The sequence below is a fragment of the Eubalaena glacialis genome, chromosome 2 (assembly GCF_028564815.1).
Source record: "Eubalaena glacialis isolate mEubGla1 chromosome 2, mEubGla1.1.hap2.+ XY, whole genome shotgun sequence".
NCBI lineage: Eukaryota > Metazoa > Chordata > Mammalia > Artiodactyla > Balaenidae > Eubalaena > Eubalaena glacialis.
The window spans coordinates 164,105,416-164,177,504 of NC_083717.1; the positions used below are offsets into that span (position 1 = coordinate 164,105,416).

Below are 72,089 nucleotides of genomic sequence, written 5' to 3' on the forward strand. Positions count from 1 at the left end.
AGAACTTAGTAACTGAATAGATGTGGGAGTGAGAAAAGTCCAGGGTGATTCCTAGTTATTTGGCTTGGGTGAATGGTTTGATATCATTCACTGAGACAGGGAATAAAAGAGGAGAAGGGGAGTTTTGAACATACTAAGCTTGAGATGACTATAGAACATATAAAACAGTGCGATCCAGAAGGCAATTGGAATAAGAGCTAGAGGTCAAGGGAAAGCTGTGGACTAGAGTCTTATGCGCCTGGGCAATGTTTGAAGCAAAGAGAATTCATCTTTCCTCTCTGTAGCCCTGCCAATGACTTTGTTCATGACCTCATCATCTCTCTTTTGGACCACTAAAATATTCTCCTTATTGATCTTCAATCTCTACCCTTGGCAGTTCATTCTTCGTATTCCCATCAGAGTGATATTTCTAAAATACAATTATATATATTCCGCCATTTAAAACTTCTCATGGCTCCCTACAAGTCTGCAAAAGAAAAATCTATACTTCTTGCTTTGGCTTTCTTGGCAGTTAGAGAATAGAGCAGCCTTACTGAAGACGCTTATTTTTACATCATACATTGTAAGGCTCTAACACTTTACAGTTATCCCCCAGGATATCTTGAAAAATTGGTTCCCAAACATATGTATATTGATTACCCTCTGAAAAGACAAGGTCAGATGGTCAAGATCCTGAGCCCCCATATTCTTCACAAGTTGTCTTCAACTTTAACCATAAGATCTCAGACACACCACGAAAATAATTGCTTTTCATTACCAACCTATGCCTTTGGCTCCAAGCCCCAATGTATTATCCTGGAGAACTTGAATGGACCACATAAGAGCCACCTAGAACAGTCAGTTCTCAAAACTCCAGGTGAAACACAGGTGGAGGGCCTTCCTTGGCCCCTTGCCCCTAGACCTATTCCCTGATCATTACCCTCAAATATTTGTCATCCTAGTGACAATAAAAAGCAACTCAATAAATGACCCAAGGGAAGAGAAGGTTCTCCCTGCCCTCTAAATCACCAAAGTGTGAGCCAGAGATTTTACACTGGCAGCTGCTACAGCAAATGCTACTTACAAGCATCTTTTGTTAGCCAACACAGTGAGACCCCGCACAATATTTTTTGAAAAATCTTTATCCTTTCCTTGCCATCAAAACATGAAAAATGAACTTTCAGAAAGGGTGGCGGTGCTCTTTACATTTTGACATTCCACAATCAACTGGAGCTAAAACAGTATTCCTCTTTAGATGGGGTATTTATCTTCCAGTTCATCACCTCTGACCCAGTTCTCTCATGGGGGTTAGGCCAGTGCTTTTCCATCATTAATGCGCCTGCGAATCACCTGGAGAAACTTGTTAAAATTCAGTTTCTGACTTGGTAGGTCTGGGGTGAGGTCCGAGGTTTGCTCCCAGATAATGCTGCTGCTGCAGGCCCAGGAACCACACTTTGGGTGACAAGGAATTAAATAGGTAGCATAGTAGTTAAGTGCTTCTCTGGGGAGCCAACAGTCTGGTTTGGGATTCTAGTTCAGCCACTTACTAGTTGAACCACCCTGGGAAAAGTTCCTACATTAACTGTGCCTCAGCTTCCTCATTTACAAAATGGTGCTAATAATAGTTCTTAATTCAAAGGATTCTAGAAAAGATTAAGTGAGCCGTCTGTGACAATCCTCAAAAGAGTGCCTGGCACACTTTTGAATGAATTATTATTCATTATTGAAGTTATAGTAGGTCCCTCCCTTGCTTAAAATTATGGACTGGTTTTCCATTGTCCTCAGGATGAAGTCCAAACTCCTTGACATGGATTACAATGCCCTTTGTGACCTGACCTCTATTTTCCTCTCCAACCTCATTTCTCTACCTTTGCCCCTAGCCATGAACTCTAACCTCTCTCATCTTGATCCTTCTACCCATGGAGTTCTCTCTACCTAGAATAACCTTCCCTTTCTTTACCCAGCCAACTCCTAGAAGTCCTCTAAAACTTAGTTGAGGCAACTCAAGTTAGTTGTGTTGGAATTCTTCCCAGACCCTCCCCATCACCACTGAGTTAGGTAGCTCTCTTAAATGTTCCCATAGCATCCACAGCACTTCTCTGTCACAACACTTATCACATTTATATTGTAATAGTCAAATTGTCTCTGTCTTCTTTGGGGCAACTCCTGTGGTCATAAGCTTTCAGTGTGTCCAGCGTGGCATTAATAAATGAATAAATGACCAAATATGTTTCTTGGTGCTGCCGTAGATCTCTATTGGCCCAAATCCTTTGATTAGACCTCTTCTTTATGGGTTGTGGATCTCTGACCTTTAAGGATCCAGACAAGCTATAGCCCCATCTCCCCATCCCAGGGATGCACACATATTCACCACTGCCATGACCCCGCCAAGTAACTGGTATCATAGCAGCCCTGTGGGTAAACAATGCACATACACTGCAGAAGTTCTTGCATTTCCAGATTTAAGAATATGGCTCATTGCGGTATGGATGTGGGGCTCAATCATCAGCTAAATTACTACCCAGCAAAGTAATTTTAAACCTAGAGTTAGTGGCTTCAGTTCAAATTCATGCTAGGTTCTTTCCATAAGCCATATTCATTTAACCTTTTTATCTCATTTTCATGACCTGTGAAACTGCTTATGATCTAGCTCCAGTTCACCTCTCCAACCATGTTTCACTACCCTTGCTATGCTCCCGCCACATTGGCCTGATTTTGGTTCCTGGAATACCCAGCTGACCTCTGCAGGATCTTCCCACCAGCTAGTTCCTTGGCCTGAGATATAACTCCATCCCACCCACCACTCCCACACACTCACAGACTGTAGACCACCTCTGCCCCCTTTTCACTTCCAGAATGCAAGCTCCTTGAGGCCAGGACTTTGGTTTTTTTCCACTGCTCTATTTCTAACACCAAGAGTAGTGCCTGGCCCATAGGAAGAGCTCGTTATTTGTTGAGTGTTGAGTGAATTAAAACTTCCTATCAGGTCTTTGCTTGACTGTATCCTCCATGCTTGCCCCATGTAAGGGCAGCCTCCCTCTCCCTTTAATTCATATGAGCTCTCACTGGGTTTGTTTGTTTTATTTTATGGCATCTATCACTGCTTATAAATATTTTCATTTGTTTGTTCACTCCCCTCCCCCCCTCCCCCCCCGTGTTCTCGCCAACAGATTCTAAGTTCCAGGAGGGAAGAAATGATATTAGTTTTGTTCAATGTCAGTACCTAGTAATTAGTTGATAAATATTTTTTTCTTGAATTGTTCAGTGAAAATTAACTGGCCAAAGGAGAATAATGGCACTATTATTCCATTTTATTTATCTGATATAAAAAGAAGTTTCAAGGGCTATTTGTAGCTTTAAAACAGAAGCAATTAGTATTAACCATAGAATGTTGGAGTGAGAAAAAGTCTTAGATGTCATGAGGCCCATTTTCCTCACTTTGCAAATAAGTAAATTTGGGCACAGGAAGGAGAAGTGACTTGCACAGCTAGTTAGCAGCAGGATTGGAAGTAAAACCCAGGGTTTCTAACGCATGGTTCATCCACCAATGAGTAAAAAAATACATTAAGTACCTACCCTGTTGAGTGATTTTGACTTATATGCTCACCCTAGTGACATCTCCAGGTGTCCATTCAAAGGCAAATGCAGGTAAAAGATGGAGTACAGATTGCTACTTCTAAGGATCAGGTTCTTCCATTTATAAAGGCATATTTGGGTTGAGTCAGAAAAAGTGTACCCACTTCTATTTAAGCTCATGAAGAGTTCACTTGTAACCAAGTTCTGGAGGTGGTGGTAGTAATTAAAACCAATTACACAAAGACCTCACTTTGATAATCATGTATTATCAACAAATGACTCACAGTTTTGATATCCGCAACTGGTTAGGAAAATTCTGTGTAGAAACTAAGTGTCGGGCTTCCCTGATGGTGCAGTGGTTGAGAATCTGCCTGCCAATGCAGGGGACACGGGTTTGAGCCCTGGTCTGGGAAGATCCCACATGCCGCGGAGCAACTAGGCCCGTGAGCCACAATTACTGAGCCTGCACATCTGGAGCCTGTGCTCCACAACAAGAGAGGCCGCAATAGTGAGAGGTCCGCTCACCGCGATGAAGAGTGGCCCCCACTTGCCGCAACTAGAGAAAGCCCTCGCACGGAAGCGAAGACCCAGCACAGCCATAAAGAAAGAAAGAAAGAAACTAAGTGTCACATAGGGTCATGCGTTCTCAATGAGGCAATGAAAACTGGTTCTTGCGGGGGGGAGGTGTAAAAAAATTTCACACTCTTTATGTATAAAGCACAGATATATATGCAGTACATAAATAAATGTATAGTATATCTGTCCTATGACCACATATTATATAATTCTTTTCATATGAAATGTTCAGAAAGGCAGATCTATGGAAATAGAAAGTGGATTAGTGATTGTCTGGGGCTGGGGGGAATGAAAGTAGGGGCCTGGGGTGATAACTAATGGGTACAGGGTTTATTTGGGGGTTGATGAAAATGTTCTTAAGTTATTGTGGTGATGATTGTAGAGCTCTGTGAATATACTAAAAGTCATTGATTTGTACACTTTAAATGGGTGAATTTTATGGTATGTGAATTATATCTCAATAAAATTGTTTTAAAAAAACACCTTCCCTCCTTAAAAAGTCATGGGGGAGGATGGCAATTAGAGAAAATCCTCTAAAAAGGCTCCTTAAGGGCTCAATAATGAAAAAAAAAATTGAGAAATGCTGCCTTGGACCAACAAAATGAATTTCATTTTAAATCTCTGTATTCCCAGTTCAAACATCCGTGATGACAGTTCATCCTCACTTAGCCTGAACAGTTCCTGGGTTAATCCTACCCAAACCAGGCAATGTCTTCTGCGTCTCATCTCTACCAATAGGTAGAGTCTGGAATTAGGTTTGCTGCCCAGAACCTGGTCTCTGAGAACAGTGGGGCTGAGAAAAGGGTTTGGGGGAGGCACACCTTATAGGGATCAGAAACCATCTCCTAAAAACTAGGTTGCTTGAGACGGCTAGAGGGTCCTTGAGCACTTAACTGTCGAACTCAGTGTCACAGAGCAAGCCCTCAGGGAGACAGACTCTGACGTGTTCAGCAAGCATGGCTTGGGAATCAACTTCCATGGAAAAGAGGGGAGGGAAGCAGGAGTCAGCCGAGGGAAATGTTGAGCTCTGATGCAAGCCTGACAATGGGTTTAGCCAGCCTCAAGAGAAGCTCTAGCAGTAGGATAGCACTTCAGAGTTGTCCCAACAGCTGAGCATAAGCTCTTCACTCCTGAAGGGGTGTCTGGGTGGTGCATCATAGCATTCATCCCACTCAGCATTTCACAAGGGTCAGACTTGGTGTATTAAAGAGCACCAACAGAAGCTCATTGAGATTTCTTGGTTGCTGTAACTAAAGTTGACTGCAGAAAGCGACCTCCCAGATGAATTCATCCTTTCAGTGACAGAACCATAGGGGATGAATTTGTATAGTGTCATAATGAATATTCAACTAACATTAGCTAATATCACAAATTTATACGGATATTACAACAAAACAGATGAACCAGCCATTATCAAAGAAGCCATATCCATCAACATAAGAATATTTAGTAAATGTTGCCAATAATGTACATTTTAATACCATGCATCTATGTGTTGTGTTATCTGGCATGCAATGTATCACGTATGATATGCTATTTCTTTAAGAAATATTGCCACATGGTAATATAAAAAACTGTACAAATATGTTCAGTTTTTTCATATATATTTAAGAATGTTGCAGCAACATGGATGGACTTGGAGGGCATTATGCTAAGTGAAATAAGCCAGACAGAGAAAGACAAATACTGTATGACATCACTTACATGTGGAATCCAAAAAATACAACCAACTAGTGAATCTAACAAAAAAGTAGCAGACTCACAGATATAGAGAACAAACTAGTGGTTACCAGTGGGGAGAGGGAAGGGGGAAGGGACAATATAAGGGTAGGAGAGTAAGAGGTACAAATTATTAGGTATAAAATAAGATACAAGGATATATTGTACAACACGGAGAATATAGCCAATATTTTATAATAACTATAAATGGAGTATAGCCTTTAAAAATTGTGAATCACTATATCATATACCTGTAACATATAATATTGTACAGCAACTATACTTCAGTTAAAAAAAAAAAAAGAATGGGGACTTCCATGGTAGCACAGTGGTTAAGAATCCGCCTGCCAATGCAGGGGACACGGGTTCATGCCCTGGTCCAGGAAGATCCCACATGCCACGGAGCAACTAAGCCCATGCACCACAACTACTGAGCCTGCGTGCTGCCACTACTGAAGCCCACGTGCCTAGATCCTGTGCTCTGCAACAAGAGAAGCCACCACAATGAGAAGCTGGTGCACCGCAGCAAAGAGTAGCCCCCGCTCGCCACAACTGGAGAAAGCCCACATGCAGCGATGAAGACCCAACACAGAAAAAAAAAAAAATTTATGCACACACACACACACACACACACACAAGTCTAACAAAGTCTTTCCCACATATGTTACATTATGATTAGTAATGAGGGGTTTAGCAGGTTTGGTTTGTCAGAGGATTAAGTAAGCCACAAGAATGAAAGCTTCTCAAAGGATTTTTGTCTGATGTTTAGAATAGGATCCAGCACATAGTAGATGCTCAATGAATATTTGTTGGTTGTTCAATGCAAACATAGTGTGTCATATGTCATTTCTAAATATTTCAATAAGAAGCCAATGAGTTTATAGGTTCTTGAATCTGTAAGGGATGGAAACTTTTGACATCTCAAGCTATTACCATAGTCAGCATTTCAGCACTTCTGCATCAAGCAATTGGCTCACTCTTTCTTTCTACAGGCTACCTGCACTGGACTGAGCATGTGATGGGATGGCAAGTCCCAGTGATGGACTTGTAGGAGATGCAGATCAAGAGAGAACTTCAGGATCTTTCAATTTCTGATTATATGTTGATATCTCTAAGTATGGCTGATTTTACCTTAAGAGAGCTGCAATATTAAAAAAAAAAGAATATTTGTGTGTAATTATTCAAAATTCATTAAAAAAATAGTTAGAATGTAAACTCCTGTGCCAACCACTGTGCTAGATGACAGAGAAATAACAGTGAATAAGATAGACATGGTCTCAATATTTCAGTCTAGTGAGAGATATGGACAAAAAAATTCTGAGAATTAAACTACATTATAATTGGAGCTATGATGGAGGAAGCAGAGCAGTCTGAGAGCATAAAAAGAGGGTACAAAACACAGGAGGGAGATAGGGAAGACTTCCTGGAAGAAGGCATGTCTAAGCAGACACATGAAAGAAGAATAGGAGTTTACCAACTGAACAGGAGAGGTAAGAAAATGCAAGGCAGGGAACTCCCTGGCAGTCCAGTGGTTAGGACTCTGCGCTTTCACTGCCGAGGGCCTGGGGATCAATCCCTGGTCAGGGAACTAAGATCCCACAAGCCACGCGGTGCGGCCAGAAAAAGAAAAAGAAAGAAAGAAAGAAAAATTACAAAGCAGAAGGAAGAGCATGAAGCAAAGCCAAGAGGCAAGAGAGAACAAGAAAGTGAATGTTCAGAATGACTGGAGCATAGAATATATGAAGATTGGGAGAGACAAACCTAGAGCAGAACTCAGGGGCAAAATCATTGTAAACTACATCGAGGAATTGAGAGCAGTAGGGTACTAAAGAAAGATTTTAAGGAAGCGAGCGACAAGGTCAGACTTGAATTTAGAAATTTGTTACTATAATCTAAGCCTGAAAAGAAGATGACCTCCACTAAAGAAGTAACAGTAAGAAATGAACTAAAATGATAGATGTTTAAGAGGTGGAATTGATAGGAATTGATGAAGAACCCAGGGTGAGCCGAGGGAAAATTCAAGATAGCTAGCTTGGCAGTTGGATGAATGATTTACTGAAATAGGAAACAGAGGGAAGAGCAGTTTGGAGAAAGGAATAGAATAGGTGGGTTTTGTTTTAGTTGTATTTCACGTGCCAATAAATTATCCAAGTGAATATGTCTACTGGGCAGATAAAACCAAGTAAAATCCATAAATCCCATATGTAAACGTAGGAGCTCTGGCAGCCATTGAGTATATAGTGGAATGCTGGGGCTGTGTCAAAAATATTAAAGGAAACAGGTATGATGGATACTTTTATTGTCCCATCATGAGCATGAGTTGATTTAATATTCTATTCTGGCTTCCTGCCCTTACTTGTTGAATAAAGACCTCTCAAAACCTGGTGTTTGGGACTTCCCTGGTGGTCCAGTGGTTAAGACTCTGTGTTTCCACTGCAGGGGGCACAGGTCTGATCCCTGGTCAGGGAACTAAGATCCAGCATGAAAAACAAAAACCAAAAAAACCCTGGTATTTGTTATGAAGCAGATCCTATCTGTTAAACTATTCTAGATCATTTTTATTCCAGGAAGTTACCTGGGCTACATTTGAGAGAGGTGACTCAAAGAGGGTGGTAACGAAGTCACATTGTTTTCTAGAAACAACACAAACAACAACTAATTTTTTAAGTGTTTGGAACAGGGTAATGCCTAAACACCCTTTATAGCTGCCAGTCTCATAACTCCCTCTTCTAATCCAAATTCATCATTGCAAAAACTTAGGTGTTCTCCTAGGGAAGAGCCCAGCCTAAACTAGAATGATGATATCCCTTGCCTGAATGTAAGTTAGGTTGGCCTCTATTGTTTAAAAAACATAGTAGACCTTTGAATTCAAACTTTAGCGAGCTTCTTTCAACTCCAAACTCCTCTACATCCCCTCATTTTTAGAAAGCACTGAGATGGTTTTCTAGTTTGGCACCAAACTTCTCTATATTTCAGTTCATATCTCAGTTGCTCAGATATTGAGCTAATTACAGACAACATTTTTTTTTCATGTAAACCCCACAATGATCATAGAGAGAATACTGGGGTTTAGAGAGGTTAAATAGCTTTCCCAAAGTCATGGAGCCCACATTCTTTAGCTATGCTGGCTCCCATTTTCTATCTATTATCTTAGTCTTGATGGTGACAATAACCACCACAAAAATAACTAACATGTATCAAGCATTTATTATGCCCTAGAAACTCAATGAAACACTTGACATGAATTTTGGCATTTAATCCTCTCAGCAGTTTTATGAAGTACTATTGTCTCCAATCTTAAGATGGGGACTCTGAAGCCTAGAGAAGTTGTCACTTACTGAATGCACACAGGTGATAAATGACAAAGCCAGGATTTGAACACAAAAGCTGGCTTCAGAGTCCTTACTGTAATCACTACACTTTGGTCAGGGTAGCCTCTGAGGTCCCTCTCCCACTACCTAACCCCTGCTGCCATTTATTCAATGATTCAGTGATTTGTTCCTGTACCATGGAGCCTTATCACATTTTATTTCACATAATTTACATCATTAAAATTATGGGTTTTGAATGGTTGTGTTGAGTTTATCTTGTTTAACAAGTTTTTGTCTAGCTTAAACACTAGAAGTAGCTAAGGAAGAAGAAGCAGGTAGAGCCTGTCACAGGTTGGCCCAAGACCAAGTTGAGGCCAAGAGGTTTAATTTTCAGTCCTGAAGGTACAGGGAAAGGGCTGAGTCTTGGCTTCCCACTCCACAGCTTGGGAGAGCCTAGTGCCTCCCCAGGCAGCAGAAGTCACCTTTGCCAGCAGGAGTCTCTGCTTCACAAAGCAAATATTCTACTCGGCTCTTCTTTTGGCTCCAGAAACACGAGGCTGGCTGGATTACCTTCTCAGGGCTCAGGAGGAACTCCAGAGCCCAGATTTACCAAGGCAACAAAATAAAACAACGCTTCATCTTTCTCTGGCTTTTTCTTTTAACTGAAAGAGGATTGGTACAATAGGCAACTATACTTTTTTAAAGACTTTTTTCAAAAAAATCCTGAGCATTGTGCTACCCAAAGTCTTCAAGCTAATGCGCAAGACTTGGAAATGAACCCTTGGCTTGCTATTTTGAACTTGCCCCCTAGCCATCTGATAGTCCTCAACTCATATCATGATAGCCCTCATAATACCTTTGTACTGCTCTTCCAGCCCCGCGTTCGGGTCTATACATTCTGATTCTGAATTCTTCACTAGACCTCTCCTCTTCTCCCACGTAGCCAACTCAAAACAATATAGTACCTTACCTTGTCAGCACAAAAAAGTACTCGGTGAATATAGAATAAATCTATCAGCTACAGTACAACTTGGTTGCTGGAAAATAGAAGTAAAGAAAAACTGGAAAAAATAAGGAAAAACTGAAAAAAAAAAGGAAAGAGGTAAAGAAAAAAGGGAAATTGTTAATAAACTTTCTCTATGTGGTATAATATATGCTTTCACATGTTTCTCTCTTAATATTAGCCATAAGCAGCCTCCTTAAATCCCACCAGTGAGCCTGAACTTTGATTTATCAAGAAAGTTCAGAGAGCCCTGGATTTCTGGTCTTAATAGGTCAGATATTTTACAACCCCAGTATAAGATTACCTGGTACACATAAGAAACAGAAGTATAAATGAAGCTTCATGTTCATCCTAATTCTTTTTCTCTGCCCTACCAACCTTTATATCCAAATACCTCCCTCCCAGGCCTACACCTCAGCTCTGAATTTACTGACAAAGCCTTTGCAGTCTGTGAGTGGGAGGGCTGAGGCACAGTGTAAGGAAAGGAAATAAATAATGGATGATAAGCTTGGCTGGTGACAGATTGTTGCCACAGCAGCAGAATCTGCAGGAGTTTAGATGCAATTCTGCAGATCTGAAGAGATCTTGAGTACAAGAGAAGGGAAAGAAAATTTGGTCATCTTCAGCAGCTCCTTACGAGCCCACACTTCACATGTGGTGGTCGCAAGGCAACAGACAGTCCCATAAAATCCAAACACTTGTGATGGTCAATAGTGTGATTTGAGTTGCATAAGAACAGTCACCTGCTCAGGAAAAGCTCTCTTCCTTGGCTTGAAATGTTCCATTCATTCATCAAACCTTGATGGTTTCCCAGTTCCAACATCACAATACCAGGGCAACAATATTGTACCAGTCAGGTACTCAAATTTGAGTGATTTGAGTAGAAAAAAGATAGATTAAAAGGCTATGGGGAGAGAGAGTGATGTCAGTATGATGGTGGACTAAGAAGCTTCAGGCCCTCCTTCCCCACAGAGACACCAAGTTAACAATACATGGACTAGACTACCTCTGTGAGAACTTTAGAGACCAGTCAAGAAGCCACAGCAGCCAGGTCATTGTAAAACCAAGAAGAGCTTCCAACAACAGGGGTAGGTAAATTTGCTGCATTTGGCAAACCCATGCCTGCCCTTCCTCTGTGCAGCATAGTGCTGAGCAACTGGGAGGAAATCTCTCAGACCAGAGCTCCCTCTTAATATGGAAACAAAAGAGTGGACCATGTGTCCAGCATTCTAGCTTGTCTGGGGGGTTGCCTGAGGGACCGATTTCTATCTTGCCCGACTTGTACCAGAGTTTGGAAACTCTGAAAACGGAGGCAAGCAGCATGTTAGAGCTGCAGACCACAGGTAGACACCAGGGGGAGCAATAGATCAGAAAAAGTTTGAGATGTCCTAGAACTTGCAGTTGAGCTGATTGGTGAACCCACAAAGACTGGGAGATGTGGTTATTTTTTTCAAATCCCAAATCCTAGCTAAATATTATAAGGCACACAAAGAACATTGGAAACATGGGCCAATTAAGGGACCAAAATAAAACTCCAGAAACTGACTCTAAAGAAACACAGAACTATGAGCTGTCTGGCGAGGAATTTAACTGTCATAAAGATGCTCAATGAGATAAAAGAGAACACAAATAGAAAACTAAATGAAATCAGGAAAATGATGCATAAACAATATGAGAATATCAACAAAGAGACAGAAACTATAAAAAAGAACCAAACAGAAATTCTGGGGCTCAAAAATACAAAAGCATGGAAAAATTCATCAGAGGAGTTCAACATTAGACTTGATAAGGCAAAAGAAAGAATCAGTGAGCTTGAAGATAAATCATTTGAAATCACTGGGTCAGAGGCACAAAAAGAAAAAAAAAGAAGAATGAAGAAAAGCAAAGAGAACATAAGGTACTTATTGGACACTATCTAGAGGACTAATATACATATTAGGGATTCACAGAATAAGAGAGAGAAATGGGCTGAAATCTTACTTGAAGAAATAATGGCAAAACTTCCCAAATCTGAGGAAATAAATGGGCATACAGATTCAAGAAGCTGAAAGAATTCAGCTAGGATAAATCCAAAAAAAACCACACTGAGATACATTACAAGCAAACTGAAGTCAAAGATAAAGAGAGAATCTTGAAAGCAGCAACAGAAGATGATTTATAACATACAAGGGCGCTTCCTTAAGATTACTAGCGGATTTCACGGCAGACACTTTGCAGGCCAGAACAGAGTGGCATCATATACTCAAAGTGCTGAAAGAAAAAAAAATCTGGCAACCAAGAATATCATACTCATTAAAACTGCCCCTCAAAAATTAAGGAGAAATTAAGACTCTCCCAGATAAACCAAAGCTGAGGAAGTTTAACCACTAGACCTGCTCTACAAGAATGATTAAAGAGTCCTTCAGTTATTTAAACTGAAAACTGTCATTATCAGTTTAAAATAGAATGCTATCACTCTAAGATGTTTTATGTAATTGCAATGGTAACCACAGGAAAATATTACGTGAGGTACCTAGTCAAATTCATAAAAACCAAAAATGGAATGGTGGTTACCAGGGGCTGGGAGAAGGGGGAGGTGAATTGTTTAATGAGTATAGAGTTTCAGATTTACAAGATGAACAAGTTCTGGAGATCTGTTTCAGAACCATGTGAATATACTTAACGCATCTGAACAATACACTTAAAGAATGATTAAGATGGTAAATTTTATGCTTTTTACCACAAAAGAAAAAAGATTATGAGGGTGAAGGGAAAGTTCATGTTTAATGGGTATAGAGTTTCAGTTTTGCAAGATGAAAACAATTTGGGAGATGGATGGCAGTGGTGGTTGCATAAAAATATGCATGTACCTAATGCCATTATGTTATATGTATTTTACTCCAGTTTTTTTTTTAAAAAGCACTGAACCCAAAATAACCAGTAAATGACCATATCAATGAAATCACTTCTTTCTAAACTGTGTTTTATTCTGTCTGGCATAGCGCCTTCACATCCATTACATAAATATTCCCCAAAATTTGCCAATAGAAACAAGCAAAATACTGCAAAAAAAAAAAAAAAAAAGCTATGAGGTAGCTCACAGAATTACCAGGGCAAGACTCAGGGCTATGTAGGTAAGAACAGTGTCTCTAAATCATGGCACTAAATAAATCTGCAGCGTGTGCAGCATGCTGCCAGCACCAGGTTCTGGATGCTGTAGCCGCACCACCATCACCAGATTCTGTCACTGGCAACACTTCTCAAAGCACTCCATGACTCCTCCACGCAGAAGATTAAGAACCAATGGACCATACAGTAGTTATTGACAGAATAATCTTATGGAAAACAACCTCCTATCAGCAGAGTAGCTTCAAAGCAAAGCAATGTTCCAGGAACCAATGATATTGTAACATCTGAAAAGTACATGGATAATACTTTCCAGTTTTAAAATTAGGAAGTTAAATTTACGGGAAAACAAAAAACCGAAAGAGCTTTGAGTTCTAAATTCCTTTCAACATCCTGAATTTCATCTGGCCTTTGTAATAAAAATGCATGCGTTTAGAGATTGGATCAAGATGGTGGAGTAGAAGGACGTGCTCACTCCCTCTTGCAAGAGCACCGGAATCACAACTAACTGCTGAACAATCATCGACAGGAAGACACTGGAACTCACCAAAAAACATACCCCACATCTAAAGACAAAGGAGAAGCCACAATGAGATGGTAGGAAGGGCGCAATCACAATAAAATCAAATCCCATAACTGCTGGGTGGGTGACTCACAAACTGGAGAACACTTATACCACAGAAGTCCACCCACTGGAGTGAAGGTTCTGAGCCCCACGTCAGGCTTCCCAACCTGGGGGTCCAGCAACGGGAGGAGGAATTCCAAGAGAATCAGACTTTGAAGGCTAGTGGGATTTGATTGCAGGACTTCGACAGGACTGGGGGAAACAGAGACTCCACTCTTGGAGTTCACACACAAAGTAGTGTGTGCATCAGGACCGAGGGGAAGGAGCAGTGACCCCATAGAGGACTGAACCAGCCCTACCTGCTAGTGTTGGAGGGTCTCCTGCAGAGGCGGGGGGTGGCTGTGTCTCACCATGAGGACAAGGACACTGGCAGCAGAAGTTCTGGGAAGTACTTGGTGTGAGCCCTCCCAGAGTCTGCCATTAGCCCCACCAAAGAGCCAGGTAGGCTTCAGTGTTGGGTCGCCTCAGGCCAAACAACCAACAGGGAGGGACCCAGCCCCACCCATCAGCAGACAAGCGGATTAAAGTTTTACTGAGCTCTGCCTACCAGAGCAACAGCCAGCTCTACCCATCACCAGTCCCTCCCATCAGGAAACTTGCACAAGCCTCTTAGATAGCCTCATCCACCAGAGGGCAGACAGCAGAAGCAAGAAGAACTACAATCCTGCAGCCTGTGGAACAAAAACCACATTCACAGAAAGATAAACAAGATGAAAAGGCAGAGGACTACGTACCAGTTGAAGAACAAGAAAAAACCCCAGAAAAACAACTACATGAAGTGGAGATAGGCAAACTTCCAGAGAAAGAATTCGGAATAATGATAGTGAAGATGATCCAGGACCTCGGAAAAAGAATGGAGGCAAAGACCGAGAAGATGCAAGAAATGTTTAACAAAGACCTAGAAGAATTAAAGAACAAACAAACAGAGATGAACAATACAATAACTGAAATGAAAAATACACTAGAAGGAATCAATAGCAGAATAACTGAGGCAGACGAACAGATAAGTGACCTGGAAGACAGAATGGTGGAATTCACTGCTGCAGAACAGAATAAAGAAAAAAGAATGAAAAGAAATGAAGAGAGCCTAAAAGACCTCTGGGAGAACATTAATCACAACAGCATTTGCATTATAGGGGTCCCAGAAGGAGAAGAGAGAGAGAAAGGACCTGAGAAAATATTTGAAGACATTATAGCAGAAAATTTCCCTAACATGGAATGAATTTGGTAAAGTTGCAAGATACAAAAATAATACACAGAAATCTCTTGCATTCCTATACACTAATGACAAAAAATCTGAAAGAGAAATTAAGAAAACATTCCCATTTACCATTGCAACAAAAAGAATAAAATACCTAGGAATAAACCTACCTAGGGAGACAAAAGACCTGTATGCAGAAAACTATAAGACACTGATGAAAGAAATTAAAGATGATACCAACAGATGGAGAGCTATACCATGTTCTTGGATTGGAAGAATCAATATTGTGAAAATGACTATACTACCCAAAGCAATCTACAGATTCAATGCAATCCCTATCAAATTACCAATGGCATTTTTTACGGAACTAGAACAAAAAATCTTAAAATTTCTATGGAGACACAAAAGACCCCGAATAGCCAAAGCAGTCTTGAGGGAAAAAAATGGAGCTGGAGGAATCAGACTCCCTGACTTCAGGCTATACTACAAAGCTACAGTAATCAAGACAATATGGTACTGGCACAAAAACAGAAATATAAATCAGTGGAACAGGATAGAAAGCCCAGAGATAAACCCACGCACCTATGGTCAACTAATCTATGACAAAGGAGGCAAGGATATACAATGGAGAAAAGACAGTCTCTTCAATAAGTGGTGCTGGGAAAACTGGACAGCTACATGTAAAAGAATGAAATTAGAACACTCCCTAACACCATACACAAAAATAAACTCAAAATGGATTCGAGACCTAAATGTAAGACTGGACACTATAAAACTCTTAGAGGAAAACATAGAAAGAACACTCTTTGACATAAATCACAACAAGATCTTTTTTGATCCACCTTCTAGAGTAATGGAAATAAAAACAAAAATAAACAAATGGGACCTAATGAAACTTAAAAGCTTTTGCAAAGCAAAGGAAACTACAAACAAGATGCAAAGACCACCCTCAGAACGGGAGAAAATATTTGCAAACCAATCAACAGACAAAGGATTAATCTCCAAAATATAAAAACAGCTAATGCAGCTTAATATTAAAAAAAAAAAACCCAATCCAAAGATGGGCAGAAAACCTAAATAGACATTTCTCCCCAGAAGACATACAGATGGCCAAGTAGCACATGGAAAGCTGCTCAACATCACTAATTATTAGAGAAATGTAAATCAAAACTCTAATGAGGTATCACCTCACACCAGTTAGAATGGGCATCATCAGAAAATCTACAAACAACAAATGCTGGAGAGGGTGTGGAGAAAAGGGGACCCTCTTGCACTGTTGGTGGGAATGTAAATTGATACAGCCACTATGGAGAACAGTATGGAGTTTCCTTAAAAATCTGAAAATAGAATTACCATATGACCCACCAATCCCACTACTGGGCATATACCCAGAGAAAACCATAATTCAAAAAGACACATGCACCCCAGTCTTCATTGCAGCACTATATTTACAATAGCCAGGTCATGGAAGCAACGTAAATGCCCATTGACAGACGAATGGATAAAGAAGATGTGGTACATGTATACAATGGAATATTACTCAGCCATAAAAAGAACGAAATTGGGTCATTCATAGAGACGTGGATGAATCTAGAGACTGTCATACAGAGTGAAGTAAGTCAGAAAGAGAAAAACAAATATCGTATATTAACGCATATATGTGGAACCTAGAAAAATGGTACAGATGAACCGGTTTGCAGGGCAGAAATTGAGACACAGATGTAGAGAACAAATATATGGACACCAAGCGGGGGAAAGCGGCTGGGGGGGGAGGGAGCGGTGGTGGTGTGATGAATTGGGAGATTGGGATTGACATATATACAGTAATATGTATAAAATGGATAACTAATAAGAACCTGCTGTATAATAAATAAATAAATAAACATAATGGTGCTGACATGGAAAAAAAATGCATGCTTTTATACATATTATGAGCAATGGTCAGCTTATCTCATTTTATTTTTCTTTTGATAGTACACAAATGCCCCCTTTAGCTCTAGCAAATAGATAGGTACAATAAAAAACAAATACCTATTTCTCTCTTGAAGTAGCCAGCCTCCAAAAATGTTCTCCCAATATTCCCTACCCCCTAGTATTTACAACCTGTGTAGTCCCCTACCACTTTGTACCCGGATTAGTCTGTGTGACCAATAGAATATGGCAGAAATTATGATAAGTCACTTCTGAGATTAGGTTTTAAAAGAGTATGGATCTCTTACAACTCTCACCTAGGCAGAAGCCAGGTAGCACGTCATGAGGACATTCAAGAAGCCTATGAAGAGACCTACCTAGAGAAGAACTAAGATGTCCAACCAACAGGCAGCAATGGACATGGACCTCCCAACAATGATGTGAGTGAGTTTGGGACTGGAATCTCCTCCAGTAGAGCCTTCAGATAACTTCAGTGCTGGCCATCAGCTTGACTGGAACTTTCTGAAAGACCTTGAGCCAGAATCACCTAACTAAGATGCTCCCACAGAAATTGTGGGACTGTTTAAGAACAGTAAATTATATTTTAAGCTGCTAAATTTTGAGATAATTTGTTACTCAGCTTTGGATAACTAATACATCTCTCCAGCAATTCTGTAAGGGAAAAAAGTTATGGGTGTGTGTTTCAGAAAAGGCTGTTCAAATGTTAAATGACTCCCAATGCACACATAAAATTATGAGGCACAGAACAAAGAGAAAAAATCCACATACACACAACCTCACATACCAACAGAAAAGCAGGTCTCAGCATTTGGCTGAATAGGCTGCTGCCAAGCAGATAGAATTTGAGAGTAAAAAGGTTGTGATTAGCTCCAAATAGCTTGCCCTATTAATGTGATATTTTACCAGTAAAGACAAATCCCCTGTGCCACCAGGGAAGCCCTCGTTGGGTCTTATAGTATCAGGACTACAAGTCTGAGACCCTTAAAGACTGCATCAGGTCTTTAAGGGTCTCCTGAAAGGCATAACATCTTAAAACAATATTTATAATAGGGTCATGACAGAAAACAAAATCTAACTCTAATGGTTCATCTGAGAAGACTTTTAATACTGAGACTACTTACAAAAGTATGGGCACGGTTATTGGAACCAAGAAAGAATGTTGAAGCATCCAGAGACCATCAGGAGAGGGAAGATATTTGGGCAAAAGGCAGAAATTGTGTTATCAGAGTCCACTGATAGGTGGACCCAAGGAGGAGGGGGCACTCCATCATAACTACCATAATGTCAGGACATGGCCACCCCCAAAACCATGGTTCCCCAGGGAGAGAGAAAGTGGGAAAGAAATTTATTCATCTCTCTTTTCCCCCCATCCTCCAGTCTCATGTTGGGGCTTTCCTTTGGGCAAAGCTGACTGGCAGCAAGAGGGCAAAGGAGCCCAGCTGGTGCAGGGGTCAGTCTCCCAGGGCAAAGCCAGACAGAAAAGGACAGAGAATGGATGATGAGGCATGGCACAGTATTAGAGAATTTCTAGATTCTTAAAGAATCTTTAAGGTCATCTAAGACAGTCCACCAGGCAGTTTGTGTAAATCCTCTTTACTTCACCTCCAGCAGATGTACCAAAACCTCCAATGGTAGCAAAAAGCATGGCCTCAGGAGTCAGGCAGGCCCGCTCCCCACTGCCAAGTTGTGTGACCTTGGGCAAATTACCTAACCTCTGAAAACTCAGGTTTCTTCTTTGTAATGCAAGCATCATAATAACCTCACTGGGTTGTGGTGAAATTAAATAATAAACACAGAGGTGAGGAGACTGGGCTCCTCCCTGACAGGGAGCTGTTGACCTAGTTAAGTATGAAAAATTTGATTACCAGATTCACAGTGCTACCTGACTTCCAAACTAGTTGAGTGGTTCATCAAACCATCTTCATTTCTACTTAAACACCCATCAACTGATGCCTGGTAAAAAACATTCTGATACATCCATATAAACAAATACTGTATAGGTATATTTTAAAATGTGGTAGTTCTATATATACTGAAATACAATGATTTTCAAGATAATACTTATAATTTAAGATAGATATGGAGATAGATAGATAGATATGTAGGTAGATAGATAGGTAACCTCTGGAGTGATTCACAAGAAACAAGGAACAGTGGATGCCATTAGGAAGGATTTGGGAAGACTGAGTCCAGTGGTAGAAGGAAATTTTAATTTTTATTATATAATCTTGATACCAAAAGTCTTTTGAGTTATACTCTTCTGTTTATTCCATTTTTTTCCACAACCATTACAAAACTACAAAAAAAAAATAAGACACAATCCCTACTTTCAAGTAGCTCTAGTCTAGTTGACAAAAAAGCAAGTAGATAAACAGTATGCAGTGTAATAAGTGTGGCCTATCTGATTTTCCTTATTTAAAACTTGAAGACACACCCACGCACACACACCAATTGCCCCTTAAACTCCCTTTTTTTCATTGCACTCATCACATTCTAACATCTTATATAATTTATTTATTTATGATATTTATTGTCAGTCTCCCTCCATTCTATGAATGTGAAAATTTTTGCCTGTCTTGTTCATTGATAGATCTCCAATGCCTGAAATGGTACATTTTTTCAATGGGTGTTTGTTGAACTAATGTTGAATGAATAAATGTTATATAATATAAAAGTATGAAAAAGGAGCTATCAGAACACAGCAGAAGGAACACAAAATATGTACATGGAGGTCAGTAAGACTTCACAGTAGAAGTGACATTTGTGCTGTCTTGAAGCAAATCTGAGTGACTTTGCCTGAAAGGCCTAATGCTCTAAGAGCAAGTAAATGAGAAATACAGAAAGATGAAGCACACAGGGAACTGGAAGTCCAAAGGTATAAAGATATGAGAGAATGACATGTATGAAAAACTGAACATATGGCAACAAGTATGGGTTGCTGTTAATTGTTTATTATGGTGGGATGATGGGTTCTTGAAGATTTGTTACATTACTATTTCTTCTATGTATGTTCAAATTTTTTCCATAACAAAAAGTTAAGAATAAATGAATAAGGGGCTTCCCTGGTGGTCCAGTGGTAAAGACTCCACTCTCCCACTGGAGGGGGAACGGGTTGAATCCCTGGTCGGGGAACTAAGATCCCTCAAAGATCCCACATGCCACAGGTTGTGGCTAAAATAAATAAATAAATAAATAAAGTTAAAAAAAAAATAAACTTTTGTAAAAAAAAAAAAGGAATAAATGAATAAGTAAACCACTTTTGAAGAGTATAAAAGAACTCTAAAAAATGTTTTCTAGGCAGGGGAACATGGCTGTGGTTACCAGCCACAAGTAACAGCAGCCAAACTAGGGTGGCAGTAGGTAGTAGGTGAAAAGGGTAAATACCAGAGAAGGAACATGTAAGTCCATAGTTTTTCAGTTGTAAATGACAACTCAAACAAGCTCAAGTGTAAAGGGGAATCACCATTGGTTCACATGCTAGGAAGTCCAAGGAAGTATCTGGGCATTAAAAACTGCAGGATCTAAGAACTTAATGGATACCACTAGAGCTTTTTCTCTCCCTCATATCCTTTTTATCTCTGTTCAACTTCGGTTTTCAGATAGGCCTTCCCTAGGTGGTAAGCAAGATGGCCATCGATAGCCCCCATCTCAAATCCTCCCAACTTAAAAAACCACTCTCTCCCAATGTCTGTATACATCTCTCAGGGAAAACTCTGATTCTCTACTTGGGTCATGTGCTCCTCCCTGACCAAACACTACAGGGTAGAGAGATGGTATGATATGATTGGCCAAGCCTAGAATAGGCACTAGCAGGAGAAGGTGGAGGCTCAGACACTCTTTCTGGTGTTCTGAGCACCCAATTCCAGTGTAGGGGAGGGGGAGTTCTACCCGACACCAACAAGCAACACTTCAGACACCAGCTGGGTGTCCTACAATTAGCCTCAATTCTGACGCTGTCTACCCAAAGATAGCATCAGACTCCACAGGTCCTACAAGACTGCCACCCCCCTCCTACTTCAGATGCCAGTCACAAGTCCAGGTTGTTACCTGTACTTCTGACCAACCAGCTATAAATCAGAGGTTTCCATGATCCCCCCCCCACCCCGCCCCTCATGTTTGATAAATTTGCTAGAGAGGCTCACAGTACTCAGGAAATTCATTTACTCACTAGATTCCCGATTTAGTATAAAAGGATACAACTCATCGACAGCCAAATAGTAGAGATGCATAGGGCAGGATATGTGGGAAGTGGCACAGAGCTTCCATGCTCTCTCCAGGCATCCCATTCTCCCCAAATCTCCGTGTGTTCAGCAACCCGGAAGCTCTCTGAACCGTGTCCTTTTGGTTTTCTTATGGAGGCCTCATTACATAGGCATGATTGATTAAATAATTGATCATTGGTGATTGGACTCCAGCTGCAACTCCTCCCCCCCTTCCCCAGAGGTTGGATGTCCAAGGACTGAAAATTCCAGTCCTCTAATCACATGGTTGACTCCACTAGCAACCAGCCTCCAGCCTTAGGTGTAGTTCCAAAAGTCATCTCATCAATATAAAGAAAAGACACCTTCGTTGCTCTCATTATTCAGGAAATTCCAAGGGTTTTAGAAGCTCTGTGCCAGAAACAGAGATAAAGATCAATTATATATTTCTTATTATAAATCATAATATCTAGACTTCCCTGGTGGTGCAGTGGTTGAGAATCTGCTTGCCAATGCAGGTGACATAGGTTTGATCTCTGGTCTGGGAAGATCCCACATGCTGTGGAGCAACTAAGCCCATGGGCCACAACTACTGAGCCTGTGTGCCACACTACTGAAGCCCACACCCTAGAGCCCGTCCGCTGCAATTACTGAGCCCACGCGCCGCAACTACTGAAGCTCGCACGCTCTAGGGCCCGCATGCCACAACTACTGAGCCTGTGTGCTGCAACTACTGAAGCCCACGCACCTAGAGCCCATGCTCTGCAACAAGAGAAGCCACTGCAATGAGAAGCCTGCACACCACAATGAAAAGTAGCCCCTGCTCACCGCACCTAGAGAAAGCCCGCGCACAGCAATGAAGACCCAATGCAACCAAAAATAATAAAAAATGAATCATAATATAGACACCATGATTGACAGCTCTACCAGGACCACATGGAATAGGGGAAGGAAGAATCCCTTAAGGAAGACAGGGTAGCAGATCCAAATAACTGACATCATGGAGGGCTACAATTGATATTGGAGATGGGAAGACTGGGGGGTGCAGAATGGACTGAGTAGCAGGAGAGTGTAAGGATAGATAGAGAGGGCTTATTTTTCTAAATAAGACCAGACTGAACCAGGCTCTGGAATTATAGAGAAATTTCTTGTTGGGGTGGGGGTGGGGGGATGAAAATATGAAACTCACATTAGCCTCATATGGTTAATGTTACATCTGGGCATGAGATAGTTAAAAATCTCCCACTTGTCCATAGAGGGATTTTTGAAGGTTGAATATGGATTAAAAACTGGTGATGGAAATGTTTTAATTTTCTCAGGTAAATTGTGAAATTGAGTGCAATTAGAAAAACATCCCCAAAATAGCATTGGTTTTGTTGGCATGTGACCAAACCCTGAACAGCTTAGATTAGTATAAAAGATATTCAAATATATGTCTTTCACATATGCTTAAAAAACTGAGCTGAAGGAAGAGAAAAAAGCAGCACATGCCATCTGTTTAGGAGGTAAGAACGCTCCAGAGAGAGTTTGGAAAGAAAGGGGGGCTTCAGTCTTCTAACACTAGTAGGCAGTGAGAAAGGCAGAGACGCAAAGAAACAGAAACAAGGTCAGGACCAAGGGCAGATACAGAGCCTGAGGCCCATAAAGCCAGCAGGAGCACTGTGCCTTCTGCTGTGTACCACACCAAATTCTTCCCATCAAAATAATCCACATACATCTCTAAGAAATCCTGCAACACGTCTCAGCGGCAATGAGCTATTACCATTAGTGGTATGATCATCCATAGGACTCACTGGCCTATGCCCAGTGCTTGCCTGTTAGGAATGAAGGAAGAGGTTTTGATGACATGGGGCCAAAGAATCAATGAAACCAACCATGTAGTAGAAACCTACTATGGCTCAATCATCGCTCTCCCCTGTGAGGTTCATGAGCAAGCAATACATTCAAGAAGCATCTATAGATGAGAAGTCAAAATATTACTTTATTTTCACCTGAATAGGTGCCCAATTTCTTAGTGCAGAGTTCTCCCGTAAAAACAAGATTGGAGAAACGTAAAGGCCAATAGTAAAGGCCTACACGAATGCTTCCTTCCCCATTACACACCAAAATCTCACCCTCTGTCCTGCCATACTGGGCCAGAAATAGAAGCAATAAAAAGTATGGTTGGCTATGCATTTGAGGAAGAGAAAACAAGATGGCGAGATCCCAAGGGGAGGCTCTAGCTCAGCTTACCTATTCCTGCTGCACGAAATAGAAGAGGAAACTGCATGGAGGTTCAGAACCCTGCCCTTGTGAAATGTGGACCAATTAATTTCCTGGAATCTGCCCAATCTAATGAACAAGTCTTCTCTGGGAGAAAGCAAAGACCAGGAGAGAAGGGGAGAGATGGAATGTCCCTTTCCTTTAAATACTTTCTCCCCAAAATGCGGGCCATGGACCAGCAGTATCATCATCTCCTGGTAGTTTGTTAAAAATACACATTCTTGAGCTTCCCTGGTGGCGCAGTGGTTGAGAATCCGCCTGCCAATGCAGGGGACACGGGTTCAAGCCTTGGTCTGGGAGGATCCCACATGCCGCGGAGCAGCTGGGCCCGTGAGCCACAATTACTGAGCCTGCGCGTCTGGAGCCTGTGCTCCGCAACAAGAGAGGCCGCGATAGTGAGAGGCCCGCGCACCGCGATGAAGAGTGGCCCCCGCTTGCCACAACTAGAGAAAGCCCTCGCACAGAAACGAAGACCCAACACAGCCATAAATAAATAAATAAATAAATAAATAAATAAATAAAATACACATTCTTGGGCCCCACCCTAAATTAGTAGAATCAGGGAATTGCTTTTTAATAAGATCTCCTGTGGAGTCACATGCATGTTAAAGTTTGAGAAGCACTGAGTTTGTGAATCCTAAATCCATGCCCAAATTGTCTGTCATTTGGATCTTCACTCACTTGCTAAAATAGTGCTCTGCATATAGTCAACAGTTAATGAAAAGATGTTTGAGAAATTCTCTTTGGTACCTATTTAATTCCATTTGAAGGGAGGAGGCCATTTCTGAGAAACCAGCACACAGTTACCAAAGAGTGGCTTAGACAGAGACAGAAGCATACTAAAAACAAGCAAACAAAACTGTTCTGGACATACACACACGGCTCTGCAGAGTGGGACAGATGGGCATAGTCAGTTTCCTCTCACACCATCCCCCCGCCCATAATATTCCCTCCCTTCCTCACTCATGCTCTCCTTCATCCAAGCTAGTCTGAAGCTCTTATGTTGAGCTCTGTTTCCCACACAGGATAGTACCACGTGTGTTACATGTCTCTTGCAGCTCTGTCCTCAAACCCAACATTGAAGAATGAGACACTGTACCATTAAGCCAGGACACAGCAGGAAAACAAAAAGCAATTGGGCACATCAATACTTCTCACATTTAAATACTGTGACCATCACGACCCAATTCACATCTTATTTCTGACAGTAGCCAAATCCCAGGCCTGGATCTTCATCTAATATTTGCTTTCAGTGGCTCTTGCTACCTAAGTAGGAAGGTAACAATAAAAATTCAGAGCACCCAACTCCCAGTTTCTTCTCTTTGCTCTACCTGACACAATACCTTAAAGTGAAAAGGGCCAGGGGTTGGCAAATATGGACTGAGTCTGCCGTAACATTATTATGTAATCCAATAATGATGAGATTTAATGAGTCATAATTAAAGTCGTAATGTGTTGAGCACTTACAATGTACTTCACAACAACTCTATGAAGTAAGTAGTAACCCCATTCAATGAGTGAGGAAATTTGAAGTTGTCAGAAGTTGAATAACTTGCCCAGGAAGCAGCAAAGTTAGAATTCCAACCACACCTGTCTAAGTCCAAAGCCTCTTAACCACTGAACTAGTATGATCTCTCACTGATCAGAAACTACTATAAACTCACTGCGTGAGTAGAAAATCATTTTCCGGTTCTGAAGAACCTAGGGGCAGGACAGGAATAAAGATGCAGACGTAGAGAATGGACTTGAGGACACGGGGAGGGGGAAGGGTAAGCTGGGATGAAGTGAGAGAGTGGCATTGACATATATACACTACCAAATGTAGAATAGATAACTAGTGGGAAGCAGCCGCATGGCACGGGAAGATCAGCTCGGTGCTTTGTGTCTACCTAGAGGGGTGGGAGGGAGGGAGACGCAAGAGGGAGGAGGTATGGGGATATATGTATATGTATAGCTGATTCACTTTGTTATAAAGCAGGAACTAACACACCATTGTAAAGCAATTATACTCCAGTAAAGATGTTAAAAAAAAACCATTTTCTTTCTCTGGGGCTATGCGGAGGATTAGATGAGATTAAAGATGTTCAAGCACTTAGAAAAATAAGGTGCTGTAACATATAAGGTATAATTTAGTACATTAAGGCTGTGTCCAAATAAAAACCCTCAGTACCATACAAATGGCAAGTACACGTGTGAAAAATGTTCACCCTTGAAATTAGAGATATCCCAGTTTGTTCGATACACAGTTCTTATTTATCAAATTGGAAAATATTTTAAAAAATTTAATCCTCCATGGTGGCAAGGATGTTGGGAAACTAGTACGTTACTGATGGGAGGTCAAGTTAATACAACCTTTCTAAAAAGCAGATTGAAAGTATGTTCCAAGACATTTTTAGACATTAGCATAATTTCTTGCAAGGAAAAACAAATTAAGACAAAAATTTAAGTATAAATATAGTTAGTTAAGAGCATAGATACTAAGACCAGATTGCCTGGATTTAAATCTCAGTTCTACTTCTTATTAGCAGTGTGACCTTGGGCAAGTCTCTGTGACCTTGTGTCCAAAATAGGGATAATAATAGCACCTATTTCACTGGATTGTTATAAGTGGTATCTATTATTTGTATTATCTCAGTGTTTTTTATAATAGCAAACAATTGGAATCAATCTATCTGACCACAGAAAAATGATTAAGTACGCTATGCTATAGACACAAAAGGAATATTATGAAGTCATTAAAAATAAAGCTTTAAAAGACTATTTAATCACATATAATGTTAAGTAAAAAGAGCAGGAAACTGTATATATCGTCCCATACCACTCATGTTCATTAAAAGAGCACTTTGTACAGATACAGATGTATAGAAAACAACCAGTAGGAATTACATCAAAATATTAACAAAGAATATATCTGGGTGACGGTGTAGGGTTGGGGGTTTCTTTATATGTTTCTGTACTTTGCAAATCCTCCAGAACAGTGCTTTTCACACTCTTCACAGGCACATGAATCACCTGGTAATCTTGTTAAAATGCAGATTCTGGGTCAGTAGGCCTGGGATTTTGCAGATTCTCCATCTTTAACAGGCTCCTGGGTGATGCTGGTGCTACTGGCCCAAGGTCTCCGCTTTGAGTAGCAAGGTTTTGGAGCAGGGGTCCTCAAACATGAGTGTGCATCTGAACCAAGGGGTGGGGGGGTGGATCCCATGCCTAGAGTTTCTGATTTTAGGAGGTCTGGACTGGGACCCTAGAAACTGCATTTCTGTTTTGTAGGTGATCCTGATGCTGCAGGTCTGGAAACCATGCTTCAAAAACCACTGCTGTAGAATATATATACATATACTTTTTTTCTCAGCATCATAAAGGAGGGGGGAGCACTAAAAAACAGGCCAGCCTTCTCCACTGTTTACAAAATCAAATGCAAACCCTTCATCCAAATGCCTCCATAATCTAACCCCATCATTTCCAGTTACTTTTGTTTAGGCCATAAAAATCAAACCACTAATGCCCTAAACACACCCAAGATTCCGAACTTCATGCCCTCTGCTGTTTCCTCACTCTGGTTGAGATGTCATTTCCTTCTACCTCCTCATGCCCAGATCTTACCCGTCCGTCAAGGCCTTCAAAGGCCATTTCCTGCACAAAGCTTCCCTTCCTTGGGGCTCCACAGGACTTTCTGTTCCTCCCTGATGACACTTACCAATCTCTGCCTGGCAGAGTGACTCTGCCGGTGGGTGGTGTATCTCCGCCAGCAGACTGGGAGTTAATGGTGAGCAGGGCAGTCCCTTCCTTGACTATCTTTGTCTGCCCCCTGACCTCAGCAAATCCCCAGTAGACAGCCGCCACTCAGGGCAGACTGAAAGAATGAATGAACGAAGGGATGGATCCTCCCGAAGCAGGGCAGAACTGTCCTGTAAATGGAAATTCGAACGCACGCCCAGCCTTGATGACCAACAGTAACAGGTGTTTTCCATCTCTGATGTCTGTGATTCATTCTGCACAACTGCCTGCACACCCAGGCGTCAGCACACGGCGGCTCCTGGAATACAGCGCCCTACACGCTGAAGTGCCCACTGTGTTCTGGGCGCCTGGGCAGCCACACGCGGAGACACACCTCAGCGACAACCTGCATCCACAAAAAAAGAGGCCCTGCCACCTTAAAAATATTAACGCCTCACTGCAAAGAACACTCACACGCGCGCGCGCGCGCACACACACACACACACACACACACAGACCCCCTCCCCCGTGTGTCTCTTTCAGACTAGGCGCGTCTCCGAGGGCTGGATTGAATGGGAAAGAACGGGCCGGTCTTTGTCATTAATCCTCCCCTCCTTCAGGCGAGCCAAGCTTCTTCCGGGTCAGCGACAATCACCGCCAACCCCAGCAGGCCCTCGGTCCCCCACACCGCTAGCCCCGGAGCGCGCGACGGCCAGGTCGCCAACGCCCGCAGGTTGAGGGAGGGGAGGAGGGCGAGGAGGAGGGCGGGCGGCGCGGGAGTGGGGGAGGGAGGGAGGGAGGGAGGAGGGAAGGAGGGGAAGGCAATCCGAGGAGGAGGAGGAGAGAGCAGCCTCCCGCAGCTGGCGAGGAGAATGGGAGTGCGGGACGACAGACCGCCGCGGGGTGTCACGGCCGCGGCCAAGCTTGCCAGGAGTGGGGCCGGCGCCCGCCGCTTTTAAACCCGGGAGGGCGCGGCGGCGGCGGCGGGCGGATCGCGGCGCGCGCTGGGCGCCGGGTGGCGACCGAATGGAGAGGAAGGGTTCGGCGGCCGGGGCCAAGGGGAACCCGAGCCCGCCGGCAGCCGGCGAGGCTCAACGGCCGCAGCCGCCGCTGTGCGTCCCGGGCGGCGGCGGAGGGACCCCGGCGCGGGGCCAGGGTGGCACGGCTGCGGAGCCAGCCGAGTTCATCCGGCGAGCGCACGAGTTCAAGAGCCAAGGGGCGCAGTGCTACAAGGATAAGAAATTCCGCGAAGCCATCGGCAAATACCACAGGGCGTTGCTGGAGCTGAAGGGGCTGCTGCCGGCCTCCGGGGAACGGGAGCGGGACTCGCGCGCGGCCTCCCCGGCCGGGGCCCCCAACCCCGGGAGCCTCTCGGAGGAGCAGAGCAAGACGGTGGAAGCCATCGAGATCGACTGCTACAACAGCCTGGCAGGTGAGCCGCGCCGCGCCCCCGACCCCTCCTCCCCCTGCCCTCCCGATCTCCCGCCGGGCGCCGGTCCCCATTCCCCAGCCCCGGGCCTCCGGGTCGCAGCCGACCGCCGCGGCGCGCCGCGACGCACACGCCCCCGCTGGGACCGTGCGGCTCTGGGAAGGAGAACCTGGGAGGGGGGCGCTTTGGAAAAAGTGTGACTTTTAGGATTATACCTTCCGAAACTCGTTGTCATCCCGCATTCCTCCCCCGCATCCTCGTAAATCTCGCCTATAAATAACTGGACAGAGAGATGCGGACCCAGCCGGCCTGGCGACAACTGCTGCTCCTACTACTGCTCACCAGTGGCCCTGGGTCCAAATGCGGGCAGCGGCACCCAGGGTGGGCCACCCGCGCCCACCGCGTGCCCAGTGGCCGCTTGCCTCAGGGATCGTTGGCACCAGAGCTCGCCCTCGCCTTCCGCGCAGCTGACCGCATCCCTCTGAGTCAAGTCCTTCCCCAAGTTCCTTTGGCCCCAGTAGCAAAGGGCAGTTTGCTACGATGCCTTCAGCATCTCAAGCAAAATGGATTCCAAAATGCACTTTCTTCTCTCTGAGCTCTGCTGGGGCCCCGGTTGCCAGGTGAAGAGAGCGATCTCAAAGGAAAGCTAGTCTAAGGTTGGGCTTGAGCTGTGCTGCATTCTCGCTCTCCTCCCTGCCTCGTGCCGTGTAGCACTGATTCTCACACCAGCTAGCTGCTACGCTTGAGGAAAACGGAGCCCTTTTATTGGGATGAGAAGGTGAGGTATACATTCCCGAGCACACTTTGGGGATTAAGGTCAAAGTCGGGCGTTTTAAAAATTAACTTTGGCACAGAAAATTTTAAAGTCTCTAAAACCGGAGGAGTCTGGGTCACTCCAGGGCCTTCATGTGAGAAAGTGGAAGATGTTGGCAGAGGCAATGGCCTTATATTTGAAAAACACTCTCTCTCCTCTTCTCCCACCCCACTTGGTGGGATCTGGGCATGATCCAGTTCCTCTGACCAGATAAGGGCCATCACTCCTAATCCTTAACCCTTGAAGTTGCCTAAACTAGCTCTGGACAGTTGTAGCAGAGTCAAGTTGGGAGAATGGGTGTGGTTGGGGACGGTGGATTTGTCTGGGGCCCAGACAGTTGGGGGATGAAAAAAAATGTATGGATAATTCTGCTCTGTTCCTAAGTGCCAGTCAGCTCTGTGCTCTTTGAGATCTCTAGTGCCAGCCTACCTCTGCCTTCCCATAACGCCATGTCCAGTGTCATCTTTAATCAGGCAAAGCCCAGACACTTTGTAGATTGTTAAGTAGTTTACAAACTTAAAGGATTAATGATAATAGTAGTAGTAGCAATTGTGGAAATGGTGGTGCTGATAGCAGTACTAGTAATAACGGCAGCAGATAAAGTAGTAGGAATACAGCATAGATGGACTATTTCAATCCATCACAAGGTACACCATGATTCCCTTTATTTCCCGTAAGTCTCTGGCATATTCATTACTGCCTGATGAATATAAAGGGCAGAGTGGCCATGGGTGGAGGAGGGGGCACTCTGGATCACTAATGCAGTGATTTCAGAGTGGTAATTGAGTCTTAAATTTAGCGTTTTCCATGGGCATTCTAGGGTTGCCCCTCACCCTATGCTTTTGGCTGCCAGCCGATGGCTAGCACCGCCTACTTTCTACCCCAGAAGTGGTTACATTTCCAAGGTGAAACCAAAGCTGTGTCCTTGGTCAGGCCAGCCCACTCAGGGCAGGGCTAAGATCTGGACGGTTCCTCCACTTCCATACCCACCCCTCCACACACTTTGGAAAACTTTGGTGGTGAGAGAATGGAAAGTAGCAATGGCAGATTTCCCCCTCTGCTGCCTTCTCGGGTGCTTACCACTTATGAATATTAATAATTTATGGATTACAAAAGTAATGCTTACCTATAAAATGTGTTTTCTTTTAGAAAATACAAAATTACCTTTAATCCCACCAACCTAAAGAAATCCATTGTGATATATTTCCTTCCTGTATTTTTTTCTATAGCTAAACATAAACTATTTACAAAGCTAAGGACCTCCTGTATCCTGTTTTTATTCCCACTTGCCATTGTGTCAGAGCATTTTTACATTTCACTAAAATATTTTTGTGAAGATTATTTTAAATGGCAACCTAAAATTTTTTTTTTTTTTTTTTTTTAATTTATGGCTGTGTTGGGTCTTCGTTTCTGTGCGAGGGCCCTCTCCAGCTGTGGCAAGTGGGGGCCACTCTTCACCGCGGTGCGCAGGCCCCTCACCATCGTGGCCTCTCTCCCTGCGGAGCACAGGCTCCAGACGCGCAGGCCCAGCAACTGTGGCCCACGGGCCCAGCCGCTCCGCGGCATGCGGGATCCTCCCAGACCAGGGCTCGAACCCGTGTCCCCCGCACCGGCAGGCAGACTCCCAACCGCTGCGCCACCAGGGAAGCCCCTAAAATTTTTAAATGTGTGTTTACAATGAGCATTTGATGGAAAGAGAAAGAAAGATGATCACTGTTACTGCTGTTAGAACCAGAACAGTGCAGCGTGGTCCATAAGATAATCTTCCCCCCCCCCCCGTGCCTGATTAAAGGGAGGAGACAGCAACTGCAAGTTTGTTCCAGCAAAAAGGCAACTGGCCCTTCCACTGGGGCTGCAGTGCGGGCTGAGCAACCCAGTGGGCTTCAGGAGAGAGCAGTCTGAAGGTGTTGGTTCTCTCAAGGATCTGTCCTTCCACACAGCTGTGCATAGAGGGAGAGGTTTGGGGTTTAGAAGCAACATGAACTAGCCCAGAAACACCTGGAGGATTAGGCTGTGTTGCTAAGGGCATCTCAGCACCAAACGAAAGACTATTATGAGGCTTCGGGAGGAAACATAGGTTCAGTGGACCCTTGCACTCTGCATGGAAGGCTCCAAGAGAACAGCAAGGGGGCAGTTAGAATCTGCTAAGAGATGTTAACCTAAAAATCCATTTGGATGACTTGAGGTGACCACTTGAAGGGGGTGCAGGCAATGTGCGAAGTGCCTGTGGCTGTGGTCTGTTCTGGCTTGGAGTTCCTTCTGATTTGTAGGGATCTGGCCAGGGGTGCAAGACCCCCAGATTTGATTTTGCATGTCTTATTCTCTAAGAAATTCAAGGCAGGAAATGAGAAGCATCTTCTTCCTTCGGAATTTCTAATGACTTTGATACAATGATTAGAAAAGATATCCTGCCTGGGCAGATGTAGACATGTGATTCTTACCAAGGCTGCAAAAGAAGCATGTACTGGCCTGTCGATCAACTCCCACTGACCTTGAACAAGACACAGGACTCCCCTGGGGCCTTGGAATGTTCTGTGCAAAACCTCTTGAAGGACAGAACCTTTTGCTTTACAGCTGTTCCTGTGGGGCTGTAGTGGCCCCAGCTGGGTTTGATCAAAAGGTTGCAATGCATGACTCTGTTGGTATTTTCAAATGATGTTCAGGACTCAAATGCCCACAGTGGAGATGGGTGCTGACAGGCCATGGCATTGGATCTGAAGGCTAGATGAGAGTCAGCTTATGGCATACCCTGTGACTTTGTATAAGTCCCTACCACATCATTTTACCTCCATTTTCCCATCCATTTAGAGCTATGTTTGGGCGGGGTTTTTTTTGTTTTGTTTTGTTTTTTACCAAAGGGGCAGATAATATCCATTGGTGCCAACTGAAAGTCCCAGGACAGGGGAGTGACAAGGCCTAAAGAAGTCACGCAAGAAAAAGGCCTGGATGGGAGCCAGCTTTATCAGTGCTCGTGGACGTGTCTTGAAGCCATGGGACCGGGGCCAGCTACATAATTTGTGAGGCCCAGGGCAAAATGAAAATGTGGGGCTCCTTGTTCAAAAAAGCAGGAGAAAGTTGTCATTAGAAGTTTTAAAAGATAAAGTTTTTTCCCTTTCTTTCATGGTTTCTCTCTCGACTGGAAATGGTGTTTTTATCTGCTATTTAATGTCATTTCAAGAAAATTACAATTTTAAATTATTGGCATGAATCTACTATTCATCTTTATAGTGTGCAATGCCAGTTTTAAGTGGAAATATAAGAACACTTAACTGGTATATGAAATCATGTAAGTTATACAATTCACGTTTCGTAGCTTGTACATGCATATGTAGTTTATTCTTACTGGAACCATGGAAATGCTGACAAAACGAACTCAACTGCTTTTATTTCACTTTTTATATGCATACTTTATAGGTGCACTTTCTACCAGTCTTGGCTTTCTGATGAGTAAGGAAAGGAAAAGGAGCTATTGCATACTCCTACCCTAGTCTTTCCTCCTCTGTCATCATTTTCAGCATAAGTGGTTGGCTAGTACAGGGCACTTAAGCAAGAAAGGATGTGATGGGGTTTTAGGTTATTTTTGTTTCTTAGAACACTATTGCTCTCTTTCTGCATTTGAAGCAATTTCTGGGTTGAATGGAAAGCCTGGCCTCTTTGGGCTGTCAGCGTGTGTGCTTGCTTACTTATTGACCTGACCCTCTTACTTATGCTTGTTGAACTCCCCTGCATTGTGGATCCACTGGAATTCTGTGCTCTTGGGGCATCGTGAATGCTATATACTACATGGGCCTGCAAAGAATAGTTGTACCTCTGTCTTCTGCTCAACTTCATTCTCCATTATCCAATCGGGCTTCACTTACAAAACACAGTTTCAAAGATAAAATAATTAAGAATTTCAAGAAGTCAACAGCAGAGCATTAAACCAAATACAAGGCCTTTCTGAGCATGGGCCTTATGTGACTGCATCCTTAAAGCCGCCCCTGCAATGAGACACCAGAAGATGACTGAGGATATACATCTAAGGTGGACAGAATTAGATACAGACCCTGAGGCAGATTCTAAGACAAAAGGTACCCCACAGAAATTGGTGTGGGAACCAAAGAACCAAGCAGGAAGATGGATAAATGACAAATGCAAGAACTCAGTGGGGAAAAAAAAAGAGGTCAAGAGCTAGAGACAAGCAGTAACCTGGTAGCCAGAAGATGAATTGTTGGGATAAGAACTGGCAAAGGAGGGGAAAGAAGAGGGGCTTCATGCTAAGAGGCTCAGCCAAGATACTGCCATCTGGATGGGAGAGTTTGACTGGCCAAGCCATTGTTAACCTGAGGCTGTTCCTCAGGCAGCCCCTTGGCCAATAAATCTTAAGCTTGAAAATGTGGCTTCAAAGATCATCTTCCAAGAAAGGATGTGAGAATTGAAACTTGTAGAATGCTTTCAAGGAGAGAATATTCTGAATGTAGACTTTGGGCTGAGTTTCTAAAGTGGATTCTGAAGTTCCTTAGTTTACCTGCAAAAGTAATGAGTTGGGTGGCTCATAGCCAGAAACTCTCTAAGATATCTTGAAGTAAGAGTCCCTACAGCCAAAAGGCATGGGAGTGCCCCATCCAAGGCGAGGGGACTTGGCTGCAGGATGGACAGGAAAGCCAAGATATGCAACAGCCAAAAGCTTCACAGAGCGTCACAGGTTGGGAGTGACCTTCTGATGGGACATTCTCTCCTGCCAGCTCTTCGCTTTCGTCACCAGGTTGTGCCTCCTCCAAAGAGCTAGGAGGAAAACCAAATGTTTCAACCAACCAGCCAACTAGCCATTTCCTAATTCCCAGATACTTGGCTTTGGGAAATCAGATGTCCATGCTGGGACCAGAGTTTCCCATTATCACCAACGCGATTAGCGTGGTCCATTCCTAATTACATAGCAGCAAGCACAGCTCCAGCACGGACAGTGGTACCAGACATTTAAAAAGCCAAAGATAGGGGAATTCCCTGGCAGTCCAGTGGTTAGGACTGGACTCGGTGCTGTCACTGCCGGAGCCCTGGGTTCGATCCCTGGTCAGGGGACTAAGATTCCGCAAGCCACGTGGTGCAGCAAAAACAAACAAACTTTTTTAAAAAAGCCAAAGATAATACTACAGAAGATTAAAAGAGTTTAGTCTTCCTCATGGTGTTCATAGGGCCTTGAAATGATCAAAAGCAGTGTAAAGCTCATTATCTTCCTTTTAAACATACATACACATTTTCATATCAGCAATGAAATGATGCCATGTCTGGTAGGACTCAAAACCAACAGTTCCCAAATATTTTTTAAAAAGAAGCATGATGTAGGAGCTATACTCAATATTTTGTAATAACCTATAAGGGAAAAGAATCTGAAAAAGTATGAGATATATATATATAATATATATATAAAACTGAATCACTTTGTTGTACACCTGAAACTAACACAACATTTGTAAATCAACTATACTTCAATTAAAGAAAAAGAAAGAAAAGGAAGCGGAATGTGTAGTGCCAAGGAGAGCTGAGTTGAACTAGAAGAATCCTGGGTTGAAATATATCCAAGTGGACCTTCTCTTCTCTTTCGGCCAAAAGGAGTTTAAAACAGCACTGAAATTACAGACAAGGTTCACAGAGAGGAAGCTTGTGGAGCAAAGGTTTCCCTTCCACAGTGTGTCTGTGTGAAAAGAACAAAAGTGCTAAGGAAGTGCTAACTAGCTAGCTCGAGAGTTATGGAAAACCAGAATTACGATTTCAGATTTGGTTATGACTCCATACCTTACAGAGGTGTGTGAATTTCCTTGTCAACATTACCACCTTGTTTTCAGCATGAGCTTAGGCACTTCCAAAAATAGGGATACTCACCACTACCTATAGTGACTTATTTAATAACCACCACCACAAAACAACAACTATAATAATAATAGCAGTAACAATAATGGTAGTAAAGACTACCATGATGAGCCCAGCTTCTGGCCCCCAGTAGATGTTCCATAAATGTGTTTGAAAGGAATGAAAATGCTTATCCCAGCATTTGTCTCATATTAAGGATCCAAGAAATTCAATCATTTCATTAATATTCATTGAGCAACTAATAGGTGCTAGACGCTCGGACTTGAGGGCTGGGAACACAGGAGTAAACATAAAGAACAAGGTCACTGCCTTTCATGAACTTACATATATACCTGTATAACTTTGTGAGAAAGAAAGCTCAAGCTGGAACAGTTAAGTCCCTTGCCCATGGTCACACAGTAGTATGTGGCAAACTGGGATTTCTCATCTGCCAGGTCTGTAATTCCAAAGCCTATAGTCCTAACCATTCACCCTACAACATCCATCTTTAGAAGTTTCTTCCTTAGGTACTAAAATTTGCCTCCTTGAAATTTCTGTCGATCCAGCCATATTCTATCTATCTTTTGAAGCAACAAAAAATACATCTCATCACTGTAACAAGGAAAAGCCTTGACATTTTTAGGGCAACTCGCTTGCCCATCCTCCAGTCTTGTCTTCTGTAAGTTATTCCTTTTACCGTGATTGTGCCTTGTGTGATTAAGATTCCCATTCCATGACCATCCTGGGTGGTTAAGGGGAAACCGTCCTGCTCTCTGTAACCAGGTTCTATGTCACTAGGAAGGTGACCTGAGAGGAATGAGAATCTGATGAGTCATAATTTCTAATGAGCCTAGAGGCTTACAGAAGCCCCACCCATACCTCCCCCTAGTTTTTATCCCCTTTGCTCCAGAGTGTGTGAATTCCAGTTAAGAGGTCTTGAGAAATTTAAGTGGATGTGCTAAGAGTAGGAATTCATTTCAGCCATTACTTTTCAGTAACCAGTTTGTGGATACAATGACGGGAAATGACCCATTAGAAGAATAACATCTGGACTTGTCCAGATGCATTACTCCAGACCTGGTCAGTTTTAATGTCATGAGAGTGATGATACCATCATTTAAAAATATGTTCTGGTTTAAGTGCTAAACGAGATTGGACACAGTATTATTCTGTGTGGCGTGGAACATTTTCTCTCCTAACATCCTGTAAAGTTGTATTTATTTTTCAGTTTGTGTTTTTATGACTGGCTGATAAGTTCTAACTTTGTGAGCCAAAACCTTATCTGCCAAGAAACAAAAACCACCCCTCCCCCAAACCCAGCAGTAAATAGACCAGTTGGCCCTGTGTCTAGTGGGACGGGAACTGAGGGAGACTCGTGTGACAGCTGGTGGCACATTCCCTACATATGTGAACTTAATCTGGTCTTGAGTTTCCTCACATATTAAATGGATATAATCATGCCAGCCTGACTCGCAAGATAAGGGTGAGAAGCAAGAAGATAACGTATGAATGTACTTTATAAACTACAAAGTATTAGAAGTGTAAATTATCCTTTTAAGTGGGCAGGGATATCTAGGAGAACAAAAAACAGAATAGAAATAAGAAGTGGGAACTGGGGTTTCCCTGGTGGTGCAGTGGTTAAGAATCCGCCTGCCAGTGCAGGGGACACGGGTTCGAGCCCTGGTCCGGGAAGATCCCACATGCCACAGAGCAACTAAGCCCGTGCGCCACAACTACTGAGTCTGCGCTCTAGAGCCCGCCAGCCACAGCTACTGAGCCCGCGTGCCGCAACTACTGAAGCCCGTGCGCCTAGAGCCCGTGCTCTGCAACAAGAGAAGCCACCGCAATGAGAAGCCCGCGCACCGCAACGAAGAGTAGCCCCCGCTCGCTGCAACTAGAGAAAGCCCGTGCACAGCAATGAAGACCCAACGCAGCCAAAAATAAATAAATTAAAAAAAAAAAAAGTGGGAACTGCCCAATGAAGGAAATTTCCACCTTTAGTTCTAACAGTTTTAAGACAAAAGGGATACTTGAGTAGTACCCACCAGGAAAACTCTCTTGATGCGTGGTTTCTGCATTAAATATCTATTGAGGCTGACTCTCCCATTTTGTTTCAAACGCACACAAAAAAACTGCTCCCCAAATGCACGTACTCCACCAGAAAAAGCACTTGCTAATACAGTAAAACAAAAGTGTTTCTGTTGAGCAGAATGCAAGGGATGTTCTTTCAATGTGTTCAGACGTCCCCATCAAGGGCACAGCGGAAGCGAGACTCGGTAAAGAGTGACGTGGGCAGCAAGTTCCGTCTCTAACTCACCAGCTGCCTTGGGTCAAGGAATTTTATCTTTTGGGCCGTAGTTTTCTGATGTCTAAAAACCGAGGGTTGGAGTCCAGGATCTCCAAGGTCCTTTCCAGCTCTGGAAAGAATAATTCTCCATTCTTTCTGAACTCGGTGGCCATTACCCAGAATGGGAGAGTTCCGTGTGGACTGATAGAGACCAGTCTCCAAAATCTGTTATTACGTGAAAAGGCAGAATGCAAAACAGTGTTTATTTACTTTGTGTTTAAAAAAAGAAAAAAGATATAAACTAGCATCAACATATACTCTAGTACAGTACTTGCTTTCAAGAAGATTATCTGATACCATGCAAGTGAAGCTGTTCACTTCACTTGAATAGGGACAGGGCAGAGAAATTGGGGAGAGACTTTCACTTTTTTTTTTTTTTTTTTTAAAGATTAAGACTTCATTGTTTTTAGAGCAGTTTAAGGTTTACAGCAAAATTGAGGGGAAGGGACAGAGATTTCTCATATACTCCCTGCACCCATGCATGCCTAGCCTCCCCCGTTATCAGCACTCCCCACCAGAGTGGTACATTTGTTACAGTTGGTGAATCTACACTGACACGTCATGATCACCAAAAGTCCACAGTTCACTTCGCGGTTCACTCTCGTGTTGTACATTCTATGGGTTTAGACAAACGTATAATGACATGTACCTATCACTGTGGTACCATACCGAGTGCTTTCACTGCCCTAAAAATCCTCTGTGCTCTGCCTCTTTATCTCTTACGCCCCACCCTTGGCAACCACTGATCTTTTTACTGTCTCCATAGTTTGCCTTTTCCAGAATGTCCTATAGTTGGAATTATACAGTGTGTAGCCTTTTCAGATTGGCTTCTTTCACTTAGTCATATGCATTTAAGGTTCCTCCATGTCCTTTTTTAACTTTTTATTCTAAATCTTTCTATAGCGCATGACTTTCCTAAGTATATGCATTATTACTTTTATTTTTTAAGAAAAACGATGACAGGATTATCTGTGTAGAAAGATTATGGGTAGCTTTGCTTTCTTCTTTTATATTCCCGAAGAAAACCTACCTTATACACATAATTTTTAATGCCGTTCTGGATATTATCTGTGCCTTGTCTAATCCTGTCAGACTGTGACACCAAAGATGTCAAGCAAACTTATCCCAAGCCCCAAACTTTCTCTTAGTATCGCATAATATGACTTATCCTTTCTGCAGTGCCCACCACCCCAGTGCACACATAGGGCTGGATCCTGGCAGCATGGTACCCCACAGTAGGGGGACGCCCCTTGGACTCAGTAGCACGTGAGTGACGGTTTGAATCTGCTGGTGAGGCAGGGAAGAAAGGTGGGTCAGAGCTTGTGACACAAACTGGTCCTGAGCATTAGTGATGTGCCACTGGTGTGGAGGAAGGGACCGTATGGATGGTCCATGTCCAAGATTCTTGTTGGCCCCTGAGTCCAGGAAATCCTGCCCATCGGTAGCTCAGACACAGCACCCAGAAGGAAGCTCACTCATCAGATCTTTATTGGATACTTGCCATGGCTGTTCACAGCCCAAATCTCAAATCCACTGTGTTCTCCTCAAAACATGGCATGTGGTTGTGGGAACAGGGTTCTAATCTAGACCCTGCTGCTAACTTGCTCCATGACTTTGGAAAAGTCACATCGCTCTAAGCCTCAGTTTCCTCATATGTAAACAATCGGTGTTGGGTCAGATGCCCTCCAAGTCCCCTTTCAGAAGGGTTGAACCGTCTAGGATTTTGAAGACCCTCTAGCTCCCCCTCCCCCCGCCTTCTAGCCTCTCTCTCTGGAAGCAACCAGATTTAGGAAGGAAACAGGAAACAAGCTCTCTTTTGTTCCAGTTTACTGATATGTGCTGACAAATAAGCATAAAGATCTCAACTAAAATTTCCAAGGTAACCTTGCAAATTTGAGGGTAAACCAAGTAAATGGCAGTCTCCCAGGACGATAGAGTCAGACGGAGGGTCTCAGAGAGAAACTAGAGTAGGGGTTGGAAGCCTCTATAAAATATTGCCTGGGCCCTGGAATCTAAATTGATGGCACCAGAGATTACCTACTGCTGCTAGACCTTCTCAGATTATTCCAAAATTCAGACTTTGATTCTAAGCAGGCAGTCATTCACCATAAGAAATCTGGCAAGACTAGCTGTATTAGGCCAGGAAGTTCTGATGGAAGGGAAAAAAAAAAAAAAAAAAGCTTTTAAGAAATGGACTGCCAGTGGCAGGGCCAAGAGTTTCAGGGAACAGTTGCTGGCTAAGCTATAGCATCTCAGAGAGTGGCCACCATTGACTCAAGACTGGAGACCCCTGAGGAGTCTGGGCCAGATCTGAGCATTTGACGGATGTGATTCTGGGCCTACTGCTCATGCTGAGTCAGAACTGAGCTCCTTTCCTGAATGGACCCGAACCTCAGGCTGTAGGTGCCACTGGGTCATTGGAACTTGTGTGGAATTTTCCCTGATACCTAGAGAGAGAGAGAAGGGCTGTGTTCCTGTGTGTGCCAGTGAAGATGGGAGGGAAGAAAGGGAGCACAGAGGAACAGAAAACCTGTAGGGCAAGGTGGCCTGATGGAAAAGATCTTTACTTAGCGTAAGAGGATCTGGGTTTGACTCCTGACTTCCCATCGACTCCTCCGTTAACCTTAGGATGGTCCTAATCTTGAAAAGCTTCTGTTTCCATTATAGCATGGGAGTAGTAGTATGCACCAAACAGGATTGTGATGGCGATTGAAATTAAAGGATACATGCACGCAAGCCTAGCACAGTGCCTGGCACGTAACAGATGCTTAATAGATGATGGCTATGTGTAAATCTAACTCCTACTCCGGTAGGTACTATGGCGGGAAAGTGTGCAAGAGGGGAGGAGAAAGGACTCAACAAAGGAGGCTATGGGGGAATATGGGAAGCAAGTGAGCAAAAGAGGGGTCACACCTTGCTCGCCTCCCCTGCACTGTAGCCACTTAAGAGCAAGTTTCAGCTCTTAAGTGCAGGGGAGGCAAGCAAGGTGTGAACCAACAGCCTTTGGTATGGATGTTTCCTACCTGGGCCCAGGGGGCTGGATGAACAAGTAACCCATCAGGCTTCCTCTGAAGGGCAACTGAGCTCCAGCAGAACCAAGGGCCTTTGGGCCCTGAGGTCTATGCCTGCTTCCAGCTTCTCCGAATATAAGGCGGTCCAGAAAACACTTAGAAACTGCTGGGTTGGGACTTCCCTGGTGGTGCAGTGGTTAAGAAACCTCCTGCCAATGTAGGGGACATGGGTTCGAGCCCTGCTCCAGGAAGATCCCACATGCCACGGAGCAACTAAGCCCGTGCGCCACAACTACTGAGCCCACGTGCCACAACTACTGAAGCCCACACGCCTAGAGCCCGAACTCCGCAACAAGAGAAGCCACCACCATGAGAAGCCCGCGCACTGCAATGAAGTGTAGCCCCCGCTCGCCGCAACTGGAGAAAGCCCGCGTGCAGCAACGAAGACCCAACACAGCCAAGAATAAATAAATAAATAAATAAATAAATAAATAAATGAGAAACTGCTGGGTTCTAGGCAGACATGTCTCTGGCCTGAGGTTGTGCAAGCAAATAAGTCTCAGTTAGACGGTGTCTGTTCTCTGCCACTTTCCATCCTCTGCCCCAGGATTCTCTGACCCGTTCTTTGAACTGAACTAGTAGGGAAAGAACTTCGGATTCTCTCACAAGTTAGACCAGTTCAGAGTCTGAGAGCAGAGAACAAGGATGTTCCAGGAAGAGAAGATGCATGCTGTGATCAGCTGGGTTCCCTGGGGAGCTTCACAAGCAAGAGAGTTGACTGGTGCACTGGGGAAAGAAGGCTATGGAGGAAGGCAAGGCCCCTGCAAGAGGGAGAAGCTGCTAAGCTGGCAGCCTCACGCCTGCTCTGCCTGTTCCCTTGTGTCTTATGCTGGCTCCAGTTTACTGAGCTGCCTTCCTCATGTCGGATGAGGAAAGCCCCTGGCTTGATCAGGTGTCCTGGGATTAAAGCCCTAGCAGCCATGTCCCCTGGAGCCTCCTTTTAATCCCGCCTTACAGGCACTCCTCTGCCGTAATGCCCAGAGTCCTCTCATGACCCTGGGTCTCTCCAGATTGGTGCTCCGTGAACAGCCAGTGCTTTCTGCTCAGTAAACCCTTCAGAAGCCTTTACTGCATCTCTCCTCCCAGGTTCCCCCACTGCTCTCTTTGAAGACATAATGGGCAGAGGTGTTTTTTTTTTTTTAAATAAAATCACAGTTGATGAGGGTATTCTAAAAAAAGATAATTTCTTCCCTAAGAGGAACTCTGATGCCTGTTATAACACATTCTTCACCCTGATACACACACACACACACACACACACACACACACACACACACAGAGACACATTTATTTTTCACAAGATTCAGGTTGTACTGCACAAATGTTCACAACTTTTTCCACCAATATTTTACACTAAAAACATTTTTCAGTGTCATTAAGTATTTTTCTACAGTATGATTTAATGTCCGTGTCATGTTCCATTATACCAATGCCCTGTTACTTATTTAACCGGTCTCCTACTGATGGATCTTTAAGTTATTTCCAATACTTTGCTAATACACACAGTGCTGCCACAGAGAGGCCACAGAGGTGCTCTTTCTGCTACACGTGTGCCTGTTAACTGACTTATCCCCAAACATATCTGGTTACGTGGTATTTGCCCTGGTGTCATGGAAAGATGGCAGGAGAGGCAATACGAACAAGAGAGATGTTGCTGGGGTCACAGAAGGATGGAGGGAGAGGCGATCAGAACAGGAGAGGTATTTTTTAAAGTCTAAAAAGAGAACAAGATGGCATTTTGGCTTCTGAGATTTTCCCCCATCCTGGCTCAGAATTCCTGCCAATGGGCATGACATGTGTCCTTGGCCAGAGCCAACAAGGTAAAGATACTATCAGGCAATGGGTTTCTTCTGAATGTTTCTGGGTATATACTCATTGTCATATTCCAGATGGCCCAACTGGCCCTTCCAAAGTCCCACTTCTAACCCAAGAAAGGGTGTTAATGAAGACAAACAGTAATCCTGTCCTACTTTCTTCCTACTACTCCACTTCTCTCTGTGTATATACCGCAATGAAGTCGATAAGAGTTGGGGGCCGTGGATGGGATAAGTTGTAAGTATGCTGCTGTAGCACCCAAGTCTGCTCCTTCCCTCATGACCAGGAGCATGTGACAGGCACCAAAAGGCTGAGCTGACCTCAGGCTTTGGCATTACAGCTCTTTTGAGCAGATTTCGATATCCCTTAAAGGACTGTCAACATAAGCCTTTAGCTTATAAGATTTTTACACTGGTTTTTCACCTGAGCTCTTTCAACTGCCACTTTCACAGCCAAGTAGTGGCCAACAGAGGGTGAATAAGAAGAATATAAACTCCTTGAAGATAGCAATATCTTTTGAATGCTCTCCATTTCCTTACAAAGCCCTGGCACAGGCCGTGATGAATGAATCCTCATCGAATAAGTTTACGAAGAGCCTGTACCCAGGATTGTGTGGTGATGGTGAGAGGGATGCAGCAGCCCTTGAATGCTGGGGACATCCATGTGAAGAATTCGAAGGGCGGGAAACAAAGGGCAGCTTGGGAATGGTGTAAAGAGACCTCCAAGAATAATGTTGCTAAAACAAAACAAAACAAAAGAAACACTTGGCAACGTTTATTTGAATCCAGCGTAAGCATGTGCTAGATTGGAAAAATAGAAGGTCAGAAATTAATGTGAATGGAATCAGAGGAAATTTAGCCCATGAGATAAAGCCAGACGACTCCTGGTCATGGGAACAGCATCAGCAGTGATGGGGGAACTCTATCTAGGTGCCAGGCAGGGCAAGAATGATGTGAATGAAGATACTGCCACTTGAAGGGTGCTGGCTTCCTGAGTCAGCAGGAAGTTGTCATAGCTTCTCAGTGCCTTAGACTTGGAAAAGACCTTCAGGGATCAGTGAGTCCAGGTCTCTTTACCCACCAGCTCTGCTGGAGTGGAACCAATGTGGGCTTGGGCTTAGACAGTCCTGGCTCTTTCCCTAAAACTCAAATGGCCTTAGCAAATCACTTAACTTCTTTAAGCCTCAGCTCTTGGAAGCAGGACTAATAAGACCTATTTTCCCAGAGTCACTGTCAAGGTCAAGTGAGTCATGAAACACTATATAAATGTTTGGTATTGCTACTTACTGAGCATACAATATGTGTAAACCAGTATGATGTAGTTTTGCTGTGTGAGGGTTTACAGATGCCCTACAGATGCTTGTCTGGAAAGCAAAGAAGGTATGTGTCATAAATAGCTGCCATGATGGGCATGAGCTGAGTCTGTGGCTGTGAAAAATGATTTTATTCATTGGAAAACAAAAGGGCCCACTTGATGACTGTACCTGTAGATCTGGCCTCATTAGAAAAAGACCACCCTACATGTTCTGTGAAAGCGTTACCATTAGGGAGGGTGGTAGTATAATTCACAGGTATTAGAAAGATGGTAACTTCTCAGCAAGTTAGAAATAGAGGGAAATTACCTGATCTTGATAAAGAGCGTCTACCAAAAAAACTAAAGCTAACATCATACTAAATGGTGAGAGACTGAATGCTGTCCACAACTCTTCATAGCAGCATCATTCATAATAACCAAACACTGGAAGTGGCCCAGATGTCCTTCAACAGATGAACGGTCAAACAAACTCTGGTACGCACATACCATGGAATACTACTCAGCAATGTAAAGGAATGAACTATTGATACTTGTAACAGTTTGGATGCATCTCAAGGGGATTATCTCAAGATTATGCTAAGTGAAAAAAAAGCTAATTCTCAACAACTTCATACTATATGATTCCATTTATGTAACACTTTGAAATGACAAAATTTTAGTAATGGAGAACAGATTAGTGGTTGTCAGGGGTGAAAAGGGAGGTGGGGATACAGGAGAGACATGGATGTAGTTACAAAAGGGCAACAGGATCCCTCCTGTGATGGAACTGTTCTGTAACTTAACTTTGGCGGTAGGCAGAGGAAACCACATATGTGATAAATGGTATAGAATTAACACACACACACACAAATGAGTACAGGTAAAGCTGGAAAACCTGAATAAGATCTGCAGATTGTATCAGTGTCAATATGGTAGTCAATATATTATACTATAGTTTTATAAGATGTTATCATTGGGGGAACTGGATAAAGGGTGCAAGGGATCTCTGTATTATTTCTTACAACTGTATGTGAATCTAATATTACCTCAATAAAAATTTCAATTAAAAAAATAATACTGTTGGTGTTAGTCTGGCCAGCAGCAGCTAAGATGGATGTTGTTTCAGGAATAAACCAGAGATGTGTCATGTCAGCCCTATTAGGATCACAGCCGACTCTCAATGGAATTGGAGATGCAGGTGGTTTTAGGACTTAAAAAAGAGAAGCCTTGGTGGAAACTCTGCACTTGGTTTTGTTTGTTTGTTTTTGTCTTTGAATGCAGAGACATAAGAGGGGTAGAGGGTCCTGGAGAGTTATATAGGAAGCTTCCAAATGAGATGTATACAGATAAAGTATACAAATAAAATGAGCACAGTTTGGTACCAACAGGGTCCCACAGTTACACCTGGCAAGAAGCAGAACTCAAGCCTCAAAGCTGTCTAATGAAGGAACTGAATTAAAATTCATTATAGGCAGTTGAACATTCTAGGAGAGCACTGTGGGTAATGCTTAAGAGCGCAGTCTCAGGTGACAGATGGCTTAGAATCGAATCCCGGCCCTGATGCATATTAGCTCTGTGACCTTTGGCAAGTGACTGAACTTCCTTGGGCCTTAGTTTCCCCATCTGGAAAATGGGCAAAATACTAGAACCTACCTCATAGGCTGTTGTCCAGATTAAATGAGTTAATGCTTAGAACACTCCCTGGCCAATTCATGCTTGATCAAGGTTACCTGCTCTTACTCTTACTACCCTTCTGGGAGGATAGATGAATACTGCCTAGGGTGCAAGGCTAGATTCTCCTGAGCTCATCATGAAGCATCTCAGCGTTCTACCCTGTTTCTTCATTTCCTTGGCCTGGGCTCCTATTCGCCAGTCAGAAGTCTCTAATCACTAAGAAGGAAAGAACCCAAAATGTCACATGTTGACTGTCGGAGAACAGTTGTTTGCCTACATGTGCAGATTTCCCGGCTCTAGGGCATGGCTTTCTGGGACCTGTTTGCCCTTGTGGGTAATCCTGGGGCCTCCCATGGTTATCCTGGGCTCTCATGGTTTAACCAATAGATGTTCCTGAAGAAAAATACATCGAAAATGGTAGAATGTAAAGTACTAGCTCAGGTGAGACGGCCCACCTGCAGGTGCTCACTGGGGACTTTTTAAAAATGTGGATTACAGGGACTTCCCTGGCGGTCCGGTGGATGAGACTCCACGCTTCCAGTGCAGGGGGCGCAGGTTCGATCCCTGGTCGGGGAACTAAGATCCCACATGCTGTGCGGCTCAGCCAAAAAAAAAAAAACAGACTTAAGAAAAAATGTGGATTACAGGGTTCCAGAATCTCCATGTTAACTAATGATGATCAGTTAGCATGGATGATTTAATGAGAAACACTGTGGGGTTCTCATCAGATGTCAGGGTCTGGCCCTTGGGAAACCCTGACTTTTCTCATCCTGCTCACAAGCCTTCAAGGTAGGGAGCAGCCATAATTGCCTTCATTTTTACCCACTTCAAAGCTGAACCTCTGAGAGGCGAGCTGTTTTAACCCAAGGATGCCAGGTGAATGCTGGTGCTGGGGACATTGTCTTGTATCAACTAACTCAGAGGCACTGAAACTGGCCAGCAACTTCTCCGTAAAAATATTTCCGTCTTCTCTCGAAGGCTCTTTCGTGCTCTATAGAGTCAGGAACCAGGCCTATTCATTTTCCTGCCACAGCTGGCTTTTAGAGCTCCTAGCTTTCCCAAATTATTAGGACTCCAGAGGAGCCCAGCAACTTTGGGTCTGTCTGCCACCCCATCCATAAAGCTGTCAGTGAAATATCGGCGGTGGTACCCAATCATCCACTCGTGATGAGAGAAGGGCTGAGAGCAGGCAGGAGGCAGCATTCACGTCTGCAGTTTAGGGATGTAGACGGGTGGGAGGAGGGTACAACCAACTGTTGACTCAGAGGCTGTCTAATCTATAAGTGAAAAGAAAATAGTCCCAGAACCCTACCCCATTCTTTCCCTAAGCCCCCTTTTCTGGCTGCAAAGCTGCTTTTATCATGTTCTCTGCATATACCCACCCACCCCCAATAGGAAAACACACCTTTGAGCACACTTTTGAAAGGAAAACTGGTAAGTAAAACCAAGCATCAAACCTAGGTGTGGGAAACATTTGGGGCAAGTGTGAGTTTATGTACATCCGAGACCATGAAAGGAAAAATGAGAAATCGGGCATGGGCTCTGCCCTCGCTGCACAGGTTTGGGGGCGGAGCATTTTTGCTGATCTTTGAATCAGCTCATGTCCACGGAGCATTTGCTGTGGGCCCAGCACTGCATCCAGCGTTGTGGTGCACTTTCCCACTTCATCCTCAGAACAGACCGGTGAGTTCGATAGAGTTGCTGTATTTATTTCAGAGACGAGGAAACTAGTCTTAGAGAGGGCCAGTCACTTTCTAAGGCCGCATAACTGGCCAGGGGTAGTCAGGATTAGAACCCAGGTCTGCCTTACCCCTAAATTCTTCATCTCCCTTAGAAAGTAGACATCTCTTTGTGCAAACTGGGCTTTGCCCGTCTCCTCCCAGCTGTCTTCTTTGCCCTCCCCACAACCCAGTGAAATAAAAGCAAGCCAAACATAGATTATTTCTGAAATGAAGATTCCTAGGCGTTTGGGAGGGCCCAAGGCTCTAAGTAAACAGCCACTGTCAAGGGGAAAGATCTGTGTGTTACGTGGCAAAGGCCTTGCAGACAGTCACACACCCTGACCTAGTAATTGTAACCCTGGGATTATAGGTTATATTTAACATAAACAAAACCTCCATGAGTATATTTATCATAAAGTTACTTCAGTATCTAAAATGTAGAGGCAACATAAATGTCCAGAAAGAAAAAAAAAGAGAGAAATCAAGAGAAGAAAGTTGTTTTCAGAACTCTGAGTGTAAGCATTCGTGTACACAGAGAGGAAAATCAGTACTTTTATGGAAAGGTAAAATTGGGTGGGTCATAGCAGTCCTGGATATGAAGACTAATAAGTAAAAATACCCATCATTTCACTGCACACACTACATTCCCATTGCTCTGCCACAGAAAGACCCTCTATCATTTTGCAGTATATACAAACATCAAATCACCATGTTGTACACCCGAAACGACCATCATGTTATGTCAACTTTACCTCAGTTTTTAAAACGTTTTTTCAATTTTATTTTTTTTGTTACTTTTTATTTTTTATTTTCTCTGGCCACACCGCGTGGCATGCGGGATCTTAGTTCCCTGACCAGGGATTGAACCCGCGCCCCCTGCAGTGGAAGTGCAGATTCTTAACCACTGGACCGCTAGGGAAGTCCCTACCTCAATTTTTAAAAAAAGAATCAAGATGCTAAAAAAAGAAAGAAAGAAAGACCCTCTAAATTACCCTCCAAAATATATCTGACCTATTCTTGAAAATTGGCTTTAAATTAAGCTGTAGTTTCCTGCACTGTGGGTAGGATTCAAAATGGAAATTTCCTCTGATTAACATAACACGTTGCTGGGGAAACCACATTTGACCAGTGATTTCCTAAAGAACTAGCATTTATGAGAATCAGTGTTTGTGCCCAGCGCTGTGTGGGGCATATAACAAACATTAATTACCTCATTTTATCACCACAAGAGTTCCTACAAAATAGGTATTATTATCTTCATTTAACACATGAGAAGAAGGAGACCGAGGGAGATGAAGTAACCTGCCCAAGAGCCTGGGCTAGTGCGTGGCAGAGCTTGGATTCCAGCCTAGGACTGTATCTCCAGATCCAGCACTGATGTGCAGCCAGAACACCCCAGAACTAGCACAATCCCATGTGCCTATTCAGTGTGGTTAGGACCTATACCAGTTGTTAAATATCCTGAATGTCACCTCTATCCTGATCCAAGCTCTTTCCACTTGACTACTATGCCAAGCGCCCCTTGAAATCAATTTGAAAATGGATCAAATAATTTGGTTTGGGAAAATATCCCCCAGGAACGTAATAGCCAATTCCTGGGCCCACTTCCCAAAGAAATGACCAGCAAGGTGTATTAGTTTCCTAAGGCCACCATCATAAAGCGCCACAAACTACATGGCTTAAAATAACAGAGAAACACTGTCTCACAATTCTGGAGGTTAGGAGTCCAAGATGAAGGTGTTGGTAGGGTTGGTTCCTTCCGAGAGCTGTGAGGGAGAATCTGTTCCAGGCCTCTCTCCTAGCTTCTGGTAGCCTCTGGCATTCCTTGGCTTGGAGGTGGCCATCTTCTCCCTGTGTCTCTTCACATCGTCTTTTCTGTGTGTGTCTGACTCTGTGTCCAAATTTCTCCTTTTTATACGGACACCGGTCGTACTGAATTAGGGTCCATCCTACTGACCTCATTTTGACTTGATCACCTCTGTAAAGACCCTCTTTCCATATGGGATCACATTCTGAGGTGTTGAGGATTAGGACTCCAACATACCTTTTTGGGAGGACACAATTTAACTCCTAACAGAGAGCAGCCTCATGAAGCGGGTTCCCCCTCCTCACTCCTGGCCCCAGATGGGTCTTTCCTTCCCTCCCATCCAGCCCAGGCTTCCCTCCCGTCCAGCAGGTAAGGGCAAATGGTAGTGAATCGGCTGTCAGAAGAAAACCAATGGCTACGTGAACTTGGTCTTCCTCCTCCCATCCAGTTTCCTTTCATCTCATGCCAACAAGTGGCATTTTGCCCGGGCTGTCACCATGCCCTGCATGCACCAGGAAAAACAGAAACAAAACAGGTGCCAGAGCCAGGAGAGCCTGACATGTCTTAGCCTGCGGTCTCAGTGTGGTTGCCTTGGGGAACATCAAACTTACGATTTCCTCTGTCTCTGTGTGTGAGTGCTTGGGGCTGTTTAAGTTGCTGATTCTCTTTCTCCTACTGAAGACTCCTCTGCGGAGCTAAGAAAGCCTGCCAAGCTCTTTTCATAAAATCATACCCTAACCACCCAAGGTTGGCAATGGAAGAGGAATCTCCACATGGGAGGAGTGATTGAGGATTTTCCGCCCCAATTTTGTCCTCCAAATTTACCTTTCTCTTGTAAGTTGCACTGGCCACTACTGCTGCCACCATGTTAGGCTCAGGGAAGGCAGTTTCCCTTCTAGCACTCCTTTCCAAGTATGAATGGAAGCTTGTCCTAATTCTCCACAGCTTGGTTGATTCCAGGATGCAGCATTTATTCAAACTTGTCAGAAGACCCAGAGACCAGAAAGTTCATAATATTTCTCTGGAAAGAGCTTCTAGATATGGTGGTCTGGGAGCCCGGGCCCATCTCCACATGTCCACTTTGGACATGTCTCCCCACCGGGCATCTGCCGCTTAATAACTGCATCTTTGAAGCCAAATATATACTCAGAGCCGAGGCCATGGACAAGAACAAGCTCCCTTTCCGTCCAGCCCGAGGCCTGCCTTCCCAAGTCCACTGTGTCCTAAGCTGGGACTGGCCAACAGTGGCAGTGCTTACGCCCTGCAGGGAAGATCCTGCCCCAGAGCCTTGGCTTGGGAAGACCACATCCGAACATAATCCAGTCTCTGTGCCAAAACAAAATCTCCACATAGCAGAACTGTTTTAGACAAGCCCTTCAATCGCTGCCCCACCAGTTCTGATTGTCATCTCCAGCAGAAGACGCCTTACCAAAAGTGATAGAACAGAAGTCCTTTTGAAGAGGAACCAGTGAAACAATTTCATCCTTCTATTAAGTGGCGAACACTTATATTCACAGGCTGTTAGGTGGAAACGGATGGTAGAGATTACTCAATGAAGTGTGGGCCCCTCGTTTTTGCCGAGGCCCCGAAAGGGAAAGTGATTTTCATAATGTTGGCTAGTGGCAAAGGTGGGACGAGGATCCAGCTCTTCTGATTCCCAGCCCAGTACTCTTTAGAATATTGATCTGTGCTGTATAGCAGAGCACAGAGACTCGTATTTTAAACCTTATTTCAAACGGAGACCAGGTTGCTACAATGTGGAAGAAAACTCGTGGATCATCAGTGAATCCAAAATGGCAATCTAGGATCTCCTGGGATGACGGGCTCTAAGCACATGAGTGTAACAGCAGAGGGGACATATTTCAGGGGTTCCCTAATGCTAGTCAGTTCTGACTCCTGGGTGCCGCTTGAATGAATCCCTTTCTCCTGCCTTTCTGCCTCAGCTTGAGTCAACCGAGTCACCATCATTTTATCATCCAAATCCACTCTTGCCCTAAGAATAAAGTCTCAGATCCTCAACATGAACCAGAAGGGTCTGTGTGTCCTGGTTTCACCTTGCTTCTCTAGCTTTATTCCCTTTTACCCTTCCCTTCAGTCTCTCTGCTTCAGCTGGGCTTGGCTACTCAAACCTCAAATAAGCCATAATCTCTCTTTCTTTCTATCTTTCTTCCTTTCTTCCTTCCTTCCTTTCTTTCTTTCTTTTTCTTTCTTTCTCTCTCTCTTTCTTTCTTTCTTTCCTTCCTTCCTCCTTTCTCTTTCTTTCTTTCTTTTCTTCTTCCTTCCTTCCTCCATCCTTCCCTCCCTCCCCCCCACCACATAGAAAGATTTTTCTACTTTCCACCTACATCAACTGTTCTCACACAAGGGTGATTCCCCCCGCCCCCCACCAGGGGACATTTGGCGATATCTGGAGACATTTTTTTGCTTGTCACAACTGGCATCTAGTGGGTAGAACACAAGGATGTTGCTAAACATCCTACAATGCACAGGACATCCCCCCCCCAAAAAAATTACCCAGCTTAAAATATTTATAGTGGGAACCTCACTGGCTGCTACCTGTGTGAGACTTGGCTCCAACAGCTGCCCCCAGAACTGAAGGGTTTCCTGTCCAAGCTTCCACGCGCCATCTCGTGTCCTCTGTTCTCAGCTGAGAGCCCTCTTCCCGTCCAGCCCTCCATCCTCAGACACTTCTGTTTGCTGACCTAAGCAGTCTAGGAAATGGATCTTTGTTTCTTTTAAAAAACAGTTTTTGAATGTCTAAAACTGGGGCGGGGGGGGGAAGCAAAAAGGCCTGGAAATGGGAAAGTCCTTCCCCTCACACACCATCCCCCCACCTTGGGCAAAAGAAGGATAGCAATCGATTCCCAGGACTCATTCAGTGAAAATGTCTGGAATTCCCCTGCAGATCTGGTGTGAACTGTGAGACCTGGTTGTGGACCAGGGTTCAGACCGCAGGGGAGGTGGGGCCCGGCAGGTTACAGGGTGTGGAGGCCCTATTCCCAGGCGGGAACCTCACGACAGAACCCCTCCCTGTCGGCAGAGCTGTGAAAGCACCAAGGCAAACTCCAGCAGCATCGGGGTGGGGCAGGGGGGCAAGGGGGCCTCCACCCCACAGCTGAGGGAAGAGAGGGCAGGGAGCTGGTGGCATCAGCTCGGCAGGGTGGACCCCTAGTGTGCCAGCAGGTCTGCGTGTCTCAGAGACCACAGCCACCCACGCCCATGCCCACGGGGTTAGCAGCCTGCTGCTCCTGTCGACTTGTTTGGTTTCCTGCCCTGTAGCGAGTGGAACCTGATGGGTCAATTTCCAGATCTGGGCTGATTCTCTGCCACTTCCTGGTTGTCACACCTCCAACTCAGCCTGCAAAAGGATGTTTTTTGTTTGGGGGTTTTTTGTTTTTTTGTCTAAAATGCCCAATGAAAGATCTGGTCTCTTAATCAGCAGTTCACGTCCCTGGGAAGTTATTTAAGGAATCAAAACAGCTGAAGTTAGACCCCTGAAGATTAAAATCAGTGACTTGCCTCTATCCCGAGGATGGTTCTTCCAATGTGGGAGGAACCTGAGTGCAAAGGAGCAGCGCATCAGCACCCTCCCACGTCCCACCAGCCAGGTCTTGGCAGGAAGCAGCGGTTTGATCTCCTAAGTCTGTTTTCATTCACTTTGAAGAAGCAGACAGGTGCCCTTCCCCCACCCCACCCCACCCCCTTTTAAAAAATTCCTCCAGTGTGTTTGACACCCCTCTTTGCCTTTAGTCAACGCCTACTGAATGCTTGAGGGATGGAATGGAGACGGAGGTAGCTCAGCAGGGCTGGGATTAGGGTGAGGCAAGTGAGGCCCCTAGGGCACAATATGTAAGGAGGTGCTCGCTCTCAAGGGTACAAGCTTCCTCACCCTCGCCCTAGCCCTGGCCCTGTGACTGATCGCTGGTGAGAGAAAGCTTCAAGGGGGAGACGGTTTACTCAGAGATAACTGACTCTGGAACAGGAAGGAACCCCACATAGGCACCTGCCAGCCTCAGCTTCCTCTTGCCTGGGACCCCCAGGTCTCTCATGCCCAGAGGTGTGCTCTGTATAAGGCTGGTCACTAGCCCATCAGAGGCCCCTGCTCCCAGGGACTGCAGAGACAAACGTGTGGAAGAGAACTTGAGGAAAGTCAGAGGCAGTTGTCGCCACAGGATTGCAGGGGCTGCAAAGAATTATAATTACATGAAGTAACAGTGTGGGTGCTTACTATGTGCCAAGCCCTGTGTCAAATACTGTGCCATCATTTTATATAATCCCTTCAACAGCTCAGTAGGGAACTTGGGCTCTGGAGCTGGACAGTTTTGATTTAAATCTCAGCCTTGCCTCTTGCATGTTGTGTGTCCTTGGGAAGTTACTTAAACCTCTCTGGGCCTCAGCTTCCTCATCTGTAAAATGGGAATAATAGTTGGACCTTCGTTATAGTATCCCAAAGATTCTATCAGGTGAGTCAAGTAAAGCAACGAAGCAAGCATCCGGCACAAGGGAAGCACTTGACAAATATTGGCCAAGGTTAGTATTATCATTGCCTCTTGTGGCTTGTCCCTACAGTAGCCACAATGAAAGTGTCACAAACTGATGGCTTAAACAATAGATATGTTCTGTCTCATGGTTCTGGAGGCTAGGAGTCCAAGATCAAGGTGTTGGTAGGGTTGGTTCCTTCCGAGAGCTGTGCTTCTCTCCTAGCTTCGGGTAGCCCCAGGCATTCCTTGGCTTGTAGGTGGCCGTCTTCTCCCTGTGTCTCTTCACATCATCTTTCCTGTGTGTCTGTCTTGGTGTCCAAACTTCTCATTTGTCTTAGTCTCTTTGGGCTGCTGTAACAAAAGTATTGCACACTGGGTGGCTCAAACAACAACCACTTATTTCTCATAGTTCTAGGGGCTGGGAAGTCCAAGATCAAGACACCGCAGATTCAGTGTCTGGTGAGGGCCCGCTTCCTGGTTCATAGATGGCTGTTGTCTCACTGTGTCCCCACATAGCAGAAGGGGTGAGGGAGCTCTCTGGGGCCTCTTTTATAAGAGCACTAATCCCAGTCATAAGGGCCCCACCCTCAATACCTAGTCACCTCCCAAAGACCTCACCTCCAAATACCATCACTCTGGGGATTAGTTTTCAACATGTGAATGTTCGGGGGGACGCAAACATTCAGTCTATTGTACCCTTTTTATAAGGACACTGGTAAGATTGGATTAGAACCCACTCTAATGACCTCTTTTTAACTTGATTACCTTTGTAAAGACCCTATTTCCAAATAAGGTCACATTCTAAAGCACTGGGGGTTAGGACTCCAACATATCTTTTGAGGGGGGCAAGGGGCACAATTCAATCCATAATACAAGGTCAAGTAACTTGCTCAAGGTCACACAGCTTGTTGAAGATGAAACTGGATCCTAGAACCCAGGATTATTTGATGACATACTCCATGGCATAAACCCCACCATAAAGCCCCAGCACTCGTAAACCTTCTCCGGTCAGAGAGGAAAAACCAAAGAGAGACATTCAGAGCCTGCTGCTGCTGTGTTGATGGCACTTTCCCTTCTTTCTCCCTTCCTCTGTAGCCTGCCTGCTGCAGGCTGAGCTGGTGAACTATGAACGAGTCAAAGAGTACTGCCTCAAAGTCCTGAAGAAAGAAGGGGAGAATTTCAAGGCCCTTTACCGGTCCGGTGTGGCCTTCTACCACCTTGGAGACTATGACAAAGCACTCTACTACCTGAAAGAAGCAAGGACCCGACAGCCAACAGGTAAGGCAGCAATTGCTGTTTCCTTACCACCAGCCCCCTGGGGCAGCTCCCAGACCATCTCATTGCCATGGTCAGATTTCCTGGCTGGCAGGGCCAGGCAGGGAGGGGAATGACAAATGAGGAGTCAGGTGTGTGCTAGGTCCTGGAACAAGGAGAACACATAGTCCATGCCTTTGCCTGGGGTCTGGGTTCCAGGGAGCTTGGGCATCTCTTCTTTTCAAATAGAATATGGAATTCTTCATTTTTCCAACCCAGAATCCAGCCCTCTTTACTTATTCAATGAGTACATATTGCATTCTTACTATGTGCCAAGATTTGTGCTGGGTGCCAAGGATGTAGATAAGAAGACGTGGTCCCCGCTTGTGAGGAGCTCACATTCTGGTTGATGAGACAGAATACACATGGATAATCTGGGGGCTAAGCCCAGCATCTTCCAGGAAGTGTGCTCCAGCTCCTGCAGTCAGATCCCAGTCCTTAGAGCAGGCGTTATCTGTACCATTCGCTTAAATCACATCCACTAGCCCCGCCACTCATTCACGCCACAGATATATATTGAGCAGGTACAATGGGCCAGGAACTCGTCTAGGTGTTGGGTAAATAGCAGGGAACAAAAAAAAAGTTGCTACCTTCAAGGAGTTTATGTTATAATGGAAGAAAATGGACAGTAAACAAACAGACAAACTGATAACATAATATTTAGTAGTAGTAAGTGCTATGAAGGAAATAAAGCAGAGTCAAAGGGTCAGGATTAAAGAGGGTGCTATTTCAGACCAGGTGGTCAGGAACACCCTCTCTGAGGAGGTATCATTTATTTTTTTTTTTTTTAAATTCTATTTATTTATTTATTTTTGGCTGAGTTGGGTCTTCGTTGCTGCGCGGGGGCTTTCTCTAGTTGCGGTGAGCGGGAGCTACTCTTCTCTGCGGTGCGCGGGCTTCTCATTGAGGTGGCTTCTCTTGTGGAGCGTGGGCTCTAGGCGCGCGGGCTTCAGTAGTTGCCGCTCGCAGGCTCAGTAGTTGTGGCTCGCGGGCTTAGTTGCTCCGCGGCATGTGGGATCTTCCCGGACCAGGGATCAAACCCGTATCCCCTGCATTGGCAGGCGGATTCTCAACCACTGTGCCACCAGGGAACCCCTGAGGAGGTATCATTTAAACCATGACTTTGACTTGCTGTTGCCATGGTCGTTCATATGGCTGATTCTTTTCTAATGCAATTCTCCTTCCAAGGAGTTTTGTTAGGATGAATTTGCAAATACCCAATATACTTTTTTTCTTTATTTTTTTAAAGAACACTAATATCTTTATTTTTATGTGTTGCTGATTTGTTTTCTGTATATAAATCGTGTTCCCCCAACTCTACTATAAGCCACTTGAGGACCAAAAATGGGACTCATTCAACAGAATTTTTTTGAGTACCTGCCATATGTCAGTACTGTTCTGGATGCCCTGCCAGCCATCTTGGAATATTATACAGCATTCATTTCTACTTCTGGAAGTAAACATCTCAGGCAGCCTAATTCATATTTTGGTGTGTGCAGGGCTAAACAGTTGTTCTATGTCCTTCCGCACTCACTAATTTAAGGGCTGGAACTGGGGGGAAATTCCCCAGTTCGTGGTGAGGTGGCTGCCTAACCTTACTTGTAAGAACAAAATAAGACAATGAAGCAAATTTCTTCTAAACTCTCCAACTAAAAAACATTACAATCAACTCATATTTATTGATCATTTGGATTAAGCCCTTTTAGACATATCTATTTTGGTCCTCACAGCAATTTTATGAGGAAGATACTATGATCCCCGGGAGAGGCAGCCTTTGGATTCAGACGCAGCAACTATGTGTGTCTCCTTGGGCATCTGACTTAATCTCTCCGGGGCCCAGTTTTAACTTTGGTCACAGTGAGGATGATGAAACATACCTTATAGGATTATAATGAGGGTTCAGTGAGGCAATGAAAGTTAAAAACATGGCATAAAGTAGGCACTCAAAAATGGAGGTTGTTTCTTGCAGACGAGACAGGAGGCTCAGAGAAACTTCTAAGTTGCCTGAGGTTAAACTCCAACTAACTGTGCTGACTCAGGACCACTGGGGTTTGCTGCTCCATAGAAATAAGGGGAGAAATTCCCCTGCCTCTCCTCTCCTTGCCGTCTGTCCTCTGGGTCACAGGGACCTGTCCACGTGGAGCAGTGAAGGAGGGGAACCACGTCCTGGATGCCCTCCCAGCCACGCTGGACCTTGGCTGAGTGAATCTGGCTTGTCCATGGTCTGCAGATGCAGCTTTGTCTGATTCTCCGTAGACCCAAGAGTTCCCCTCACCAGCTGTTCCCTAAGGTGTGTTTCTCTCCTCACAGACACCAACGTGATTCGATATATCCAGCTGACGGAGATGAAGCTCAGCAGATGCTCCCAGAGAGAGAAGGAAGCCATGTAACTAGAACACCTTTCTAGAGCCGAGCCTGACCCGGGGCATCCAGGCACGCCCTGGTGGAGAGCCCTTCCGAGGGTTCTGTTCCTTTCTCCCCACTTCCTCCTCCTATTGCCCCTCAACTCTTTGTCTACTCCCAGTGTGAAAAGAAGGAGATGTGCAGATTTGGAATCTGGTGTGTTGCCCTGACAAGGGACATCCTCTTTCCAGTAGGGCAGCCGCTGGCAGAGACCTAACTTCAGCGGGAACAGCTGGAGAGGACTGTCACAGGTTGGGAACGCCATTGCAGCTTTGACTTGGGCCAGTGCTTCTGGCAGAGGCAGAGCCTGGCAGGTGCACCATCCCAAAGGCGTCAGGCACGGAGCCCACGGGCTGGACCGCTCCACAGCTTCCTGACAGACTGCAGCATCTCAAGGCAACTGTGACAAATCCAGGGATGAGACAGACGCCAGAAGCGTTGGTTAAGCCAACAGAGTCTGAGAATCTGTACACTGGATTTCTGCACACACACCCACTCCCCACCCCCAGGAACCTCAGGCCCTGCCTCCCTCCCTCACGCGTTGTCTTGGTTTGTGCTTTCTCCTCTCCCACTTGGGGATCTGAGACTCTGCCAGGATTCACATGCCATCAAAGCCCACTCTCAGTGCCCTCTGGTGACCACACATACCATTCTCCCAGACTCCCAGCCAGCAGGCAGCTGTGACAGCAGAAGGGCAGGGTAGAGTGGGCCAGGGGCTGACCACATAGGGATGGGGGGAGGGAGAGATGATATCTAGGGGAAAGAGCATTGTATAGACTGGGAGACTGAACTGCGGACGAATTAAGTGTAAATAAAAATAAATTAACAGGCAGCAGTTCCTGTCATTTCTGTTGAAAGCGACCCACTCCCTCACTTTTACTCCCTCCCGCAACCCTCAATCAGAGCTGCTTGCAGCCAGGTAGGATGCGGCTTCCCCCAAAGCAATGGGCCATTTGTTCAGTGGTGTACAATGCTGGCTGCACCTTTGTGCTTTTAGAGTAGGCTGGGACTGTGGAGACTGCCCAGGGATTTGGCTATGTGGGAACTTGTAGCCTCTTTTTTGATGAAATTACCTGGACTCAATATCTAGCACATAGAATGTGTTCAGCAAATATTTGTTGAATGACTAAATGATGACTGCAGACTAGCTCTCCTGCCTTAAACTAATTTTATCCCAGCCTAGTCTCCTGATACCTGTGCCCTTTTTGCGATGCCATGTTGCTTCAGTCAGATAAAAGACATTTACTGAGGGCTTCTTGTTTGCCTGTCATTGTGCAGTTTGCCCTGGGACATAGGATGTAGTCCCAGTCTTCAAGGAGTTGGAAGAGTTGAGAAATAGTCATAGGCGATTATCACCAATGACACCTTTAATTTATATGATGCTTTAAAATTTTCAAAGCACTTTCATGTATTTTTTGTGTGATCCGTGAGACAATATTGTACAAATTAAAATATATACAGATGCAATAATATTAATAGTGAGCATTTATTAAATGCACTATCCTCAGATCTTTACATGTATAATCTCATTTCTTTCGTGCAATTACCCTACTATTCCCATTTGATGGATAAGAAAACTGAAAAAGAGAAAACTAGCCCAATGTTGCATGGCCTTAAGTGGCATAGCTAGGATTTGAACCGAGTCTGTCTGACTCCAGAGCTTCAGCTGTTAACTACTCTGTAGTTAGTTGCTGCCCTAAAAAGTATAATATTGGGTAGTTACAACCATTCAAAAGCAGGACAGTATGTGTGACAAACCTTGACTACGTCAATGATGGTACGTGGGCTGCCTTTCGTATTTAGCCCAAGGTGAAAAATTGTCCCTAACACTTGACTCCCTAGTGGCGGAAAAGGCAGCTGAGACGCAGCAGTTATTTCTGTGTATTGTTTATTCTCCTTGCTGATGGGCCAGCATGTATCCAAACAATCCACCTAGCATTCCTCACCCCATCCCCAGCTTTGGGGAAGAGTCACAATTATAGGTAGAGATTGAAACGAAACACAAAGTTAATTCTGGGTTATTTATTTAATCAGAGGCTCCAACACTGCAGGATCCAATCACTTCTGAGGGGCCCAGAAGCCAGCAGCACAGGTTATATTCACATAGCTCCTCAAAGGCTTCCAACGGGGGCTGCAAGAAGGTGCTAGAAATATCCAGGGGCCCCCAGTTGGTTGCCTATAGCTCACCCTCTGGAGAAGGGAAAAAGGGAAAAAAGCTGTTACTGCTGCCACATTCTCCCCCACCCCTACCATGTCCTTCTCTCTGCCCTCTTCCTCCAAAATGGTTTCACATGACCCCAACTCAGAACCACCCTGCAGCACACATAGTATAAGCAAACATGCAAAACTCCCCTCTCCCTGAGGCTCCAGCCCAGAAAGTTTGCGAGCTGGCAGACTGCTTGTTAGGATCTGAAGGATGAAGATGAGGTCAGAGGTGGCGTGCAGAGCCAATTCAAACTGGCAGGGTCTTCCTTTGGTCTTCGTGCCATGAAGAAGGACTCAGAGTAACTATTCCCGACGTGGAGCAGGAGAGGGGTCTTGCCTCACCGAGTGAGTTGGGGCAGGGCTGGACAGATGGGGGTGAGAAGATTGTTGCCATCCTTCCAAAGAAAAAGGTTGAAAACCAGAACTAGTTCTCATGGGACCTCATAGAACAAGCGACCAGGTCTTCTGCTTGTCTGGTAATGTAGGTACGCGTGCTGGGAACTCCATTCACTGTGACCCAAAGTTAAATGATCCCAAAGAAAAAAGCTGCCTGGGACTTGTTTGAGATGGTGGGACTGAACTTCCTGTGCATTTGTCCAGAGACTTCAGAGAGCTGGTAGGCAACATCAGGTCTGTTCCCCTTAACAAACCATCAGCTTCCTTCTCCTCATCCCTCCCCCAAACAGGGACTGTTATTTAATTACACGTTTTGTTTGCAGATGTCACTGCTGAGCTATACTTGGAGCGCTCATCCTGGATCTGACCTGCTTTGCCATCTCTGGCTTGGACTTTTGTGATAGACTCTTTGAGGAAAAATAATTATACTTTTATTGTAATTATTATGAAAGTCTCACATGTGTATTGTAGAAATATTAGGGAAAAAAAGATAAATTCCACCGCATAATCCTACTACTGGAGACGGATACTGTTATCCTTTTGGATGTATCTTTTGGTTGTTTTTGGTATAAATGTACACATGCACATGCATTTTTTTAAACAAAGATTGGATCATACTGTACATACTCTTTAATAACTTACTTTTCAAAATGTGTATTTATATTGTAGAATATGTAATGCATACACAGGTACAAAATTCAAGAAGTACAAAAAGACCTGGAGTCAAAAGTAAATCTCTTTCCTGCCCTGTCTGCCAGCCTCTAGTTTCTCTCCAGCTACTTGTATATCCTTTCAGAGACAGTTATGCATTTTCAAATGTGTGTATCTATTTTGTCACAAATGGTAGCACATGGGACACACTTTTTGCACCTTGTGCTACTTCACCCACTGTATCACGAACGTAACATTTTTTGCCCGTCTCCCAAACTGTTCCAACAGCATCCTCATTATGTGGGTGGACCCTCATTTGGTAACCAACCTTCCAATAGTGATTATCTCATTCGTTCCCAATCTTTATTGTAAATAATATTGCAACAGACATTCTTGTAGCTAAATTTTGCACATATCTAGGGCTTATTTCCTTAGGATAAAATCTGAGAAGGATATCGTTTGGCTATCTTTAAGAATTTTGATATATTTTACCGACTGCCCTCCAGAGAGTTTGTACCAAAGCACTCTTCTATTTGCAGGCTTGAGAGTGCCCTGTCCCCTGCACCCTCACTACGGGTGGCTATTATCACTTACCAAATCTTTACCAATATGATAGGAAAATAATAGTATATCAATGTTATATGAACTCACAATTCTTTATTAGTGAATAGCATCTTCATATGCTTATTGACCATTTGTACCTCCTTCTTTGTGATTTTTCTATTTATTTGATATTGGTATGTTTATCTTTATTATCAATATGTAATTTTATTAAGAGTATTATTTTTGGCAAGAAACATTGCCAAATATGCTTTCCAAGTGCTTTGCTTTCAAATTTTGTTTATGGTGCTTTTTGACATACATAAATTCTTAATTCTGCAATTAATTTGTTCCTCTGTTGCCAGCTTCTTCTGCCTACGGTTCACCCTCTCATTTCTATCAGAGTGGCCCTTCTAAAACACAACCTGACTATGTCACTCCACAGCTTAGAAATCTTTAGTGGCTCCTCATCACTTTTAGGATAAAGGCCAAACTCAGCATAACACACAAGGTCTTTCATGTGATTTCTCCCACTGACACCCCCTGGTCCTCTTCCCAAGGTCCCCTACATTCTACTGGTGCATAGCTTCTTGTGATTCCCCGAACCCATTGTTCTTGGGTCTCTGGGCCTTTCCATGCTGTTCCCTCTGCCTGGTTGGCTATGCCTCACCCCTCCAATCCACTCTTTGCCATGCTAACTCCTATAGGACTTGTTCAAGTCATCACTGCTTGAAAGCCTTCCTTGACCCCTTAGTCTGCATTCCAAACAACATGAGTCTACCTCTGCCTAGCATTTGCTACAAATAGGAATCGGAACTTCCTATTTCTATTTGTCTGGCCCACTATCTGGATGTTCCTCAAGGCAGACACTGTGGTTTATTCATCTTTGCAGCTAGAATGCCTAGTACAATGCCTGGCACATACTAAGTGGCCAATAAACTTTGAGCATTGAACCTGGAATGAATGATGGATTCGGTGGCAAATGTTACTTGAAGTTAAGTGCAGGGCTGGACTGGATCTGGGCTTCTGAGGACTGAAGAAATCCTAGGAGACTTGGGTTAGAAGAGAAGCTACGTGATCCAGTGCTGTGCTTTCCAAAACAGCAGAATCACTTGAAGCAGCTTTTTAAAAATACATAATCTCAGGCTGTGCCTTAGATCCGTTGAATCATGGGGATGATGCTCAAGATCCTATAGTTTTTTAATGTCCTGAACCAGCCAGGTTAAGGAGCCACTGCTGAGGTAGACCAGCAGACAATCAGAACATGCAGCTCCACTATTTCAAATCCTGTGATCTTTCGGCGTGGATAGATGGAGCTTTGTTTGAATACCAGCTTTGATGTCTACTAGCAGTGTGACCTTGGGGCAGTTGCTTGACTTTTCTGATCCTCATTTTCCTCACCTATACATGGCATAATGTCATATTTCTTAAAAGGCTGTTGGGAGGATTAAGAAGTACCTGTCTCCTAGCTCAGTACTTGGCACAGAGTAAGCATGGAATAAACATTCATTTCTTCCTCCCACCCTCCTCAGCCTCAGTTTCCTCATTTATAGTGTGGCTACTAATACCTGTATGTTTATCTTCTGTATTTCCCTACACTGCTCTCTAGAAGAAAGTGAACTTCCAGCAGGCCCCTGGGTTACTGTCTGATCAAATAGAACAAGTATAGATACTTGGGGGTTAGGGGAGCAGAGGAAACCCCATACTCCATCGCATGCCTTCTCCAAGCATATCAGACTCCACAGCAATCGGTTGGAATAATTCTGATGGTTTTCAGAACCAGGTGTTTCCTAGTCACACCCAAAGATCAACACAGTTTTCTTGCTGCAGTTGCTCCCAGAGGCTAGCGGCTTCTGCGCTGCAAGGAGAAGGCAACTGTCAGGGAAAAGGATAGCCATCGCCCACTCTCCTTCCAATGCCATGGTATCACATCCTGTGCCTCAGAGCAGGAAAGACAAAACTGGCTACAAGGCCAAAATAGCTGATCTGCAGCTGCTTAGATTAAGGTGCCCCTGCTTCCCACTCCCAATGCCTGCACTTTCTCTTCTCGCCAGCCCAGAGCGGGTAGCACAGGCAGGGAAAATGCATTCAGTCCATCAGGCATGACAGAGTTCAAATTACCAAGTCAGCATGAAAAGTTCCCCTCTAAATGGACTGAAATTGGATTCTGTAAAAAACCACACTCAGTGAGGCCCTTGGCTATTCATATTTGCTAAGACATGGAGAAGGGGGAGAAGGCAGAGGCCCCTGCAAAATGTTGGGAATCTCAGCTGTTCTGTTGAATTGCTTGTCTGGAAGTAAGCCAACAATTGAAAGCCAGATTTGCCCTTTCTTCAACATCTCACAGAATATTAGGGCTGGAAAGAATCTTAAAGCTCAATAGTTCAACCTCTCAACTTACAGATGAGGGATCAAGTCCAGAGAAGATAAGTGACTTCTTCAAGGTCACACAGCTAGTAAGTAACAAAGCCAGAGCTAGAACTCACATTAGTTTTCACATCAGTTTTCTAACAACAAAATTAAATTCTACCCATTGAACCAAAATACACTTACAAAGCGTCTTTCTTTTTTTAATGTAATGCTGTGACATTACTCTCTTCTAAAGAAAGAAGGAACATAATACTCATGCACTCATTGCCTCACTCAATATTTAGCATTCCCATCACTTCATTGTAGGTGGTTAATGAGGTATTGTCTCTGCTGGAGAAACTCACAGTCTATAGGGAAGAAGGAAAAGTAAACAGGCAACTTCAAATCTGTGTAATAAATGTTACAGAAAACACCAAGGGCACACCAAGAAGGGGCATCTATAGCAATCCTGAAGGATCAAGGAAGATTTTCCCAAGGGAGTGCCAATTAGAGGAGCAGAAGTGGTGAGAGAGGGGTCAACTTCAGACCAGGGTCAATGGCAAAGCTCTGTTACTCCCTTTCCTGTATACCATATGAAAGGATTTGAGGCCGTCAGCATGAATTGTCTTTTCTTACCCTTTCCCTGTTTTCTCATGCCTGGGCTCAGGCAATGGCAATGTCACTTTACTACCCTTATAGGCCCAAGGGCTGAGAAGTCACAGAAAACTCTGCAGACTCTATCTGATTAAATCCCCTCTGTGCAGAGTAGGGACAAGTACACCTGTTATCTCTGAGTGCAATCAGAAGCTCTTCAAGACTTGTGATTTCCATAATAGGTGAAAATTCTACACTCGGTTTCACAAATGTAGCTCCAGAGCCATCATGGCATGCATACCTTTGATATATTCCATTGTTTTATGTTCCTTTTTCCCTCTAATCTCAGCCTCTTTATTCTAGAACAGCACTGTCCATAAGAAATATAATGTGAGCCACCTGTCTAATTTTAAATGTTCTAGTAGCCAACCTTATTTTTTTATTTTTTTTTAAACATCTTTATTGAAGTATAATTGCTTTACAATGGTGTGTTAGCTTCTGCTTTATAACAAAGTGAATCAGTTATACATATACATATGTTCCCATATCTCTTCCCTCTTGCATCTCCCTCCCTCCCACCCTCCCTATCCCACCCCCCCATCCCACCCCTCTAGGTGGTCACAAAGCACCGAGCTGATCTCCCTGTGCTATGTGAGTAGCCAACCTTAAAAAAGTAAAAATAAACAGAGAAAATTACTTTTAGTAATATTTTCTAAACAAAAATAAAATTAAGAAAACAATCAAAAACTTAAATCATCAGGAATAAATTTAGCAAAAGCGCAAAACTTATACTCTGAAGACTACAAAACATTGTTGAATAAAATTAAAGAAGACCTAAATAAATGGAAAGACTTTCCATATTCATGAATTGAAAGTCTTAAGAATGTTAAGACAGTAATACTTTCTGGGTCTTACCTGATGGTCCAGTGGTTAAGACTCCACACTTCAACTGCAGGGGGCAGGGGTTCAAACACTGGTTGGGGAAGATCATGCATGCCTCGTGGCGTGGCCAAAAAAAAAAAAAAGATAGTAATACTTTCCAAGTTGATCTATGGATTCAACACAATCTCTATTAATATCCCAACTGATTTCTTTGCAGAAATTGACAAACTGATCCTAGACTTCATATGGAAATTCAAGAGACCCAGAATATCCAAAATAATCTTTAAAAGGAAGAGCAAAGTTGGATGACCCACACTTCTTGATTTCAAAATTTACTACAAAGCTACAGTAATTAAGACAGTGTGATACTGGCATATAGATCAGTGGAATAGAAATAATAGTCCAGAAATAAACACTCTCACTCGTGGTAAATTCATGTTCGACAAGGGTGCTAAGACAATTCAATGGGGGAAAAAAGAGTCTTTTCAACAAACAGTGCTGGGACACCTGGATAACCATATGCCAAAGAATGAAGTTGGACTGCTAGTTCACATCATATACAAAATATTTACTCAAAATGGATTGATTGAAAATCTAAATCTAAGAGCTAAAACTACAGAACTCTTAAGAAAAGAACTTTGGTGTAAATCTTTATGATCTTGGATTAGGTGATGATTTCCTGGGTATGACACCAAAAGCACCAGCAACAAAAGTAAAAATAGATAAACTGGACTTTTTATCTATTAAAATTAAAAACTTCTGTGCTTCAGAGGACACCATCAGGAAAGCAAAATGACAATCCACAGAATGGGAGAAATTTTTGCAATCATGTATCTGATAAGATAATTGTATCTAGAATATATAAATAACTATTAAACCCTATAATAAAAAGACAATGGGCAAAAGCATCTGAATAGACATTTCTCCAAAGAAGGTATACAAATGGCCACTAAACACGTTAAGAAATGCTCAACACATCATTAGCTACTAGAGAAATGCAAATCAAAAGTACAGTGAGACACCCCTTCATACCCACTAGAATGACTATCATCAAAAGACAGATAACAAGTGTCCCGATGCAGAGAATTGGAATCCTTATACACTGCTTGTAGTAATATAATGTGGTACAGCTGCTGTGGAAAACAGTTTGGCAGTTCCTCAAATGGTTAAACATAAAGTTACTGTATAACCCAGCAATTCCGCTCCTAGGTATATACCTAAGAGAACTGAATACATATGTCCACACAAAAACTTACACACTAATATTCGTAGCAGTATTATTCATAAAAGCTAAAAAGTGGGAAAAATCCAGATGTTCATCAACTGATGAATGGATAAATAATATGTGACATATCTGTACAATGGAATGAAATTAAGTAGTGATACATTGTACAACATGGGTGAACCTTGAAAACATTAAGTGAAAGCAGCTAGTCACTAAATATCACATATGTATGATTCAATTTTTATGAAATTTCCAGAATAGGCAAATACTAGAGGCAGAGAGTAGATTAGTGGTTGCCCAGAGCTGGAGATTTGGGCATGGTGGTGGGAGGATTGGGGGGGTGATGCCTAAGTGGTGCAGGGTTTCTTGTTGAAATGTAATGAAAATGTTCTAAGATCGATCATGGTGATGGATGCACAACTCTGTGAATATACCGAAAGCCATTGTCAAGTACATTTTTTTTTTGGCTGTGCTGCCCATTTGTAGGATCTTAGTCCCCCCACCTGGGATTCAACCTGGACCCTCAGCAGTGAAAGCGCCAAGTCTGAACCACTGGACCCCCAGGGAATTCCCTCAAGTACATTTTAAATGAGTGAATTTTATCCCAATAAAACTGTTAAAATAATGTATTTTATTTAGCCCAATATATCTAAAATATTACCGTTACAGCATATAATCAATATAGAAATTATTAATGATGTATTTACATTCTTTTGTCATAATCCAGTGTGTAATTTACACTGACAGCACATCTCCATTTGAACTAGTCACATGTTAATTGCTCAACAGTCACGCATGGCTAGTGGCTACTGTATTGGACAGCAAAGTTCTAGAGCTTCAAGGACCGTCCTATGAGTACTAAACAGTCACCAGGGGCCTTCCTGGTTATTTTAATCTTGCTCTTTCATGGAGTTTCCATGTCCCCCAGCTCCAGACCCTTCCATAGCTGCTGCCACTGAACCAAGGCAGAGGGGCAAGGATTGCAACATTGTAAGAGCGAGGGCAGCAGGGGAGAGGAGAGCTCAATCATCTGCTCCCTGGGCCTCTACTTCTGACCCCACCCTGGCTCACACACCTTTTGTAATGTGAGCCAATCAGAGTTTCAGCTTCAGACTTTAACACTTATTTGTTGTGTGTCTCATTTCTGAAACTAAGGATAATAACAGTACCATTCTCAAAGATTTACTGTGAAGATTAAATGCAATAATGGGGGTAAACTGCTTTGGATGGCGTCTGGTACAAAGTAAGCATTCTTTAGCATTAGCTAATTATTTAATGATAATAATAATAATAGTAATAAGATGAGAAGGAGGAAGAAGAAGGAGCAGAGGAATATTTTTTTAACAGAATATAATATATAATTATATACATTATATATGCATATTATATATAATATAATGTAGTATATTCCTTATCCATTCATCCTTATCCGCATCTTTGTCATCCGTTCATCCATTGATGGACACTTAGGTTGTTTGCATATCTTGGCTATTGTAAATAATGCTGCAATGAACGAGCAGAGGAATATTATCATTCCTAATGTCTCTAGGTTTTAGCAGAGTGCCTGGCACATAATAGATACTCAGGAAACCATAGCTCTCCACCCTGGAAGCTTATGACATCCCCAACAGTTGGTTCTCTAGTCTCTGCGTGAATGCTTCCAGGGAGTTTCATATCAAATAGAGCCCATTCCATTTTTAGGTAGTTCTACTTGTTGAAATCCACCATCTTATATTGGACTGGAACTTATAAAATGCACAGATCTCAAGTCTTACCAAGTATGCAAACTGATAAGTCCTAATAATGAATACTCCCCTGCAACCAACACAACAATCATAATATAGAACATTGCTGTCACCCTAGAAAGTTCTCTCATGCCCCTTTCCAGTTAATCTCCTCCCAGAAACTCTAGAAGTAACCACTATTCCAATTTCTAGCCCCATAGATTGGTCTTGCAAAAATAAAAATTGCTTTTAAAGTTCATGTAAATGGAATAATACAGTTTTGTCACATTGTATTTTTATCTCAATGCACAATTTTATTCTTATTACATTTAATCATATTGATTTCAGTCTTCCCTTACAGCTTGTTGTGAGCATTTTCATCTTGAACCCATCACCCATATCTGCTAATTTCTCCAACTTGGTGCCATCTACAGATTTGATAATAATTCTTTCTTGTCCTTCACCCAACAGGAAACAAGAACAAAGATGGAATCCAGCAGTACATGACTAGAAATCTCCCCTAATTTGAAAGCTTAGGAGATGAGAAGAATTGTGGAAGTGCTGCCAAAAAGGGGGCATGGGGAGAGGCTCCATGTTGATGGAGAAGACTGAGTTCTGCCTGGATTCATGGAAAGAGGGCAGTGGTGACATGGCATCCTGCTGGGGAGAGGGCAGGGCTGCAGAGGAAGGGCTGAGACTCACATGCATAGAAATGAGTGCTGAGCTGGAGGGAGGAAAAGAGCTTGGGGCGGGGGGTATGGAGAACCAAGGATCCATCAGTCACCCATAGTTAGAGGGCCACGAAAGTTTCCAAGATCATCTCGGAAGTCCTGAGCTAAGGTTATTGTTTGGTCTGGTTTTATATTTGGTTTTATTTGTATTGATAAGTTCCAAATGGAGTCTGGCAGCTTATAAGAAAAATTATTTTCCTGGATTTAGAATCTACTGAAATTGTTAAAACCATGGAGCGCTCTTAGTCTCTCCCCAGCTTCAAATCAGTGAGGCTTTGGGTACCCGCTGAGTGCAGGCTGGAAGGTGGAGCTGTGGGAAAGGATGTTTGGGACTTGTTGGTTCTTTTCATCTTTCAGTCAGGGGATAATTCTGGTAAAGTAAAGCCCACCTTATCAAGATGTTCTTTAAACTTTTACTTTTTGATTACTTTTGATTCAGCATCATAGGGGCTTCTGTTTCTTTGACACACATGTGAACTTAGAAATGTAGATAAGTGCATGACCTATGACAAAGGAAACTTGAACCTCCATCTGCCACCATTGGCTTTGGTACCTTGAACGTGTGGCAGGCCTCATTGACCTTATCCTCATCTATAAATGGGTGAAAGTGAGTCAGAATCCTGTCTGGGTATCAGAAGCACCCAGCCAGCATTTAGAAAATACAGATGTGGGGTCCTGGAAACTGCATTTTTTTAGAAGCTAAAATTCTGATAGTGGTTCATAAAGTCATATTCGGGAATCACTGAACTATTGAGGTCTCTGACAGTTCTAATAGTCTATAAATATGTGGTAGGAGATCCTAGCTGACACCAAACAGAATTGGTCCTTTCTTGTCCATGTATTTATTTCGTTTATCTGCATGCATCAATATACATATTGGTCAAAGTTGAGAAAACACCTTTTTTTTTTCCCAGAGATTTAGAGAAGATGGAGAGATAGACATAAAGACAGTAGGGATGGAGTGTCTGACCATCAGGTATGGTTATAAGTTCATGGTAGACTGACATTTGATGGAAACTTCTATGATGAGGAAATGAGGAAATTAAAAAGGTATGCCAGGGGAGTTCCCTACTGGCCTAGAGGTTAGGATCCCAGGCTTTCACTGCTGTGGGCCAGGTTCAGTCTCTGGTCGGGGCAACATAATTCAGCATAAGCAAGGTACTGACACCTTATCCCCAGTGGATTGAACTGTGAAACCTTTGAGCATGAGGTTACTTAGGCCTCTCAGGTACCATCAGAGCCGTCATTGAACTTGTAGAAGAATTAAATTCTTTCACTTCCTCCATTCTCCTCCTGCTCCTTGCAACCACAGCTACCTTTTAAGCCACTAAGTCCCACTTTCCTAGCCTGGGTCGAATCTTACACCTGCCCAGGTTTGCACCAGTTTCTAGTTAAAAGAACCCAAGGTCTTAGCTGAAGCGTGTTCTGAGATTCAGAAAAAGGAACGGTAAAACAGAAGAGGAAAGGGAGTTGAGAGAAGCTAAAACTCTCTTTGTCAGTCATGCTGCTCACTTTGCAGTTGAGAAACTGAGGCACAGAGCACTCATGCACAGCAAGAGCATTGCTAGCCTGGTCTTCAGTCTTTCTGGGATTCACTGCACAGAGACCTCAAAGTCTCTCTTTAGGACTGCGGGAGGTTGCTTAAATTGATTTCCTGCCTCCCCTGGCAGGTGGCAATAGAATAAGACTATTAATAGAAGGTATGCATTAGGGAATGTCTAGTGAATCCACTAATAGAAGAATTATGTCTGGTGATTTTTTAAAAAAAAACTCATACTGAATATTGCTGATGTTAAACTCTGAATATATGCCAAGGCCAAGAGTGTTTGATATGACAAAGGCATATTGGTGATGTGGTTCCCTCTTGCTACTGGTCTATATACAAAGACTTTATTCAAAGATGAGCTCACTAAAGTATAATTTCAATATAGAATGTAATCCAGTTCTTAGCATACCTGATGGCATTATTTCCTGGCTTAGAGTTTAAAAATCGTAGCAGTTCACACATTCCCCCATGGAGAACCTGGGACCTAGATGGGTGAACAGCAGTGCTTCTCAAGCTTTGATGTGCCCAAGAATCACCTGGAGAGCTAGTTAAAATGCAGATAAACTACTGAATGGGAGAAAATATCTGCAAATGATATGACTGATAAGGGGTTAATATCCAAAATTTATAAACCGCTCATACAACTCAATATTGGAAAAAGAAAACAATAAACAACAAAGAACACAATTTTTTAAATGGGCAGAAGACCTGAATAGACATTTTTCCAAAGAAGACATACAGGTAGCCAACAGGCATATGAAAAGATGCTCAGCATCGCTAATCATCAGAGAAATGCAAAGCAAAACCACAATGAGATATCAACTCACACTTGTCAAGATGGCTATTATCAAGAAGTCTACAAATAAAAAATGCTGGTGAGGATGTAGAGAAAAGGGAACTCTAGTACACTGTTGGTGGGATTGTAAATTGGTGCAGCTGCTGTGGAAAACAGTATGGAGGTTCCTCAAAAAATTAAAAATAGAAGTACCATATGATCCAGCAATCCTACTCCTGGGTATACAACCGAAGAAAATGAAAACACTAATTTGAAAAGATACATGCATATGTTCATAGCAGCATTATTTACAATAGCCAAGATATGGAAGTAACCTAAGTGTCCATCAACAGATGAATGGATAAAGAAGATGTGGTATATATACACAACGGAATATTACCATAAAAAGAATGAAATTCTGCCATTTGCAATGACATGGATGGGCCTAAAGAGTATTATGCTTAGTGAAATAATTCACACAAAGACAAATACTCTACATTATCACTTATATGTGGAATCTAAAAAATAAAACAAATTAATGTATATAACAAAACAGAAACAGACTCACAGATATAAAAAGACAAACTAGTGATTACCAGTGGGGAGAAGTTCAGGGGAGGGGCAAGAGAGGGGTATGGGACTAAGAGACACAAACTGCTATGTATAAAATGAATAAGCAACAAGGATATACTGTACAGGACAGGGAATATAGCCATTATTTTGTAATAACTTTACATGAAGTATTATCTATAAAAATATTGAATCACTATGTTGTACAGCTGAAATTAATGTAAAATGGTAAGTTAACTATACCTCAATAAAAAAAAATGCAGATTAGGATTCAGTAGGTCTGGAGGGAGGCCCAAGGTTCTGCCTTTCTAACAAGACCCGGGAGATGCTCTGCAGCTGGTGTGTGGGCCACGCTCAGAGTAGAGAGAGAAGAGAGTAGCCTGACTCCTCAGCAGAGACAGCCAGCCTGCAGAGTCAGCTATTCCTAACCCTGCATCCAGATACTCCTCTGACCATATCTTTATCTAGCTATATATTGTTTATAAATAAACTACTGTATGCTTAAGTCTCACTGAGACTTTTGGGTATTCCAGCACTCCAAACATCTTGGGAATCAGGATCTGAACCCCACAGGCCACCTCTACTTCCAACCCCTTCTGCTAACCTCTAAGTCCTTCTTTGCACAGTCACCCTAATCCATACCCTACAATCCATACTCCCCAATTTACTTTATTTCCCTATTTTCCTCCCGCTGAAATAAT

General features: G+C 43.5%; 1 protein-coding gene across 1 annotated transcript; it reads left to right on the top strand.

Moving 5' to 3' along the window:
• The first annotated feature begins 28,044 nt into the window (after positions 1-28,044).
• TTC9 (tetratricopeptide repeat domain 9) lies at positions 28,045-58,669 on the top strand. Its single transcript, XM_061182703.1, has 3 exons — positions 28,045-28,637; positions 54,579-54,761; positions 57,108-58,669. Exons 1-3 carry the CDS (start codon positions 28,232-28,234, stop codon positions 57,185-57,187), a joined length of 669 nt encoding a protein of 222 aa, XP_061038686.1. The 5' UTR covers positions 28,045-28,231; the 3' UTR covers positions 57,188-58,669.
• The last annotated feature ends 13,420 nt before the right edge of the window (positions 58,670-72,089 follow it).

Coding starts and splice junctions, on each gene's coding strand:
- TTC9 (XM_061182703.1), top strand. CDS start 28,232: ATGGAGAGGAAGGGTTCGGCGGCCGGGGCCAAGGGGAACCCGAGCCCG. Junction 28,638..54,578: donor CTGCTACAACAGCCTGGCAG/GTGAGCCGCGCC, acceptor CTTCCTCTGTAG/CCTGCCTGCTGCAGGCTGAG. Junction 54,762..57,107: donor AAGGACCCGACAGCCAACAG/GTAAGGCAGCAA, acceptor CTCTCCTCACAG/ACACCAACGTGATTCGATAT.